The sequence below is a fragment of the Ruditapes philippinarum genome, unplaced genomic scaffold, assembly GCF_026571515.1.
Source record: "Ruditapes philippinarum isolate M1 unplaced genomic scaffold, ASM2657151v2 ctg2776_1_1_1_1, whole genome shotgun sequence".
In the NCBI taxonomy this organism is placed as follows: domain Eukaryota; kingdom Metazoa; phylum Mollusca; class Bivalvia; order Venerida; family Veneridae; genus Ruditapes; species Ruditapes philippinarum.
In genome coordinates this window covers 37,268-106,522 of record NW_026858627.1, presented here as the reverse complement: position 1 = coordinate 106,522, position 69,255 = coordinate 37,268, and the positions used below count along the sequence as shown (strand labels likewise).

General features: G+C 33.2%; 5 protein-coding genes across 5 annotated transcripts; all 5 read right to left on the bottom strand.

Annotated features, from left to right (window-relative positions):
• Positions 1 to 9,951: 9,951 nt before the first annotated feature.
• Positions 9,952 to 20,727, bottom strand: LOC132753769 (acetylcholine receptor subunit beta-like 1). The gene is made up of 6 exons (XM_060744292.1): positions 20,483 to 20,727; positions 19,415 to 19,572; positions 14,832 to 14,954; positions 14,507 to 14,605; positions 11,409 to 11,416; positions 9,952 to 10,848 (listed from the first exon to the last, which is right to left on the bottom strand). The coding sequence occupies exons 1-6, from the start codon at positions 20,643 to 20,645 to the stop codon at positions 10,068 to 10,070; spliced, it is 1,332 nt and encodes a 443-aa protein (XP_060600275.1). The 5' UTR covers positions 20,646 to 20,727; the 3' UTR covers positions 9,952 to 10,067.
• Positions 20,728 to 25,126: 4,399 nt separating this feature from the next.
• Positions 25,127 to 32,253, bottom strand: LOC132753762 (neuronal acetylcholine receptor subunit alpha-7-like). The gene is made up of 5 exons (XM_060744283.1): positions 32,019 to 32,253; positions 30,680 to 30,837; positions 28,623 to 28,745; positions 28,298 to 28,396; positions 25,127 to 26,386 (listed from the first exon to the last, which is right to left on the bottom strand). The coding sequence occupies exons 1-5, from the start codon at positions 32,179 to 32,181 to the stop codon at positions 25,670 to 25,672; spliced, it is 1,260 nt and encodes a 419-aa protein (XP_060600266.1). The 5' UTR covers positions 32,182 to 32,253; the 3' UTR covers positions 25,127 to 25,669.
• Positions 32,254 to 39,097: 6,844 nt separating this feature from the next.
• On the bottom strand, positions 39,098 to 41,467 carry LOC132753776 (neuronal acetylcholine receptor subunit alpha-6-like). Its single transcript, XM_060744300.1, has 2 exons — positions 41,366 to 41,467; positions 39,098 to 40,717 (listed from the first exon to the last, which is right to left on the bottom strand). Exon 2 carries the CDS (start codon positions 40,709 to 40,711, stop codon positions 39,968 to 39,970), a length of 744 nt encoding a protein of 247 aa, XP_060600283.1. The 5' UTR covers positions 40,712 to 40,717; positions 41,366 to 41,467; the 3' UTR covers positions 39,098 to 39,967.
• A 1,000-nt stretch (positions 41,468 to 42,467) lies between these two features.
• LOC132753768 (acetylcholine receptor subunit beta-like) lies at positions 42,468 to 45,923 on the bottom strand. Its single transcript, XM_060744291.1, has 4 exons — positions 45,817 to 45,923; positions 45,137 to 45,309; positions 43,463 to 43,620; positions 42,468 to 42,608 (listed from the first exon to the last, which is right to left on the bottom strand). Coding segments are annotated over exons 1-4 (474 nt in total). The 5' UTR covers positions 45,819 to 45,923.
• Positions 45,924 to 61,338: 15,415 nt separating this feature from the next.
• LOC132753775 (acetylcholine receptor subunit delta-like) lies at positions 61,339 to 62,861 on the bottom strand. Its single transcript, XM_060744299.1, has 2 exons — positions 62,718 to 62,861; positions 61,339 to 62,121 (listed from the first exon to the last, which is right to left on the bottom strand). The coding sequence occupies exon 2, from the start codon at positions 62,113 to 62,115 to the stop codon at positions 61,381 to 61,383; it is 735 nt and encodes a 244-aa protein (XP_060600282.1). The 5' UTR covers positions 62,116 to 62,121; positions 62,718 to 62,861; the 3' UTR covers positions 61,339 to 61,380.
• Positions 62,862 to 69,255: the final 6,394 nt, after the last annotated feature.

The following is a 69,255-nucleotide window of genomic DNA, read 5'->3' as shown; positions in this document are numbered from 1 at the left end:
TTCTTTTGATGTCATTCATTCCGTAATGCTTTTATGTGGCTATTTTCTTTTTTGTGGCTAAAAAGAACAATAGAGAGAATAATAGAGTAGCCTTATTTTTACCATCATTACTGTCCTGTGAGAAAATCCGTCCATCCGTCCGTCCGTACATTCTTACCAGAGCTACATTGGACCAAACGCCATAATGTAGCTCTGGTTTGTCCGGACTAGAGCTACATTATGGGGTTTGGTCTATTGTTCTCATAACAATAAATGTCTCTGATGTCATTCATTCCGTTTCTCTTGTAGGGTTATTTTCTGCATTGTTGGGTTAAAAAGAACAAAAGAAATAACAAAAGAAAACCCCATAGTGTAGCTCTGGTAAGAAAGTCCGGTTGTCCTTCCGTTGTCCATCCGCATTCAGATTGTTCGGCCTTCACAGGTCAAACTACTGGTGGGATTTTCTACCACACTTTACAGGAGTGATCAAGTCCATCCCTAGTTGTGCACAATACCGGCATGTTACGATTCGCTGCACAAAATGGCCGAAATGTAATCTCGAAATTGTGAATTCGATTCCCTGGCCAACTAAAATTAGTATTTAGTCTTTTGGATGCTACTTTAAATCGAGGTCCCGTGTATGAGTGCCTAAATATTTGGCACGTGAAAGAACCATGAGTAGCAGGAATTGGAATACCTTTCTGTATCTGTAACTTGAACTATCCTCCAAAATATAAAACGACTAATACTATTATGGAGGACTGACTCGCCCACATGGACAATCGCTGGCGAGTATCAATAAACTCAAATACACACTTTCACTGGTGTGTATATCTAATCAATCTATTGTAAACGCTTTCACAAAACTGTGACAAATATAATGCTATGAATGATCTGCTGTACGCACGGGTTCAAACCCTGTCAGAGAGGGGCCGTTGTTTTCTTGAGCAAGAAACTTTACACTCATTGCTTAGTACTTGTTGGTTGCAGGAATGGATTCTAGAGGTATGAAGTAGTCTATAAGCATCAATCTTGCTACACAGTTGATCAATCACATGGTCAGTTTCAACGTTTTAAACATTTATGTAAAATTTAAAACTCTTTTGACCGAAAATCGAAATATATCTACCCTCCTAACATTCTTCTTTATTATCCCATTTTTGTTCCGTATTTTTATACAGTTTTTGTTGAGATATTCATCCTGCCGTGGGTTGAAGTGTGTCAAAAACATGCAATACGTATGTAGGAAAATGTCAATAAATAAACATAATGCATGATGTACGTAACTTTGTTTTTGATTGGACGGCTATAGGTTAATATACCTTTCTATTAACCGTCAATCGCAACACGGGGAAATTGGTAGACATATAATAATATTCGGTATTGTTTTAAAGTTACGTCTAAACCGATCTGAGAATGGCATTTCCAAGTTTTCCAAGTTTTTAATAGACTTTATAAAAAGGAGCTTTTTCGTAAACATCATGCATCGATTAAAAAAATTGATGCCTTGCTTCGACGAATTAATTACCATTGCCTTCATCTTAATCATAACGTCCATCATCATCATCATCGTCATCATCATCATCGTCATCGTCATCATCATCATCATCATCATCATCATCATCATCATCGTCATCATCCTCATCATCATCAAAAACCCATTCACATTTAGCATCATCAAAACTATCATCACGCCCATCATCATCAATATTAAAACCATCATCACGTCCGTCATCAACAAAACCATCCCCATCTCCTGCGATATCATTTTTGAAACCATGATCACATCGATCATCATTAAATGCGTCATTCCTTTCATTATCTGGACAGCCATCAACATTAAAGGACATACTAATCATCTCTATCATCATAAATATTTTAAGTATACCCAATTAATGATGTACTGATGATGATGTATTGATAGTGATGTTCTAATGATGATGGTACAATTTTGTTACATTTAGATTCAATTGAAATTTTTAAATGATTTGTTCGAGGTAATAAAATAAATTACGCATGGGTTTGTGAATTACAGTCAAATGTCATCCCTCTTGAAAATACAGTATTTTCCTCAGGGTGATATCTTTACTGAAACCAACAAACCCATGTGTTATTTATATAATAGCAAATACAAATATATCAAATATATAAATTATACAAATAATGACAAAAAGAAAACCATATTAGAAAAAAAGAAGTTTATTTTAATCGGTAATTGGCAGTTAATATTGAACAGAAAGAAGGTGGGTACAGAAAATTGTTATTGTCATTTTTCATAAGGGCAAAAAAGAGGTATATCCTGTATAAAAGCAGCATGCCTCCAGGTTTATGCTAATTTTCATGAAACTTAAGTCTGTAGAAATATGGTGATTAATGCAAAACCAGTCAATGCATATAACATGTAAATTATTTCTTGAAATGTGAATATTATTTTTTTTTTACTTTTCTTAAAATCTGAGAAAATTTTTGTTAAGGTGGATTTTCTTGAAATATTTTGAATCATATGAAGGCATGGAGCTTTAATATGCATGATGAAAATGGCAGTTAAACATGTATATGGTCGAAACTGTAAAACAAGATGTAGATGATACTGGACTTACATATCATTGTGACAAATGTACAAATACAAAATGTAATAATCATACTATTAGAATTAGTAAGACAAGATTTAGGTGCTCTGCACATAAATAACTTATAGAAGAAAAAAGTCATAGACACATTAAAATTTAAAAGGAACCTTAGAAATTGTAGCAAAAATAAAAGGAATGTAAAAATAACAAATATCACTTCCTTTTAGATAAGAAATATTGATAGAAGCTTAAGAATGTACATAATATAATATGAATGCCAAAAACGAATATCACTCCCTCTAAGTGTGTCCGTATTATAGAAAATTACGTAAAACTGTATGCCGCACTATTATTGTAATTGGCCTAATTTATCTTATTAACTGTTTAAAACTAAGCTACCTAATTATATTTACCAATCACTTTAATTAAGAGAATGGTTATGAACTTATCTATGTAATGTGTAACTTTTGCTATAGTAGTACATGCGCCACTTGAGGCCCAAGACTGCACACGTGCGGCAGCACGACTGCACACATGCGGCGGCCATCTTGTTTCCATATATAGTATTATATTTGCATATAAGCGATGCGAATATCGCTACATGTGCGGCGGTTATTTTATTGACTTATTTTCATATCTTCCTCAAATCTCAAACAAATGACTCCAAAATGTACAATCAATTAAAGCGCATACAGAAAGTGACCAATTAGGAGAGACCTTGTTGTTTCTTAAAATAACGTCCAATCAGAAATCAAAAAGCGCGAATATATACGGAATATTATGTTGTAGTAGCTTTCTGGGGCTTTGTATTTTGCTACGAGCAGCGATGGAAAATTGATATCTCGCAAGACCGAAGGTCGAGCGAGATATCAATTTTCCAACGTTGCGAGTAGAAAAATACAGTCTCAGAAAGCTACTACAACATAGTTTTCCTTTTATTATATACCTTTTCGTTTTATTCAGAAAATAAAATGTAGTTGTCAAGAAATAAATTCATGACTGACGGATGGATATGTAATTCTTGAAAACCGGCCACGCCTTAAATAATTTTGGTTCCCGTTTCCAAATGCAACGTTATACAAAGCTAAGATCGGAACCAACGTGAAAAACATTCCGTCACCTCCATATATGGTACCGTATTTGTCACTAACAAAATACGGAAATTTCTATCCGTTGAAGCGTATTTGCGCTTCAATATTTGCGTGTATTTTAGGGAGAAAATGTATAGGTATATAATAAAATTGAATATTTTACGAAGCTTAGGTATACAGAAAATGAACGTTATTGACTGCGCACCCCTTAACGGGAGTATGGAATATTACGAAAATAGACTAAAAACTTTTCACTCCTATCCGAAACAAATGCTACCCGATAAATACGAACAGGCAAGCGCCGGATTGTATTATAGCGGGAAATCAGACGTGTGCGAGTGTTTTAGATGTCATATTAAATTAAGTGACTGAGTAAGATCAGACAACGCTTTGAGACAACATTACAAGTGGTCTCCTAATTGCAAATATATAAAAATAGTAGGCGCTCCTCAACAGAAACCAACCCCAATAGGCGGATTTGGCGCGTTTGTATCAACAACTAGACCAACACCATGCGGCTCTGGAGGATTTAGTTCGTCTACAACTGGTGCAAATTTGTTTGTTAATGATAAGGCTTAACTTTGTTAGACACATTGAATATGTTAACATTTGTATACATGACTTGAACTTGGCTAAGATACAATCAATTTAGACGAGAATATCGTGAAGCCGTAGAACATTTACTGGACATTTTTAAGAACGTTATATAGATGAAACCAAAACACATTCTTTGTACTCGACTGTTTTGTAATATGTTTTGGATTAATTTGTTATAACATAAAAGCCCATTTTGTAAAATGATATATATAACTTTGTCATTATATATGCTACCATATATGAAATAAACATGTATGACTTGAATCAGTATTTGTCTTCTTATTTTTTGATCGTATTAATCAATTACATTTACATGCGATCATTATATATAACAAGGCAATATTTTTCTTTACAAACTTATTATTGGGTACCTTTACATTTCTTATACATGAAACTAAAATAAGATCGAATAAAATATTTGTTTCATTTCCTGCATTGCACATCAAAATGTGTTAAAAGGTCCTTCATGTTTCATGTAATATACACAATATAGTCCGTATATTTCGAATCCTGTATCTGACTGTTATTCATCCAGTAAGGCTTTTTTAACGATTGAACTTTATACTCTTTCCAAAATAACATACGACCTAAAGTTTCCAGATTCACTCCTGTTGGTATTTGAAATGACAAATTCTTTTTGAATTTTATCCGCTGTACACAAGCTTACGAGATATTTATTAAGCATCTCTTCCAAATTATAGTTATTCATTTAAAAACTTAAATTTGTTCCAGTTATAAGGCGCTTTTGTTGCACGATGTTTTTTACGTATTGGAGTATTGGTATCTACCATTTGTTGCTTTGCATTACTTTCCTTTTGTAAACGCTTCAATTCTGACTTGGCCATTTCAACGGCTTGAGCTACAGGTGTCACTAGATGAACATTGGGTGTGTTTTCACGTTTTTCCATTTCGGCCATTTTTCTATGCTTAGCACCACTGCCTACGATGTAACGACCTAGAAAATCACGTTCAGCGTACCCGTCCCTTATATCTTTGAAATGTTGATACCGTTTCTCTGGATCTGAAATATACGGTACCGATTTTTGCTGTTTATGATCGTACACTTCTATAGAACCCACTGTGTGATTGAAAACATATAAATGGCAATCCTTCTTACAACGTTTCTTCCTCGTCTTGATCGTTATCGTTATCATTGTTACCCTGCATTGGATCCTTTTCTTTGATGTTATGATCGGGCCATACTGTATCGAAAAGCTCTTTACGTTACATAATGGCTTGTCGAATAGATTCCTTGAAACTTATATCGTATTCACGTCTGAGTTTCTTAGCCGACTGGAGAATCTGTTGTTGATTAGGATCTTCTTGCAACTCGTAAAAGTCTATTAGAAATTGACCGTACTTTTGTCTAAGCCTCTTTTTAATTGAGGTAATTCGTCATTAGCAGCGCGATGGTAAGCCTCTTCAAAATTATGGCCATTATCTATATACGCCTGTACTTTAGTTTTAAATAGCTCCACATGTGATTGTCTAATTGGTTCTTTAAACCGTTTTTCCCATATGTTAAGACGCATGCGTTCTTCTTTGAGCTCCTCCCTTCCACGTTTGCTTGGGGGTCCACGGTATAGAAGACTTTTCTTAATTTTTTCGTTCTGAGAATCTCTATCATCATCATCATCATCATCACCATTATCATCATCATCTACAACGGTAGCAGTAGCATTTTCATCATTATCGTTAGACGAGTGTCTATCGCCTCTAAGTAGCTATAATCATCATCCGTTAGTTTTCTCTTCTTAATAGTGTTAAAGTCAAAAATGTTATCGCGTAAACGATCTTGCTCCGGAGTACTCGATTTCAGGTCTATAACTAAATAGCCATGTGGTTTTGATGTTGCCTGTTCGAACCGTTTCATAAAGATGAAACTTGAGGTGGGGTAAATTCTTCTCGCTAGCGTTGCCACTTGCTGTCTGTCAATAGGATTATTAAACAATATCAGGTACTGCGTATTTAAAGCGATATCTCTGCAGGCTTTTCCTTGAGGGAATAAGTTTTGAGTGTGATACATGATAGATATGTTTTTGTGATGACTACCCTTGGTAAAAAGATAAGCAATTCTTTGATCGCATTTGGCTTCTGTCATTAAATCGTCAAAAACAATCAAGTTCCTTTTATGGGTATTGATGAACTTTGGACTATTTAAGTAGTCGGGAATACCTCGTACAAATTCTATCCAGGCTATTTTTACGCTGAAGTTCATCGCACAGAGGCTGCCATTGTCAATAACACCATACGATGCGCTCTGGTGGTGGATTTACTAGACTGGTTAAAAGCAGTGTTTTAGTCCATTTAGTTTTCCCACTTCCACTAGGCCCGGAAACGACCATAGAAAATGGGTGATGAAAATTCATCTTTTCTGAAGTGTCCACATGAGTGATTTGTTGCGATGAATAATCACTTTTAACAATGTCATCACTACCATGTATATAACGTTGATGCCTCAGCATGACGTCACGTCTTGAAAAAGACTGCTGGCAAATAGGACACCGATTCATTGTACAACAAAATTTTTGACATATATATTGGAACCGTTATCCTTCTTACGATGCACACCAACACCACCCGCCGCCGCCCCACCGCCGCCGCCGTCCCCGCCGCCGCCGCCGTCCCCACCGCCCCTGCCATCAGCGCGTGATGGACCCGGTATAGGTTCGACTTTCCCCTATTTGTATCACTGAAGACTGGGGATTTTATTCAACCACGACTAATGTTATCCATCTCCATATCTAATAATAATAATAAGGCTTTAATTGCATGTTTTACGTATTTCAAGGTCGTCTCGTTCTCGTTTGTGGTCTGGCCAGTTGCATAACAATACAAATATTTGTGTTGATTATTGTCTATTTTATCAGTTTTAGTTTAAAATGATCTCTTTAGAGATATAGCTTCTTGTCTCCAGTACACCGTGAATACGTCCAATAACTTTAGAAAAATGTTGTCCATTTTCGTGAACGAATTATTTCATATTTTATCAGAAACAGGCATTGAATATAGAAAATGGGGGTGTGTATACTTTACATGAAGCAGCATATGTACAGGTAACAATCCATTCTTTAGCCCTATTGCTTTTGCGCGTGGATACCATACATTAAATAGTTCATTCATTCTTTGCAAACACTTGCGTTGAAAATCGACCTCAATACGGTCATACACACGGAATGGAACACCCATGCTTACTGCCAACATTGACAATAAACTAAGTACCGCGTTCTTTAAAAAGTAACTTTGCAGTTCTAACCGAGTATTAGGTTTCTCCGTAGTTTTTGTAAAAAAAAAATTGGTACGGCCTAATACAAGGGATAATCAAAAATTTCAATCAAAAATCAATACCTGTAAACCTGTAAACGAATGCTATATTAGGAATAGTTTTGTCCATATTTATAAACATGGTAACGCACACCCGGCGCAGTGTTTAATTTTATATGTAATTATTCTTTTATATATATATACAAACACATTCCTCCATTTACGGGGCATCGGTCTATTTGAGACCATACTTGTGGGGTGTATATTTAATGTGGGGCATATATAAGGCCTCGCAACTCTGGCATGTTTAAAACGATGTATGGGGGCGTAGGCTACCCTTCTAACATAGTGCCCGTAGACCGGTTTTAGTAGTAAATGATATATGTCCCACAAATGTATATATTTATTATGGGGTTTTATGTTATTAGTCAATATGTTTTCACCTATGGTAAAATCAAATATATAGTTTATATATATAAATTAGTACCCCTTAGTTCTGTTGTATGGAAATGTTCATTATAGGCCTATATAGTGGCATATATAAAAACTGACTGCATGAAATAATGCCACTCAACTCGGTCTTATATATGGGCCCCGTAAGTGAAGATATGTGTGAATATTCCGTAATGCAGGTAGAAAATCATATACAAAGTCCGGTTAATTTTTGATCATCCCTCGTCCACTAAAGATAACGTAATTTTCAAGTCTATTTCCTGGTGTAAAATTGACAAGCGACATTATAACGTCTGGACTAACGAAGATAAGATTTTTAAATTTAACTTTCTTCTAATAACATTTTTAATACATTTGAATTTAACTGATGCATTTTGTTCTAACATATATTGACGGCTATTAAATGTCAGCTGCGAAATCATCACAAAGCGTAAGCCATTTAAAAGAACTTAATTTGTTTTAGTTCGAAAAATGTATGTCTTGTTGGTGTAAAAAAAATAACGGGTTTCATTAGCATATGCGTAAGTTATTTTGTATCGTTTTAAAGGTATTTTTAATTGCATTTTTTAAAATATATTTGCTACACAGAAAAGTCTGTTGTTTTTACATATACATATTACATGTACTTGAATATTTTCAATACCAAATTGTCCTTTTGTTAAAATGATCAAAATAATAAAGTAACCTGGGTAAGACATTTTTAAAAGATTTCTATGTTCCTTGTATTTATGCAGTTTGGGTGCTTTTCTTTTGTACCTTTTATATAAAATGATTAAGAAAGGCTAACATCGTTTAAACATCATTTAAATTTTTAGTTATAGATATAAGATATGCATATTTGATTTTAACGTACTTATAAAATACGGCTTACTACATCACGGTAGTTGTACAGCCTACGGGTATATAAAATGTGTCATTTATTAATGTTTAAATTTAAAGCTGATTTCAGCTGCGTTCTTTATGAATTAGCTCCGATACATATTTTTGAATTCAATATTACTTTGAATATATATCATTTGGCCAAATACCGACTATGTTAAAAGATTAAATTTGTATATTAAAACTAGAACCTCAAAATGACTGTTGCGTTTGTGCGCTTATTCCGTTATATGTAAATGGCGGTCATTTGTGTGGAATAACGGGTAAAAGTATATTTCATGTCACATTTACCATATAAATAATTTATCTAGGACCTGTGCATCGATGGGAGATTGAAAAAAAAAGTCAATAAAATAACCGCCGCACATGTACCGATACTCGCATCGCTTATATGCAAATATATTACTATATATGGAAACAAGATGGCCGCTGCACGTGTGCAGTCTTGCCGCCGCAAATGTGTGCAGTCGTGCTGCCGCACGTGTGCAGTCTTGGGGCTCTAGTGGCGCATGTACTACTTGCTATAATGCTGAACAATTACAATGTAGCTTAAATGATATGTTCTTAAAATAAACATTTCTTGAACATAGTATATAAATTGGAGCCTATTACTAAATATCCTGTATATACTCAGTAATACTTCGAGATGTATAATATACTAAAATTCAAACATTTTTATTCAAAAGAATTGTTTTCAATATGTACAAAAACAACAACAACAAACAAGCCATGCATAATCAGACCTGACAAAAAAAGAAAAGAAAAAAAGAGATCCTCCATGACTTTGATTTCACATCCCATGTAAAAGTTTGTGTCCTTTCTGACAATAAATATTTTACAGAAAGTAAGGTTTAGTATAATGCATCTATTGACTGAAGCAAAACGTTCGAGACACTAATTCAAACACACCAATTCAAGACTTTCACTAAGAATGGGTGATAGATGACCGTTGTTTGACAGTTCAGAAAATATTCTTTAACTTATAAACTAATCATAGTTGAAATGTTCTTATCTTATTTTACAGAACACGCAGAAACTTTGTATAAATGTATATTGTTAACAGGTGATATATGTTTTCATAGGAAAGGTCATTCCAGAACGCTAATCTTCCTGATCATAACTTTGGTCTTGTTGTCTATGTCGTAGTCTGAATATATAAAATAATCACATATACAAAGTGGTACAGACATATAACAAGTGTTCGATCGATGTTGATCGATCTGTGTTAGAGTCTTTAATTTTTGTGTGTGGCAGCTATGACAAAGAGAATTAAAGTTGACATAACAAGGACAAAAGTAAAGAATAAAAAGAATACAAAATCCAGCTTATCAACGGCTTGTTTCCATGTATTGTACTGAGGTTTATCATCGTCATCTTGCCCTTCACCGTCATTCCCTGTTGGCCCCTCTTTAACCTCAACAACCTTGATGTCTTCAACCTGAGTCTCTTTGCAGGGTTTCTTACAACAGCTTGGCAAGGTTAGGAGCTTTAGCAGCTTTTGTAACATATTTGGAACAGGTGTTCCTAGGCTATCAAACGAAAGAAATCGGGTAAGAGCCAAGGCAATCAAAGTTATTATCGTGCTCTGTAGCGTCTGGATGATAAGATAAACGGAGAATATAGCAACCGTTTCAGAATTTTCGGGAAAAGATGCAGAAACTATTGTCAGAAATACAGCAAACGCCAAGAAGACCGTTATTGCATAGCTGGCCTTTTCGCCACACTCGCAAGGTAACACAAATACAAATAAGTTAAGAATTGCCAACATCATTATTGGTAATATCACTGAGAGAAGGACGTTTTGTGGTTTTCTTCTCAGTTTGATGGTGAATACGACGGTGGAATCTCCAGAAGCGGAAGTAAAATAGTAACCTGTGTTTACGACGTCCCAGGCTGAGTTTGCCTCGTAATCACGCAAAACAATGCCATCCGCATCACTCTTTATTGCAACCTGAAGGATATATAAAAGATATACAATTGCAAGCTTTTTACTTATCAAGTGAATTAGTGAATGACTTAATATCAAAAATCTTTAATAATAATGAATAAATCCCCTTTCACCAGCCATTTAAGGTCCCTTAAAGATCTTTTATGTTGTAATTGGGGTTGTTACCACACTTAACTGAAATCTTATATAATTATGTAAAATTATAATTATGCTTATAAAACAATTTTCAAACATCAAAAATATGTAAAATATGTACTGTAAATATTTGTCAATATTATATGTAATCATTATAATATATGCATTCATTTCTTATTGAATCAAAGGGCTGCATGCTCTGTGGTATATTCTGATCTTTCCTGTGTAAGTTTATTTTTATATACTATAATTCATCTTACGCAGCGACTGCGTTTAGATTTTTTTCTATAACAATTTGAAATTAATACATATGGAATTTTGCATGCCTAGAGTTGCATAAAATATCATATTTCATTTTTTTATGAAAGACACACTTTATCCTTGCATATCGTGGCTACTTCCTTAAAAAAGACACTTAAAAAATGTTGCCTCGACTAGGATTTGAACCTTAGGCCTCTCATGCGCTATCTCTGTACCATACTGAAGTAATACCTATGTAGCTTGAATTAAAACAAATACATTATAATTCTAAATTGTGAATTTCCATTTAGTGTTTGTAATCCTTGTCAATTTCGAGGTATTTTGTTCATATAAACCTATTGTTAAACATTTTTAATTGATAATTTATAAGAAATATATAAATACATGTGTGTGTGTGTGTGTGCGTGCGTGCGTGCGTGCGTGCGTGTGTGTGTGTGTGTGTGTGTGTGTGTGTGTGTGTGTGTGTGTGTGTGTGTGTGTGTGTGTGTGTGTGTGTGTGTGTGTGCGTGCGTGCGGTGTGCGCGTTTTGATTTTTGATTTTTTTCTCACTTCCACTTGTGTAACTATTCTTATGAAACTATCCGGAATATATGTATTATAAAATTTGACTTTGTGGGAAGGGCTGTTGCTAATGTTGTAATAACTTGTAGCCCAACCCATTTGCACTATACTTATATGTACATTTGTTTTTGTTTCTTTGTGTGTTATTCATATCTTACATGTATTATATAGTTGCAATAAAATATTATTAAACTAAACTATTGTTAAACATGAAAATAATTTAGCGAAAATCTTCTCGCCAAAACAGTCCGACGTGTATATATTCCATTGCTCGACAGTCAGATTTATTTGTGTACTACGCTCTGCAGTATTCGGTAATCGACATAGCTAAAAAAATGCATTTTCATTGATTAAGCTTTACGGAAATAGTCGAACATTTTTCATTGGGTAAAAAGATATTAATCCGCGATATTTGTGATTGTAACCTCATATTTCTATTGACTTATCTAAACTTTTTATGCACTGTAATCGTTAAATGCCTACATTAAAAATTATTCTTTCTTTTAAATTGCAAGTTTTTAAGCAGTTTTGAGTGAGAACTACTTTGCTTTGTTAGGTCTGTGAGGAAATTTTGTGTTAGACCATGAATATTAGCTTTGTATTTACTGATCTTGCGATCAGAAAATACAATCAAAGGGCTGCAACCTCTGTGGTATTTTCTGATGTTTGCAATCTAAATCATACTGACTATCTGTATGTATTTTCCTGTATAAATTTATTTTTATATACTATAATTAATCTTACGCAGCGATTGCGTTTATAACAGTTTGAGATTGATACATAATTATGGAATTTTGCATGACGAGTTGCATCAAAAAAATCATTTTTCATTTTTTATGACAGCCACACTTTATCCTTGCATATCGTGGCTACTTCCTTAAAAAAGACATTTCAAAAAAAAAAGTTGCCTTGACTACGATTTGTACCTTCCTTGTACACATCCTAAACGACCGCGCATGTGTAACACATGTGTAGGTTGAATAAAAACAAATACATCGTAATTCTAATTTGAGAATTTCCATTTCGTGTTTGTAATTTTTTTTCTAATTTCGAGATATTTGTTCACGATTAAGCTGTTGTTTAACACTGATGAAAATAATTTAGCGAAAATCTTCTCGAAAAAACAATAGGACGTGTATATATTCAACTACTTGACAGTCAGATTTATTTGTGTACTACGCTCTGGAGTATTTGGTAACCGACATAGCTACAAATAGCATTTTCATTGATTAAGCTTTGCGGAAATAGCCGACCATTTTTCATTGGGTAAAAAAGATATTCATCCGCGAAATTTGTGATTGTAAACTCATATTTCTATTGACTAATTATATTGCTCTGTAATTCGTTAAATGCTTACATTAAAAATTATTCTTTCTTTTAAATTGCTGGTTTTTAAGTAGTTCTGAGTGAGCACTACTTTGCGTTGTTAGGTCTGTTAGGAAATTTTGTGTTAGACCGTGCATGTTAGCTTTGAATTTACTGATCTTGCGATCAGAAAATACAAAAATCTTAGACTTTATAGAAAATAAATTTCTAATTACCTCCCTTTATTTACATGAAATGTAAGATTCCGTAATATCTTTATAAATAATGCTTTTTGGAACTTTCACTATTGATAAATCTTCATTTGAGCATTATATTTATGATATAAAACCATAAAAATTGTGTTATAGAATCTTTTTATTGCGTAAAAGTATTTGTTTAAGATACTTGTGTAAAGAGAGTAGCTAGGGATATAGCCCTAATAACGTAAGACCTATAACGTTACCTATTTCATGTTTCTTCTTCATTAATCTGATATTTTAAAAAAAAAAATTTCCATGTAACGTTAGGTCTTAACAGATCACTGCAAACACGTGTAGCAAACAATTTGATATCAGACATCGATTTAGATCTAATGCATTTAAACATTTTAATTATAATGATATGAAAGAAATTGAATATCCTATGAAAGAGTAATGAAACATAGACACGCTACAGCAAACTGAAATTAAATTGGCTGTGCAATATTGACCAAGGATATCCAAATGTGATACGGCTGCACTTGATTAGTAAAATCAGTTTAAACGGATTATTTACTAGTTTTATTTTGATTTATGATACTCGTATATTTTGTTCTTTGTTCTATCATTGCTGATTAAAAATTAATCTTTTAATCTAAATTCCTAATGCAACTTATAAACATATTTGTTTTTGTTGTAAATGTATAGTTATAACATAGGAGGAAAAACATTTCGTCTACCAATTGTATTCCGTCAACATGTATGGTTTCAATATGGTTGACAATAGATGGAAACATCAGTGATGGAAATTTAAATCAGCGTTCCAACCAATATAAAAATACTTTTAACTGTTAGTTTGGTGATGAAATGAAAGTTTTTTCGTGGATTACACATACTTTCACATGAAATTCTTTACTTATATAAATTTGATTTATGCTACGTCTTTTTGATACAATCCGTTCAGACGTTGAAAAAAGCCTTGATAATATAAAATGTAAAATGTCACAATGATCAATATAAAATGTAAACGACTAATTATTTGCACTACTAAGGATATTATTTTTTGTTGATTTAGACTGAACAAATATTACATGACGCTTTATGTCTTTAAATATTATCTGGTTATATTTGAACAAATCACTGACATAAAGAAGGGAGGCAAAGTCACAATTTGATATTATCAGATTTTCAAAGAAAGCTAGTATAATATAAGCATATGTTTATATTGAGATATGTTGATAGATTAAAGAACTGAAATGTACATACATCGCTGGAACCATAACTCCAAGGTACAAACATGATCATGCATTCCTGGGTATCAAATGGAAAATACGTGATGTCTACAGAACAAGACGTCTCAAAAACCTGGAGATGAACATATAACATGATAAAACTGCTGTTGAATAAGCGATCTACCCATCTGCTTACATTGATACATGTTAAGTTATTAAAGCTCATCCTAGATTATGCATTTAAAAAGTTATCTTTATAGAACATACTGCTAAGTCTATTGTGACAAATTATTCATTTTCCCTTCGTTGTCTTCTTAAATACACATCATTATCAATTTATCTTTACACAAGTTACTAACCTCAAAAGGATACCATTGGACCAAGCCATCCGTATCGACATGCACATTCAGTGACGTTACTCCAAGTTCTTTGAACTGTTTGACTGAGTTTCGCAGTGCCACATCCGGTTTCCATACATCCCCCTAGATAATAATAGATTATGAGCCGCCTAACGACAAAACCAACAGAATGCGTTTGCGACCAGCATGGATCCAGACCAGCCTGCGCATTCGCGCAGTCTGATCAGTATCCATGCTGTTCGCTTACAAACCCTATAGCAAGTAGGGAAACTGATATCGAACAGCATGGATCCTGATCAGACTGCATGGATGCGCAGACTGGTCTAGATCCATGCTGGTCGCAAACGCACTATGTTTGTTTTGTCATGACGCGGCTAAATAATTAAAATTTCAGTAAACAGACATAGCCAATTTAAATACAATAAAGTGTTGTTCCATTGTTTTTGTCTAATTTTTAAATCGAGTAAACTGTAAATCTGTTCAACCTAGGTTGTTGCATTTACATTTGCTGAGTTTTATTTGAAAAAATATTTTTATGCTCAAACTTGATATCAAATACCCCTGACATTTACATTCCGTCCCTTTTGAAATGTAAAATAAACATGTTCTGAATACACACATAGAAAATATGTTATGTTTTAGAGTCTACATATTCCAGGTAATTACAATATAATATGATTACACAGTGTCATTAAAACTGGCGGTTTCTATAACTGATACAATAGACCGAATCAATTTGACAAATAGTAGGGAATGCAGCTTCCCAAACATAGTTCTTACATTCATTTATTCAAATTAGACATATTCAGGAAGAATTAACTACATTTCAATAAATTTCTGAAATAAAATAAGTTTACCCAGACATGAGCATAGTATGGCAGTGCCGGTATTAGGAATATGTTCCTAATACTAAGTACTGACATGACGATATTTTGTGGCCCTAGTCGTATTAAACACTTGGGTTCCAAGGACAACAAAGTTGCTTTGTATAATAAATCTCCATCGTAATTAAATGGAATCGTAAATTGATGTTTATTCGCAACTATTCCTCACCCTCAATATTTACATAGAATGAGGCTGACTCTAACTCATTAAAGAAATAGTTACTCTAATTCTCACACACATCTTACTCAATACTGTAATAAAGTATACCCATAATGACCATTGCGAAAGAGCATTGTAGGAGCACATTTGTCTCGGAGCACATTTGTCCCACGAAGTGTGACCGATGTGTTCGTAGACATTCATATTTGCGACAAATTGAAAGTGAGACAGATGTGTTCGACACACAATAGAAAGGACACTCGAAGCACATTTGTCTCACCTTTGTTCCATAAAGCTCTTAAAAGTTTATAATTATGTTCATCTGTATACCGGCTACCAGCCATTGTTCTGTGTTTTCTGTATCTATAATACCGTTTTTGGTCACTTCCGGTCAGTCAAAAACTTCCTGCCTCTGAATAGGAGTCATATATTAAATTAAAGAATATCCCTGTTCTGTATGTCACGATGAAAATTTCTACAATTGCAGCATCCAGAACCTAAACACATATGTATCAAGTCTTTTCTTATCGTTATCAATTGTGATACGTCTATTTCAATGCTTAAAGTTTTTTGGATGATTTATGGCACTAAAAATATTCTTAGCAAAAACAAGGTAGAATCTACGGTGGCATAAAGGGGACATAAGATTTTCTTATTTATAACGTGTGCACACGATAGCTTTTCCGTGGCCACGCGATACTATTACATGCGCACGCGATAGCTCTATTATACTTGTGCACGCGCATATGTATTGCGCATTTGGACCCTGAGCGGGATCTCCGCATGAATAGTTCGACGCCTCGTGTATGTGTGGAACCTACAACGGTAAGGGGAAAGTGGTTTTTCGATCCATGGGGAAAATAAGAAGACCATTACACACGTTTTTCATTAACATCAGAAAAAAATGTATAAAAAGTCGTCATTTTCCAAGAATTGCGACTTTCAGATTCAGCATTGAAAAGGCACTTACAACATGCATGAGTTCCTAAAATAATCCGGGTTATGCTATAATAATGGAATATCGGGCCACTCAGAATCGGGCGAGACGCGACATTCCGATGAGACACGAAGCGAGGCACGATATTGTAACACGAGATCTCGCAATGTCGAAGTATCCCGTACCAAGAGATTTCAAAAATAAATAAATTTTTACTTCTTTAGATAGGACAAGTATGAATTTATTAATATTCAAATAATGATTTCTGAGGAAGTTTGATGCTTGTAACCCAAAGAAATTCGCGATAAATGTGAAATAATGCGTCATAAATAGCAAAATGTAAACAATGTAGTACTTTGACTTCAATACAAAACTCTTAATTACTTCAACTGTACAAACTGCAAAAAAGCATCAGATGAAAAATGCTTCAGGTAATTTAATTAGCCTATGAGTAACTTTTTGGAGCTAAAAAAGTATACCAAACATAAAAGCTTTTGAGGAATAAAAATAAAAGCTTTTCTCAGGCATAATGGGCCTTTAAGTGTTTTTATGTAGACAATAAAGGGAATACTACTTAGCGTTATTGGCGTCCGCGCCGAAGCGCGGCGCCTTTTTATGGAATGAAATCAGATTTTGTGAAAGGGCGACAGCAACTTCTCGAGCCTTTTATAGTTGTTCATAATAAAAGCCGATCATTCCGATCGGTGTGAGGGTGCTTGATTATTAATTATATGACCTGTAATCAATTTTTGTCTCGCGTCGAAGAACTGGATGCGGAGCGAGACGCGAGATTTCGGCGAGACGAGAAACGAGTCACGATATTGTATAATTCAATATCAACCGATTATGGTGTTCCGTTTGGACATAAGTAATATTTTTGTTTCCCTGAAAAGCTATGCACAATGGTACAAAGGTGAAATTGAGATGGTACGATGATTAAAACACGATGGCACGATGTTGAAATCACGATGATGCGATGGCACGATAGAGAAAATAAAATTGCGTTTTTATCATCATGCCATCACTGTTTCATCATATCGTACCATCGTATTTTCACCATCGTAACATCGTCTTTCAACATAGTACCATCACGTTTTCATCATCGAGCCTTCGTTGTTTCGCCACCGTATAATCGTTGTTTCACGTTCGTACCATCGCACCATCGCGTTTTCATCAACGTACCATCGCGCTGTCACCATTTTACCATCGTGAATGGGATTAAGTATGCTTCAGTGTACGCCTTCAGGTTAGAGGTATCATAATAAATAGTTCACTGTAGGTTTTCATAAAGAAAGCATAAGCAAACCTTTGAGGTAAAACGGCGAACCTCGATTCAAAAAAAGAATGTCTGCCGAGGAGGAGTATGTGACAAATACTTGATAAACAATGACATGAGACAAATGTGCTTTTTTGTCCCTGAAAAACACATAAGACAAATGTGCTTTTTGTCCCTTAAAAAACTTGATCGGAGCACATTTGTTAAACAAATTAGTATTTTGGGATAGACATTTGAGGTCCCATTTGTCTTATGTGGGACAAATGCGACCGCATCGGTCTTACGTAAGACAAATGTGCTCCGAGACAAATGTGCTCCTACAGAGCATTGTTGAGTTATACACTGTAAAAGACGCACTTATGCAAAATTTGACCAAAATTTACCGCACAGTTTTGGATTTATGAAAACTTTTCAGAACTTAAGTTTATTATACGTTTCATTAATAAAGAAACATTGACTTGTATATTGGATCATCTTTATTATTCTTTCTACACAAAATATTCCTAATATATTGAAAATGTAACCCTGCTTAGACAATGTTGTTTTATACACTTGTTTGACCATGGTCAAGTTTGAGTGCTCAATATCTACTTAAATGAGGGTCTATTTTCAAAGTTAGTTCACCAAAGTAGGAAAAATATTAGCCTAACTTGGATTTAAACCCACGACCCTCAGTTTCAACGCAGATGCGAATAAGACTGGCCTTTTCAAAAACTCGTCAATGTGGAGCTATTGCATTCGGTGTATTGTTCCTTGTTTGTTGCGTCTTTTCACGTAATGGATTGAGTTGTTATGCTATATATTGCATGTCATTATCAGATACTTTAGCCTAAATATGCTTATAGAATAGAGTTTCGGTTTGTGAAATTTCACATGGGTAAATGTAACATTTTCCTCGAAATTAACATGCGGACCAACATGATATAATTTCGATTGAAAGAACCGTAGATATCTTGTTCTAAAATTATCTGATAAAATGACTCATTGTAAAATTAAATTTATGCCCAAGTGAAATTCGGTAAGAATATCTGATGTCATATACTAATAAGAAAGACATTTAATTATTTGTAAACCTTCTCCGCTGTTTAAATTGTTTTGTACATTTATGCTATATACTGTCTTGCCATATAAAATGCATAGTATATCCTCATGGGCTATGTGGCCTTATGGAATATTAAAAATTAACTTATCAACTTATCATCGAATTAAAATGAACAAAGTCATTTCATAGCGAAAGTTATTTCTCTATGATTTCGATCAACTCTCTTTGCATGCTAATATGTGATACATGTATATTTGATATATTATTAATGATGATGTATATACCTGTGGGATATATAATTGTTCGATACCGCCGTAAGCGGTAGAATTCCATACCAAAAATTCATCATACCACGTGATCCACAGATACGCTGATATCTTCAACGTCTCGGTTGCCTCATTTAACTCATGGATTGACACTAAGTACAGGTGGACCCAAACATCTAAATATCATTATAGAAAACAATAAAAGATTTCCATTGAAAATGTTAAAAGCAGTTGGTTGAAAATAAAATGCATATCAAATATTTATATAACTACAAAGTTATGTCCATTCAATGCATTTGTAAATATTAAAAACCATGCGTTCGTGTGACTTTCTATCCAGAAATTGCTCGTTTTACGCAACACCAGAGAATATCTTTATACAATATGTTTGCATTCATTTTAATATTGGAATAAATAAGCCAAAAAAGAACAGAAGATGATAATAATGACGGCAATGATAATGATAATGACGACCAAATTGATAGCGGAATATTGGTACATATTAGATAAATTAGCCGCGCCGCACTTAAGAGGTTTGATTTAATTAATACTGACTATCAAAAATCAAATAAATAAAAGAATAAATGGGGTAACCTGCAAAAGGGCCTAAAATATAACTAATACTAAATCTAAATTCCATTTATCTTCCATAAAATATACATTGTATCCGTTCGGTTTATTAAATACTGCAAACATAATATTTTACGAGGGAAATATACGTATAGATACATGTATATAATAAAATAATAATGATGATAATTATGAGTATAAAGACGTTGAAGATGAATAATATCCGTCATGCGTTGCAGATCGGATAGAAATATCCATCCGGTAAACACATGTTAGATATTTTTGTCACATATTTAATTATATCTTTAAAAGTTTAACACTATAAATTGATTTATCATCGAATTTAAAGTCATTTAATCTGTGACTATAGTTAATTGACTCCCATATTAGCACTTTAAACATGAAATAACGTGAAATAACGTAATATCTCCTTTTTATCGAGAGGTGTATATATACATTAAAAAATCAACATAAAATAAAATAGAACACACTAGAACTTTGCCGAACTTTTCCTACCTATTGCACTGGTTTGGTTGTAGACAGGTCTGAGTTTCGAATCATATCCATCTGTTACGAAAAGTTGTTCTTTGAGATTCTTGAGATCATATATATCTTGACATTGACCATGCTGTATCCCAATACCAAATACTAGTATAAGAATGTACCACTGCATCTTCATATAATCTTTATATAATGAACTAACTAAAAATAAAAGAATCAAAATTGAGCCGTGTCATGACAAAACCAACATAATGGGTTTGCGACCAGCATGGATCCAGACCAGCCTACGCAGTCTGATCAGGATCCATGCTGTTCGCTTACAAACCCTATAACAAGTAGAGAAACTGATAGCGTCGTCATTTCCCCCTTTAATAAAGAGTATATGCCACTGAACATCTTCCGTCTATCGGCCTTCGTTATATTCCTGCGCATGATCTCGAACCGCGCATTATTCTACAACAATGCACTCCAAATTAATATATATTTCCTTGTAGACAGTACACGGGAAAATTGGACAACACCTTATTATAGAGCCATTAGGCAAAATGAACTTATTGATTGATACTAGGACATGGTTTATATTTTCAACGGTTATGGACGAAACATGCACAGTTTATTTTGCGTTCGATTTTATTATCCTGTTTCTCAAATTCCTCGCGTTATTTCCAGTGTAATTGATAACAATCTTAAATATATTAAATAAACAGTAAATACAAGCGTAAAGTAGTTGAATATCCAAAAAGAAGGATACTTATACACTGTATTTGAAATAAATGATAAGTAATCAACGACTCGAATATACGAACACTTGATAAACAACGAAAGGTAAGCAATGTACGGAGACTGACTGATGTAATATTCTGCACTTTAATCAATAAATATTAAGTGGTACAATCCTTATACCACTGTATATGTATTAATAAACATTTGAGCAGTAGTCTGATCAGGATCCATGCTATTCGCATACCAACCCTTTTATGGATCCTGATCAGACTTATTTTTGTGTTTCTGCTTGTAAATGTTTGAGTTCAGCTTAAAAGTTGACAACTTCACACATCTCCATGTAATCCGCCGTTTTATAAGTCATAACTAGAAAACGATACTGCTAAATAATCTAAAATAACATATCTTCAAAAACGGTGTCGAAATGTCAGGATTAAGTCGTTTTGCTTTTGTTTATAATCTAAACATTAATTCGCACTCGTTATTAAATGAATTCAGAGTAAGTATGTGAAAAAGCAACGTGTTCCAAGTCACCAAAAAGTTCTGACTACGGATACCGTTTATTCTTGAGAAGCTTCAATTGTCCTTTCATTTCGTGAAAATAAGTATTTTTCTTGCGTATTTTAAGTTTATGTCAACATTCATTACGCTACAAAGCAACGAATTGAGTTTCTAAGTGCTCTGTCAATCAATGTATAAATAAATGCCCGTAAATATTTTGAAATGATATGAAAGATATCTGTTAAAAATGCCGTAAAAATCTACAGCTTGCAATAGAACTTTATTTGTATCTTTAATGTGTTTTCATTAGTTCTATTATTACAAACCTGTTGTCTTCAGTATAAATGCTATTCCAACTTTGTTATAAATCGTGATATTTATTGTTTTACCTTAGTTCATCACAACACACTTTGAAACAGAATACTTTTGTAGCTGAACATGATACAATAATATATGAAAAACATTGCAGATTAACGCTACAGGTTATTTGCCAAATTTTATATTAAATAGAAGGCTCTCTAATAATATAATCTTTCTAATAATTGGAACAGGTAAGTGGAGTACGCAGAGGTTAAAGTAATACATAACCTTACTGCACTTATTTGATTTATGTCATACATAATATATGAGCCGCGTCATGACAAAACCAGCATAGTGCGTTTGCGACCAGCATGGATCCAGATCAGCCTGCGCATCCTGATCAGGATCCATGCTGTTCGCTATCAGTTTCTCAACTTGTAATAGGGTTGGTAAGCGAACAGCATGGATCCTGATTAGACTGCAACGGATGCGCAGGTTGGTCTGGATCCATGCAGGTCTCAAACGCATTATGTTGGTTTTGTCGTGACGCGGCTCATATAAAGCGTTCCAACGCCCTTCACTCAAATCGGGCAATAACGGCACAAAAATACGATTTTTAATTCATATCTGAATATATTATTTGCAAACATGAAGGATAGTTTTATGTCCACAATCATTTAAGATTTCTCTTTATATAATAATAATAATAATAATAATAATAATAATAATAATAATAATAATAATAATACATGTAATAATAATAACAATAATAATAATAATAATAATAAAGACTTTATTTTACGAAAGAACTCATTTGAACACATTTGAACAACAAATCAGTCTTCCATGAGGCCTTCATCAAGGAACAATATATATTTAACATATTTAAGCAATTAATATACATAAATGTTGCATACATGAGGCTATCAATTTGTATACACCAATGTCTAATCTGATCTCAAATATAAGGTTTTAAAATAAAATTCATAAATAGGTCATTTTATAAACTTAAAAGAGGCCTTTACAATCCTTGAACAATTTTGATGTCCGACCAATGTTTTAACTTCGATATCTTTGATTCAAACCTGAAGCACATGCAAGCGTGACTTTTGTTGCCATATTAACTTTTGTCAATATGTGAAAGTTATCACACATATCAAGTGTAAAAAGGTGACATCAACCTTTATCATGTTAATAAGTTCACGTACAAAATACATTTAATATGCGGATAATCCCTTTCTTATTAAAGATTATGACCTTGATCCTTTGGTTCAAAACAAGCTTATCATTTAAAAGGATAAATGGTTCCATAATCTTTACATAAAGACCATATCTAAAGTTGTGTTTCACATATATTTATATCGTACATTTTCTGGTACTTTACTTTGTGAGAATGACGAGTGTAAACTTCATTAGCAAACGCCTTGACATTTTACATGAAATGTTGACGAACTTACCCTTGATATATTGTGTTCTAGCACTTAACACTGGTACATACCATATTATTTTTACTACCGACATTAACTTTTTAACGCAACTAATCTTTAAATGACCGGACATTAATCTCTGATTATCTGCAATTTAATCTAGAGCAACTTATTGCTCATCGTACCAACTTTCTTATCATCGCATCATTCGTTCGAAAGGTTATAAAATCAAAGGTATGTTAACCACTCTTAAATTAGAATGAATGGCGCCGTTCTGATCCATACTTATACTTTTTGAAATTATTCTAACTTTGTTTTAAAGTCGTTCAAGTGTCTTGTATGGATGTATCACAAAGGTGACGATACATAACTTAGCTGTGATCTGTTGAAAGATTACGGTATGAACACTTACGCTTCATCAATTATAATTTACAAAGCAATGCATCGCAACACGACATACAATTGTAAAATAAATCATTAATCTGCATTATTTCACATTGAGCAAAAACTAGAAATGTGTCCATAGGACACGGGTGCCCCCACCGCACCACTGTTCTATCAATCATTTTACTAAGTCAAGGGAAATTACTTTACAAATACTGGATAAATCCACAAGCGGAACCCTAGGTGCAAATCTAAATATGCTGAGCAACCTGCCCATAAGGTTAAATGACTATGTCAAATCCTTTTTGAGTAACTTGCGACACAAGTTGAAAATTGCAAAAATTTTCTAAGTGAGGGTTATTAACTCTAAAAATACTAAATAAATCCAGACGAAAATACCTGGTGCACAACTGCACATGCTGAATCAATATTCCTGTAAAGTTACATGACTCTAGGTCAAATACTTTTTGAGTTACGTGCGACACAAAAGTGAACGGACGGTCGGACGGAAGGACGGACAGACGGAAGGACGGACAAGGGTAAATCTAAATGCCCGCCACTAACTTGGGGGCACACTAACTCCAAACATTGTCCACTGGCTACATTAGAAATGAAACAATATCTCACTTTTTTTCATTGTCAAACTATGTCTGTGCTTTGTGCCTTAAAAATGTTGCTACATGAATTAAATGACAAGCTTTGTTGTCTTTCAAAACTGATTGCTGTTGTTACGGTATGAAACTGTTCACTAATTGAAGAGAAAGACAAATTGGAAAACTGATTGCTGTTGTTTCGGTATGAAACTGTTCACTAATTAAAGAGAAAGACAAATTGGAAAACGAAATTACAATGTAGCTTAAATGACATGTTCTTAAATAAACATTTCTTGAACATTGTATGTAAATTGGAGCCTATAACTAAATTTGCCTTACAGAACTTAACCACGTCGGTTTCAATGAATGTTTTAAATATGCTTTTTAAAGCATTTTCCCTCTTTAAAGACAGTACATTTACCAGTTCATTTTTCCATGTACTGTTACAGTATGAATAATTGGTATTATCATGTCTTTTTCATGTTCAAATTATGTCGTGTTTTTGTTTAGTGCCACCATAATATATTATATGTAATGGCGATAGACATTGTATATTATGTTAAAGGTAAATAAAAATTGAATTAAAATGAACTTAATTTTAGAAAATTAAAAAGAAACATTTTAGTTGTTAAACTATCCAGTATATACTCAGTAAATACTCCAAGGTGTATGATATACGACAATTCAAACATTTTTATTCAAAAGAATTGTTTTCAATATGTACAAAAAACATCAACAACAACAAGACATGCATAATCAGACCTGACAAAAAGAAAAAGAAAAAAAGAGATCCTCGATGACTTTGATTTCACATCCAATGTAAAAGTTTGTTAAACATTTTACAGAAAGTAAAGTTCAGTATAATACATCAAATGACTCAAGCAAAACGTTCAAGACACCAATTAAAACACAAGACTTTCACTGAGAATGGGTGATAGATGACCGTTGTTTGACATTTCAGAAAAGATCATTATAAACTTATAAACTATTGACCCAGTCAGAGTTGGTCATGTATTCAATCCAAACCATACACATATAATTGAATTTTTCTTCTTATCTTATTTTACAGAACACGCAGAGACTTTTTATAAATGTATATTGTTAACAGGTGATATATGTTTTCATAGGAAAGGTCATTCCAGGACGCTTCCTGATCATAACTTTGGTCTTGTTGTCTATGTCGTGGTCTGAGATATAAAATAATCACATATAAAAAGTGGTACAGACATATAACAAGTGTTCGATCGATGTTGATCGATCTGTGTTTAGAGACTTTAATTTTTGTTTGTGACAGCTATGACAAAGAGAGTTAAAGTTGACATAACAAGGACCAAAGTAAAGAATAAAAAGAATACAAAATCCAGCTTATCAACGGCTTGTTTCCATGTATTGTACTGAGGTTTATCATCGTCATCTTGCCCCTCATCGTCATTACCTGTTGACCCTTCTCTAACCTCAACAACCTTGATGTTTTCAACCTTAGTCTCTTTGCAGGGTTTCTTACAACAGTTTCGTAAGGTTAGGAGCTTAAGCAGCTTTTGTAACATATTTGGAACCGGTTTTCCAAGGCTATCAAACGAAAGAAATCGAGTAAGAGCCAAAGCAATCAAAGTTATTATCGTGCTCTGTAGCGTCTGGATGATAAGATAAACGGAGAATATAGCAACCGTTTCAGAATTTTCGGGAAAAGATGCAGAAACTATTGTCAGAAATACAGCAAACGCCAAGAAGACCGTTATTGCATAGCTGGCCTTTTCGCCACACTCGCAAGGTAACACAAATACAAATAAGTTTAGAATTGCCAACATCATTATTGGTAATATCACTGAGAGAAGGACGTTTAGTGGTTTTCTTCTCAGTTTGATGGTGAATACGACGGTGGAATCTCCAGAAGAAGTAGTAAAATAGTAGCCTGTGTTTACGACGTCCCAGGCTGAGTTTGCCTCGTAATCACGCAAAACAATGCCACCCGCTTCACTTTTCATTGCAACCTGAAGAATATATAGAAGATATACAATTGCAAGCTTTTTACTTATCTAGTGAATTAGTTAATGACGTAATTTCAAACAATTTTACTAACAATGAATAAATCCCCTTTCACCATCCATTTAAGGTCCTTTAAAGATCTTTTACGTTGTAATTGGGGTTATTACCCCCATTTAACTGAAATCTTATATAATTATGTATAATTACAATTATGCTTATAAAACAATTTTCAAACATCGAAGAATTTGTAAAAAAACGTTCTACAAATATTTGTGCACATTATATATATATATATATATATATATATATATATATATATATATATATATATATATATATATATATATATATATATATATATATATATTTATATATATATTATATATATATATATATATTTTAGTTTATTAATGTCTCTTCATACGTACAACATGATATAAAACTGTAGTTTAAAACATAATAAAATACGAATGCCTTTCAATACAAAAATATAAGAGACAAATCAATCTATACATTACTTAAAACGTTAGATAGCAACTATTTTAAAAGACCAAGATATGTAATCATTAAAATATATGCATTTCTTATTGAAAAATTTTACTTAAACTTAAAATAAGTTTCTAATTACCTCCCTTTATTTACATGAAATGTAAGATTCCGTAATATCTTTATAAATCATGCTTTTTGGAACTTACACTATTGATACATCTTCATTCGAGCATTATATTTATAATATAAAACCATAAAAAATTGTGTTACAGAATCTTTAAGTTGCGTAAAAGTATTTGTTTAAGATAGTTGTGTAAAGAGATAGCAGCTAAAATATAGCCTTAATAACGTAAGACCTATAACGTTACCTATTTCATGTTTCTCCTTCATTAATATGATATTTTAAATTTTTCATTTTCCATGTAACGTTAGGTCTTAACAGATCACTGCAAACACGTGTAGCAAACAATTTGACATCAGACATCGATTTAGATCTAATGCATTTAAACATTTTAATTAGTAATGATATGAAAGAAATTTAATATCCTATGAAAGAGAAATGAAACATGAACATGCTAAAGTAAACTGAAATTAAATTGGCTGTGCAATATTGGCCAAGGATATCCAAATGTGATACAGTTGCACTTTATTAGTAAAATCAGTTTACACGGATTATTTATTAGTTTTATTTTGATTTATGATACTCGTATATTTTGTTCATTGTTCTATCATTGCTGAATAAAAAATATTCTTTTAATTTAAAATCCTAATGCAACTTATTAACATATTTCAGAGACATAGACATAGAGATAATAGTTATCTATGTCTCTGCATATTTGTATTTGGCGTAAATGTATAGTTATAACACAGGAGGAAAAACATTTCGTGTACCAATTGTATTCAGTCAACATGTATGGTTTCAATATGGTTGACAATAAATGGAAACATCAGTGATTGAAATTTAAATCAGCGTCCCCAAACCAATATAGAAATGATTTTGAAACTGATAGTTTGGTGATGACATGAAAGTTGTTTTGTTTCGTTGGATTACACATACTTTGACATGAAATTCTTTACTTATATAAATTTGATTTATGCTACGTCTTTTTAATACAATCCGTTTAGACGTTGAAAAAAGCCTTGATAATATAAAATGTAAAATGTCACAATGATAAATATAAAATGTAAACGGCTAATTATTTGGACTACTCAGGATATTATTTTCGTGTTGATTTATACTGAACAAGCATTACATGACGCTTTATGCCTTTAAATATTATCTGGTTTTATTCGAATAAATGACTGACATAAAAAAGGGAGGCAAAGTCACGATTTAATATTATCAGTTTTTAAAGAAAGCTAGTATCATATAAGCATATGTTTATATTTAGATAGGTTGATAGACTAAAGAACTGAAATGTACATACATCGGTGGAACCATAACTCCAAGGCACAAACATGATCTTGCATTCCTGGGTATCAAATGGAAAATACGTGATGTCTACAGAACAAGATGTCTCAAAAACCTGGAGTTAAACACATAATATAATAAAACTGCTGTTGAATAAGCGATCTTCCTATCTGCTAACATTGATACAGTTTAGTTATTAAAGTTCATCCTAGATTATGCATTTAAAAAGTTATGTTTATAAAACATACTGCTAAATCTCTTGTGTCAATTTTTTTCATTATCCCTTCGTTGTCTTCTTAAATATACATCATTATGAATTCATCTTTACACAAGTTACTAACCTCAAAAGGATACCATTCGACCCAGCCATCCATATCGACCTTCACATTCAGTGTCGTTACTCCAAGTTCTTTGAACTGTTTGACTGAGTTTCTCAGTGCCACATCCGGTTTCCATACATCCCCCTTGATAATATGAGCAGTGTCACGACAAAACCAACATAATGGGTTTGCGACCAGCATGGATCCAGACCAGCCTGCGCATCCGCGCAGTCTGATCAGGTTCCATGCTGTTCGCTTACAAACCCTATAACAAGTAGAGATACTGATAGCGAACAGCATGGATCCTGATCAGACTGCGCAGATGCGCAGACTGGTCTAATTCCATGCTGGTCGCAAACGCACCATGTTGGTTTTGTCGTCACGCGGCTCAATAATTAAAATTTCAGTAAATAGACATAGCCAATTTAAATACAATAAACTGTTGTCCATTGTTTTTGTCTAATTTTTAATCGAGTATATTGTAAATCTGTTCAACCTAGGTCGTTGCAATTGCATTTGCTGAGTTTTATTTGAAAAAAAATGCTCTAACTTGATATTCAAAAACCCCTGATAATTAACATTCCGTCTCTTTTGACATGTAAAATAAACATGTTCTGAATACACACATAGAAAATATGTTACGTATTAAATTCTACGCATTCCAGGTAATCACAATATAATATGATCACACAGTGCCATTAAAAACTGGCGGTTTCTATAACTGATACAATAGACCTAATCAATTTGACAAATGATAGGGAATGCAGCTTCCCAAACATAGTTCATACGTTCATTCATTCAAATTAGACATATTCAGGAAGATTTTACTAGATTTCAATAAATTTCTGAAATAAATAATTTTACCAAAAGATGAGCATAGTATATCTTTAACTATCTGCAGTGGCGATATTAGGAAATGCTTCTAATACAAAGTACTGACATAACGATATTTTTTGGCCATAGTCGTATTAAACACTTGGGTTCCGAGGACAACAAAGTTGTTATGTATAATAATCTCCCTTGTAATTAAATGGAATCGAAAAATGATGTTTATTCGCATACACATAATGGACATTGCGAGATGGCGTTACTGAGTTGTATACGGTAAAAGACGCACTTATGCAAAATTTTACCAAAATTTACGGTACGGTTTTGGACTTATGAAAACTTTTCAGAACTTAAGTTTATCATACGTTTTATAAATAAAGAGCAACTAACTTGTCTATTGGATCATCTTTATTATTCTTTCTACACAAAATGTTCGAAATAAATTGAAAATGAAACCCTACCTAGACACTGCTTTAAACACTTAATTGACCATGGTCAAGTTAGAGAGCTTAAAATCTACTTAAATAATGGTCTATTTCAAAGTTAGTTCAACAAAGAAGGAAAAATATTGACCTTACTTGGATTTAAACCCACGACCCTCAGTTTCAATGAAGATGCCAATAAGTCTTGACTATTCAAAAACTCGTCAATGTGGAGCTAATGCATTCGGTGTATATAACCTTGTTTATTGTATCTTTTCACGTAATTGGTTGAGTTGTTATGCAATATATTGCTGCATTTATAATTTAGCCTAAATGTTCTTATAGAATAGTGTTTCGGTTTTCATTTTGTTCGATGTGAAATTTCACATGGGTATATGTTACATTTTCCTCGAAATTAACATGCGGAACAACATGATATATTTCGGTGGAAAGAACCGTAGATATCTTGTTCTAAAAATATCTGATAAAATTTCTCATTGTAAAATTAAATTTATACCAAAGTGAAATCCGATCAGAATATCTGATGTCATACTAATTAGGAAGACATTTAATTATTTGTAAACCTCCGGTGTTTAAATTGTTTTGTACATTTATGCTATGATACTGTCTTGCCATATATAATGCATTGTATATCCTCATGGGCTATGTGGCCTTATGGAATATTGAAATTAACTTATCAACTTATCATCAAATTAAAATTAACAAAGTCATTTCATAGCGAAAGTGATTTCTCTATGATTTCGATCAACTCTCGTTATGTGCTCATATGTGATATATTTGATATATTATAAATGATGACGTGTATACCTGTGGGATATATAATTGTTCGATACCGCCGTAAGCGGTAGCATTCCATACCAGAAATTCATCATTCCATATGATCCACAGATACGCTGATATCTTCAACGTCTCTGTTGCCTCATTTAACTCATGGATTGACACTAAGTACAGGTTGACCCAAACATCTAAATATTATAATAGAAAACAATCAATAATTTCCATTGAAAATGTTAAAAGCAGTTGGTTGAAAATAAAATGCATATCAAATATTTATATAACTACAAAGTTATGTCCATTCAATGCATTTGTAAACATTAGAAACCATGCATGTGACTTTGTTTTCGTGTGACTTTCTATCCAGAAATTGCTCGTTTTACGCAACACCAGAGATTTTTTATATAAAATATGTTTGCATATTTTTTAATATTGTAATTATTCAGCAAAAAAAAGAACAGAAGATGATAATAATGACGGCAATGATAATAATAATGAACGACCAATTTGATAGCGGAGTATTGGTACATAATTGACAGTGGTATTAGAGAAATTAGCCGCGCCGCACTTAAGAGGTTTGATTTAATTAATACTGACTATCAAAAATAAAAAAAATGAAAGAATAAATGGGGTAACCTGCAAAAGGGCCTAAAATATTAACTTATACTAAATCTAAATTCCATTTATCTTCCATAAAATATACATTGTATCCGTTCGGTTTATTAAATACTGCAAACATAATATTTTAAGAGGGAAATATACGTATAGATACATGTATATAATAAAATAATAATGATGATAATTATGAGTATAAAGACGTTGAAGATGAACAATATCCGTCATGCGTTGCAGTTCGGATAGTATTATCCATCCGGTAAACACATGTTAGATATTTTTTGTCACATATTTAATTATATTTTTAAAAGTTTAACACTATAACTTAATTTATCATCGAATTTTAAGTCATTTTATCCGTTACTATGGTGAACCGACTCCCATATTAACACTTTAAACATGAAATAACATAATATGAGCCGTGTCACGACAAAACCAACATAATGGGTTTGCGACCAGCATGGATCCAGACCAGCCTGTGCATCCGCGCAGTCTGATCAGGATCCATGCTGTTCGCTTACAAACTCTATAACAAGTAGAGAAACTGATAGCGAACAGCATGGATCCTGATCAGACTGCGCGGATGCGCAGGCTGGTCTTGATCCATGCTGGTCGCAAACCCATTATGTTGGTTTTGTCGTGACGCGGCTCAATTATCTCCTTTTTACCGAGATGTGTATATACATTAAAACACATGCACAAAAAATCAACATAAAATAAAATAGAACATGCTAGAACTCTGCTGAACTTTTCCTACCTATTGCACTGGTTTGGTTGTAGACAGGTCTGAGTTTCGAATCATATTCATCTGTCACAAATAGTTGTTCTTTGAGATTCTTGAGATCATATATATCTTGACATTGACCATGCTGTATCCCAATACCAAATACTAGTATAAGAATGTACCACTGCATCTTCATATAATCTTTATATAATGAACTAACTAAAAATTAAAGAAAAAAATATTGACACAATAGATGATAATTGTACAATGAAGCATCTGTCGTACCACATATACCCAAGAGCAAAAAACTATGCATGTTTACTCAAATTTAAAAGAAACTGTGCATAAGTTTTAGATTATTTTGACAGATTGTTAACAATTGTAACCATATTTTAGCATTTTCAATAATTTGCTTTTAAGTTACGTTTCTGTCCAGACGTGTTCGTCGTATAAACATGGTAATGATTAAATGGAAAATAACGGATTTAACTTGTGATAGACTTAGGAATTTTGACGTAATTTTCCCCCATTAATAAAGAGTATATGCCACTGAACATCTTTAGTCTAACACCATTTTTCGCTGTATCGGCCTTCGTTATATTCCTGCGCATGATCTCGAACAGCGCATTATTCTACAACAATGCACTCTAAATTAATATTTATTTCCTTCTAGACAGTACACGGGAAAATTGGACAAAACGTAACTATAGAGCCATTAGACAAAAATGACCATATTATTTGATACTAGCACATGGTTAATATTTTAAGCGGTTACGGACGAAACATGCACAGTTTATTTTGCGTTCGATTTTATTATCTTGTTTCTCAAATTCCTCACGTTATTTCCAGTGTAATTGATAACAATCTTAAATTTATTAAAATAAACAGTAAATACTGGCCTAAAATAATTGAATATCCAACAAGAATGTATTTGAAATAAATGATATGTATATAATCAACGACTCGATTATATGAACACTTGATAAACAACGAAAAGTAAGCACTATACAGAGACTGACTGATCTAATATTCTGCACTTTAATCAATAAATTCTGAATTGATACAATCCTTATGCCACTCTATTAATAAACATTTGTTTCAATGTTGTATTAACAAATCCGATTTCTTGAACTTATTTTTCTGTTTCTGCTTGTAAATGTTTGATTCAACGCAAAATGTAGTCCGCCGTTTTATAAGCCATGACTAGAAAACGCTGCTGCAAAATAATCGTTAAACATATCTTCAAATTTTCCGGAAACGGTGTCGAAATGTCAGGCTTAAGTCGTTGCTTTTGTATATAATTTATACTTGAATTCGCACTAGCATGTTAAATGAATTCAGAATAAGTATGTGAAATAGCAACGTGTTTCAAGTCACAAACAAGTTCTTACTACGGATACCATTTATTCTTGTTAAGCTTCAATTGTCCATTCATTTCGTGAAAATAAGTATTTTTCTTGCGTATTTTATGTTTATGTCAACATTCATTACGATACAAAGCAACAAATTGAGTTTCTAAGTGCTCTGTCAATCAATGTATGAATAAATTTCCCGAAAATATTTTGATATTTTGTAAAAGATATGAAAGAGATCTGTTAAAAATGTCGTAAAAACTTACAGCGTGCAATAGAACTTTATTTGTATCTTTAATGTGTTTTCATTACTTCTATTATTACAACCTGTTAATTGTCTTCAGAATAAATACAATTCCATTTGTGTTATCGTATAAATGTTATGAATCGTTATATTTATTGTTTTACCTCAGTTCATCACGACACTCTTTGAAACAGAATACGTTTGTAGCTGAACATGATACAATAATATATGAAGAACATTGAAGATTAACGCTACAGGTTATTTTATATTAAAAAGAAGGCTTTCTAATAATATAATCTTTCTAATAATTGGAACAGGTTAGGGGAGTACGCAGAGGTAAAATTAATACACAACCTTAATGCACTTATTTGATATATATCATACAAACTATAATATATAAGATATATGAGCCACGTCATGACAAAACCAACATAGTGCGTTTGCGACCAGCATGGATCCAGACCAGCCTGTGGATCAGCGCAGTCTGATCAGGATCCATGCTGTTCGCTTTCAGTTTCTCTACTTGTAATAGTGTTGGTAAGCGAACAGCATGGATCCTGATCAGACGGCGCGGATGCGCAGGCTGGTCTGGATCCATGCTGGTCGCAAACGCATTACGTTGGTTTTGTCGTGACGCGGCTCATATAAAGCATTCCAACGCCTCTCACTCAAATCGGGCAAAAATGGCACAAAAATACGATTTTTAATTCATATCTGAATATATTTCTGAACTATTTTTTGCATATTTATCAGTTTCAAGTGCGTCAGCTGATCTATGTACGACATTTATTTTGTAGTTTTTGTACATCTGCGGAGTTTTTTTAATATCAGAGTTTGATTTCCATATGGTCCAACCTATCCGACAAGACACGTTCAGAAAGATCACATACAGTGATAGCCCTGATATGTTAGTGCTGATTTTGCAAACATGAAGGAGATTTTTACATCTACAAACATTTTAACATTTCTCTTTATGTAATAATAATAATAATAATAATAATAATAATAATAATAATAATAATAATAATAATAATAAAAAATAATAATAATAAAGACTTTATTTTACGAGAGAACTCATTTGAGCAACACATCAGTTCAAGCAATAAATATACATAAATGTTACATACAAGAGGCTACCAAATTTGTATACACCAATGTCTGATCTGATCTCAAATATAAGGTTTTAAGATAAAATTCATAAATAGGGCATTTTATTCACTTAAAAGAGGCCTTTACAATCCTTTAAAAAGTTAAGGACTTTTATTTTGATGTCCGACCAGTGTTTTAACTTCGCTATTTTTGATAATTCAAACCTGAAGCACATGCAAGCGTGACTTTTGTTGCCATATTAACTTTTGTCAATATGTGAAAGTTATCACAAATATCAAGTGTAAAAAGGTGACATCAACCTTTGTTATATTAATAAGTTCAAGTACAAAATACATTTGATATGCGGATAATCCCTTTCTTATTAAAGATTATGACCTTGATCCTTTGGTTCAAAACAAGCTTATCATTTAAAAGGATAAATGGTTCCGTAATCTTTACATAAAGACCATATCTAAAGTTGTGTTTCACATATATTTATATCGTACATTTTCTGGTACTTTACTTTGTGAGAATGACGAGTGTAAACTACATAAGCAAACGCAATGACATTTTACATGAAAAATTAATGTTGACGTACTTATCCTTAAAATATAGTGTTCAATAGTGATGAAATACATGAGTGCTAGATTAAGAAAGTACATGGAATAATGGTAAAATAGATAAATACAGAATCCCTAAAGAAAGCCCAACACGGCAAAATTGAAAATGTTGCAGGCTCGGTTTGATTGAGCCTGTTCATGGACGGTACTGTAAAGTGCAAACTACCGTCCACGCCCCATAGCACCGGCTTAAGCAGAATTCAACATTTAAACATGAAATTGTAAAATTTAGAATTTAGAAACATCCGCAGATGTGTTCATACGGCGGTTATCATGGAACCTTCAACGTGACACTTCCGTGCCATTCCATGAAAAGCGGCGTATGGTCCCCAAGTAATAAAAAGCGTGTGCCCTAAACGAGAAAACAATAGGCGGAACTAAATAAAATGGAATTTTGAAAGGGGATCAGAGGTTATGAAGCCTGCGTATCACAGATAAGACGTCAAAAGACAAATTTAAAAAGCAGGCAACATATCCTAAGGGTGATTCAACATTATTCAAGTAGGAATAAACACCTGCAAAAGACATTGACATACCTCTTTACATTTGTTTTATAAAATGGCAGGCAACAAATACACAAACTTCTAGCACTTAATACTGGTACATACCATGTCATTTTTACTAATGACTTTAAGTTTTTAACGCAACTAATCCTTAAATGACCGGACATTAATCTCTGAATGTCTGCAATTTAATCTTGAGCAACATATTGCTGATCGTACCAACTTTCTTATTATCGCATCATTCGTTCGAAAGGTAATAAAATCAAAGGTATGTTAACCCCTCTTAAATTAGAATGAATGGCGCCATTGTCTGATCTATATACCTTTTTGAAATTCTCTAAACTTTGTTTGTATCATAGTTTGGGGACCTTTCTGTTGCAAAAGTGTCAGAGTTAAATCATATACATATACATGCACAGTGCGGTAACTGGAGTGCAGGTATCAGTTACCCGCACTCCAGATCATGCCCGTTGATTGGCTCATTTTTGCTGGGGTTTATATATTGTGACTGCAGAGAAAGGGAAAGCGGCAGAAATATCATATTCAGATGCTCGATCATTGGTAACTTTTTCCCGGGGTTTAAAATTGTGACAACAGGGAACGTGTTTTTATGTTTGACTATGATACAAAAGAGAAAGAACACCAAACCACTCGGCAATCTGATTTATACTCGGGGGCTACGCCCCCTCGTACAAATCAGATAGCCGAGGGTTTCGGTGCTCTTTCTATTACTTTAAGTCGTTCAAGCGTCTTGTATGGATGTATGACAAAGGTGACGATACAGCCTTAGCTGTTGAAAGATTACGGTATGAACACTTACACTTCATCAATTATAATTTGCAAAGCAATGCATCGCAACACGAAATACAATTGTAAAATAAATCAACCGATAAACCGATAAATCCTGCATTACTTCACATAGAGCAAAAATAACTCCAAACATTGTCCACTGGCTACATTAGAAATGAAACAGTATCTCTCTTTTTTTTTCATTGTCAAACCATGTCTGTGCTTTGTGCCTTAAAAATGTTGCTACATGGATTAAATGACAAGCTTTGTTGTCTTTTAGAACTGATTACTGTTGTTACGGTATGAAACTGTTCACTAATTAAAGAGAAAGACAAATTGGAAAACTGATTGCTGTTGTTACGGTATGAAACTGTTCACTAATTGAAGAGAAAGTGTGTTATTAACCGGCCAGGTAGTTCAGCCTATGGGTCCTTGAAATGGTATTGCGAACATCCCGCGTTCAAGTAAAGTATCAATTAGTCTAAACATCATTCTCACCCCATGACACAAATCAAGTCATGTAAATGGTTTTATTGTTTAGATAATCCATGAAAATTCCAGAAAAATTAGCAATTACACTGCTTACACTGCTTATCAACAAAACATCGATAATGATGTTTTACCTTGTGATTGTTATACAAAACAATCACACTCGTGAATTTATTCTTGAGATATTTGAATGGGTCAGCTTAAAATAATTGAAGTTGTTTTTGAATTTTCAAGTGGTGTTTCACGGTCGACATTCACGCTCAATTTGTGGAAATATTGCTTACAAATAGATTGTTGATTAAAGCAGCGCAGCGTCTGCAATTTGGTGTACTGCTACACATCTATTTTTCATTTCTAAGCATTAATTACCTTAATGTGCAGGTCCAGGAATCATCACCGAAACTGACTACTTTGTTCGCAGTACATATTGCCTTCAATTAAAGTTAACGTTTTCGGTCTTGTTATCTACCGTTTTTGGATAATCATGATCAACTTTAAACATGTAATATGTGCGTCCATGTGTACGTATGATATGTTCATAAAATTTATATATTGCACAATACATAACATCCTAATAAATATCGAATTGCAAGATGTATTCTGGTTACGCTATATTCAGTCAGGCAAACTCTAACAAACGCAAAAAGAAGTGTATTGAATATGTCATCACGTGTAGTACGCTTTATCTATATGAGCCGCGACACGACAAAACCAACATAGTGCGTTTGCGCCCAGCATGGATCCAGACCACCCTGCGAATCCGCTCAGTCTGATCAGGATCCATGCTGTTCGCTTACTAACTCTATTACAAGTAGAGAAACTGATAGCGAACAGCATGTATCCTAATCAGACTGCGCAGATGCACAGGCTGGTCTGGATCCATGCTGGTCGCAAACGCACTATGTTGGTTTTGTCGTGACGCGGCTCATTTGTGTTTGATGCAGTAATCATGACCTAACATTCCATGGAATTTGCAGCAAATCAATTTATCATCATCTTCATCAATACTAATAAGATTTGGTTTATGCCCTATTGACTTATTATCCTCTATGTATCTTACAAACACTGCATCTGAACACCCCGCCACTTTAACATTTACAGATTCACAGATAGTATCTCTATTGTTGTTTTCAAAATTCCGACCATAAAGACAAATATGTTATGCAGGGGTTAAAAACAAGTTAATTTATCGAAGTATAGAAGAAATCTGCACTTTAAGAACAAGGTTGTTTAAACAGTTTTTTTTTCAAGATTTTAACCTTTAAATACTTTGTCTTTCAGAGGTAGGGAAGTCATATCTGCTTTGAAAAAAAAATCATTTTTTATGGCGGTAAATGCATCCAAATTTGATAGAAATCGTTAGAATATCGGACAGGTAATGGCCAATGTTTAAGGTTTGTTTTCGAGACGGATGACAAGACGTTTACTAGATTTATTCGGAAATTATTTTCAAGGGTGAAATAAAAAAGATTTGAATGGCTTGATCCTTGAAAATCTATTCCCAAACATATTTTTCTGATAATAAACATTGAATATTTAATCAGACTTATGCTTGACAAAAGATATCATATCGAAATTGTTAAACAATGGAGAAAGGGCACACATGTGAGTGAAAGATCATACTTGTGTATTGTGACGATAAAGGTATTGGCTTGAAATATAGTGCACAGTAAAATGTAATGTTTGAGCTATACCAGACACTAAAAACTAGTCAATAATTGCGATGCATCGGCCCACAAATACATTGAGGAGTTCATCTCTTCAAAGAGTTCCCTCCACCTATGTCAGCAAATAAAATTTGCAAAACAAAATTTTGAATTTAACTTCTCCTGCTTTAAACACTGATAGGATACACATAATAACCACTAATTGGAACAAAGACAAAAATCAGTTGTACAAGAAACTTGTTTTTTATTTAGACTGATTTAAAATGTAGACAGGATATAACAGATAATCTTAGAGGACATGGATAAAAATATGTGCATTGCACGACGTTAAAAAATTAATTCTTATCTATACTTTTTGTAATCCATACCACATAATATCTTTATTTGATCACAAGAAGAAATCATACAAGTGAGAGATAAGTAATCGTCATTGCCAAAAACTGAAAAACAATTCACAAGATATATACATGTGTAAAGAAATAATGCAATAGGGTTTAATGGCAAAGAGAACTCTTCATTTTGCTTTTCTGTCTTTTGCTGTCAACCGGCATACTACTAAACCATGCGTTAATCATAATTGATGCGGAAGATAATAACATCCGCCAAAAGTATATTAAAAAATGATCGTCTTGACAAAGGCTAAGCTCTTTTCATTTTCATTAAAACTGGTATTCAGTATAAATGTTACCATTCTAATTTTGACAACATCAAAGACGCACTTGTTCAAATGTAAATCTATTTAAGTCCATGAAGTTGGCACAGAGATCGACATTAAACATTCAGCTCGACATTCGACTTATCACTGTTGAGCTGCTATGGGAAACTGGCTAGACATTCAGCACAACATTCAACTCGACATTCGTTTTTTTTGTCTATTTTTGAATGTTGAGCTGGGATGTGAAGCTGGCTAGACATTCAGCACAACATTCAACTCAACATTCGAATTTAGTCTATTTTTGAATATCGAGCTGGGATGTGAAGCTGGCTAGACATTCAGCAAAACATTCAGCTCGATATTCGTTTTTTGTCTGTGTTTGAATGTCGAGCTAATTAAGTCATTAGTTTAAAAACTTTTAATCATTTTGTCAAAGATATGAAACAGTTAAAAATATGTATTAAAACCTTAACTCATTTTGTTGCAGATATGAAAAAGTAGAAAATATGTTTAAATACTTGAATCCTTAGGTTTAAGATATGGCCAAGAAGACAGTGTATTCAAAAATCTTAACTTATTTTGTGACAGATATAATAAAGAAGAGAAGAGTGGAGACAATGAGAACACAAGTGAAGAAAACAAAGAATATTACGTCAAGCTTGTTAACAACTTCTTTCCAGGTATTAAATCTAGATGGATGATCACTATTCTGCATTTGATCCTCATTTTCCTTGAGAATAAAGCTTTTGTTGTCTAACTTCCCATTTGACTTTTTTGTAGCTTTTTCAGCATTAATTTCAATATCAGTAACCTGATGTTTACGAATGTATTTCGCGCAGCAGGTTTTGCAGGTGATGACATTAAGAAAAGCTTTTAGTTGATGGGGTACAGGTGTTCCTAGACCATCGAATGAAGCATATCGAGTAAGAGCTAGGGCAATGAGAGTAATTACTGTGCTCTGTAGCGTCTGGATGATAAGATAGATAGAAAATAAAGCGACCACTTCGGAATTTTCGGGAAAGGTTGCAGAAATTATAGACAGAAATACAGCAAAAGCTAAGAAGACTGTTATGGAATAACTAGCCTTTTCGCCACTATCACAAGGTAGGACAAATACAAAAATGTTCAAAACTGCCAACATAATTATTGGCATGATCACTGAGAGAAGGACATAAAGTGGTTTTCTTTTGATTTTGATGCTGAATACAACAGAAGACTCCGCGGATTCCCAGTTCACCGAGTAACTTGTGTCAATGACGTCCCATTCTGAGTTTGATTCATACTCTTCCAACTCTATCCCTTTGTCTCCACTGTCCATATAAACCTAGAATATATATACAAATTATATATGTCTCCACTGTCCATATAAACCTAGAATACAACCATACAAATTATATATCACTTTAGGAAAGTCAGTTATGCAAAACCTGACAGGTGCGCGCTTAACACATTAAAATTAAAAAAAAAACATTCTATAGGCTAGTTTTACCAATTTCAGATTCTACCCACATATTCAATATTTTATCTAAAGACAACATGATTCAACGTTTTATTAGAACTTGAGTGTCGTTAAGAGAAGGATGACCTTATTAAGCATTCATGACAATCCTTAACCCTAGCTTTCAGTGACTCGGTAGTTCTTGTATCTTTTACCTTTCCGTTGAAGGTCACGGTAATATTTCCAGGAAACATTAACGTTATACCTGCTGAATTTGCTGCATAAATATTTCCATTTTACATAGTTTTTGTAACCATTTATTTATATCGTATATTTTCAGGCCTGGTCAGACTGTACGGGTGTGCAGGCCGGCTAGGCGGCTCTATACTTGTCGCAATGGTTAATCACGTTTGGTCCAATCAGCTTAAAGGTTAAAACCATAGCTAATGCAGAGTGTTCAGAAGATCATTAAAAACACACATGTAGTTGAAACAGTCAGATGTGCAAAAAAGTTGGTCAAAAATATTGTTTTACCTCATACGTTGAATAACTCCAAGCCACAAACTTTAATTTGCATTCTTGAGTATCAAATGGAAAATATGTGATGTCTACGGAGCACGTAGATTGGAAAACCTGAAAAGGTTTATGGAGAGAAAGATAAAAAGAAGGTATACAATATCATGAATTCGAACTTACACGTGAAACCACAGGAAAGAAAATTGAAAACACGATGCACATGTAAAAGGAAGCATCTTATTTGGAAAAAAAAACAAACAAAAAAACATTTCAGCTAATGGAAACTCTCGTGTATATATATATATAAAATAACGAATTCACCGTTCTTTAATACCTTTTAATATACACGTATTTGTTTCTGTATAATGATATCCTTAATGGTCATGCATAAAAGATTCAATATAACGTTTTCTGCTAATATGTTCCATATATCATTATATATCATGTTTATAAATAACTAAAAACCGCTTTATTTGAAATTAATTAAATGCCCAAATACTCATCGCAAGAATGGATATGGACAATAGAACAGGATATCAAATTAACCAAAATTGGTTCTTTTATAAAACGTTTACTAAACTTTATAATACAGATATGATTGTAAGAGTCTTCAAGTTTCTTTATAATTGAATGGTCCTAATCAATAATGTCTTTATTGTATGAAAATTAAATCCATGCATTCGATTGTACTCTATACCCTCTCAAAATTATTGTGGCAGGACGAATAACCTTATCGCCGTGGTTTGAAAAATTGGAAAATTAACATTGTTTTTTTTATCAAAACATGTGTATATTCTAGGCTTAATGAGGGTCAATCCGCCCTTTCAGGCACTGAGAGTACGGACCCCGAGAAATCAAAACATAATTATCCAATACGTTTATATATGCTGCGTCACGACAAAACCAACATAGAGCGTTTGCGACCAGCATGGATCCAGACCAGCCTGCGCATCCGCGCAGTCTGATCAGGATCCATGTTGTTCGCATACAAACCCTATTACAAGTAGAGAAACTGATAGCGAACAGCATGGATCCTGATCAGACTGCGCAGATGCGCAGGCTGGTCTGGATCCATGCTGGTCGCAACCGTATTATGTTGGTTTTGTCGTGACGCGGCTCATTAATAGGAGTGTCTTGCCTGAAACGGATACCATTCAACGTAACCATCAGAAGAGACGAGAACGTTCAGGGACGAAACTCCTAGTTCCTTATACTCCAAAAACGAGTTCTTCAGTGCTACATCCGGTTTCCATACATCTCCCTTGTAAATAAAAAAGGCAAATATTAAAAGTATTCGAACTGTTTTGAATATACATATATGTTAATTGCTTATTCAGAATCTGACTTTATATCTTTATAAAACATGAATATTACAGCATATAATAGATGATGATAAGTGTAAGTTTAATACTGAATTCACTAAACGAGTTGAAAATAAAATTTTATGATACGAGTCTGTGGCGAGCATAATGTTATTTTATTCAAAGAGGTCAATAAATTTAGGAATCTAATATTCTGTTTATCACATACCAAAAATAAAGACCATTTGAAGTGAAAAAGAATAAGAGGTTAATACACGGCAGGAGAGGGCCGGAAGGTGATAATCGGCCCTGAATGAATAATGGCCCTCGGGCTAAAGCCCTCGGGTCCATTATTCATTTTGCGGGCCGATTATAATGAATAATGGCGTCATTTGCGTTATATGAAAATAATGTTAAATGTTAGCGTTATTCTATAAGCGCGTCAATGAAAAATGATTAATACACTTGATACTATATATAGTAACAAAATTGCCTATGATTTCAACTGATTATGAGTGTCACGTGACCTATTATGAATTTGCGGCCCGGGGCCGAGAACTAGTTATCAGCCCGCAGAACATGTGCAAGTGCACAAACTGAAACAATGACGTCATATTTTACGTCATCAAACAGTTAACTGTAAAAGTGAAAGTAGGTTGTCAGCACGAATCGCTTTATTTTTATTATGAGAGCTTAAGCGTATTTAGTACAAACAGATGTATATGTATAATTTATATTGGATTCCCAATTATTATTGGAAGTTCAATTATATAATGTTCTGATAATTGAACAGGCTAGCTAGAGACAACTTTACCTGTGGCCAATGGTAATAGTCGATTCCCCCGTAGTCTGATGGATCCCACTGTAGAAATTCATCATACCATGTGATCCAAAGATAAGCTGTTGTCTTCAATGTCTCTGTTGTCTCACTTAATTCATTGATTGACAGCAAATACAAACTCACGTATACCTCTAGACAGTATTAAACGAAATGATACAGTTTAAACTTAATGGCATTTCCCTTGACAGCGAATAAATTACTATCAGTTTCGAGCATTTGATTAGCATATGATTAGATTGATAAAATGAACCTATTCAAACAGGAGTATTCAGACAACTGTTTGACAATGTATCGCATAACGTCCCATCTCTTCGATCTTCGATAATTATTTGTTTGTACTTCTTATAATAATTGCCTCAGTGAAATCAGGTTCAAACTGATTAAATACAGTTTTTCTGACATGAAATCCATCAAATGTATTGATGAGATTTTTAAACACTACTAGGAAATTATTTCATAACTACTTGTAATTCTTTTCACTGCGTCTATCTTTGACTATTTATCACCAAAAAATGATACAGTTCCAAGGCCTACACTAGTGTAAATTTCGAATAAAACATAAGAGTGAAAAAAGAGTTGAAAACATCTAGTGGCACGTATACTGAAATTTCAAGATGTAAGATGACAGGACATTAGGAAAGTGCACTGAATTGAAGCAAAGGTTGGCATATAGATTTCCGGATTTAACAAAGATATATATAAAAGCAAAATAAAGCACTGCACATACACACACACGCGCGCACACAAACACACTTTAATGTTTTGAAATCACTGATCTCCAAGAAACAAACGTGCAGGTAAAATATGATAAACAAGATCAACAAGGTAAGGCGGCGTTCAATAAACGCAACCCCTAAACGACCAAGCAACATGAACCAGCGACAAGGAGCCCCGGAGGACCCCAACCAAAAAAAGGACAGGGTGCATGGCAGAGCACGGCCAGGACAAAAATAAATGACACCTAAAGAGAAACAATAGTACCGAAAACGAAATCAAAGAAAACAAAAAAAATAATTGACCAAAGGCCCACAAAGTAAAAAAGGGCACAGGGGTAGGGGACTCGGGGGAGGCAGGTACAAAATAAAAAAAAACTAGAGGCAAAAGGGATGCTACTTATCGCAAACGAAAAAAAAACAACAAAGGGCACAAACAATAATGTCATTAAAACAGTATGAAACAACAAAGACATCCATCTTTGGAACACAGAGGGGCGCGGCCTTGGAACGGTCAGCAGCATAAGCACTGCTAGGTATTTAAATCGGTTAATTGTGCACCAAACCTCACTCTTAGCCCCACCGTGTTTCTCTAAACGAGACATTGTATATAAAATGAATAAAGTGAAATTCTAACAGCTGTTATGGTTACAAAAGGTAAAATAAGTAGAACACAGAAATGATCATGTAGATACATATAAAAGTAAACCTAATGAGTATAACAAAGGTACTCAGTGTTTTAAGATTTGCTAAATGTGTTGGTAAATTAAAACTCAAAACTCAGGTCATTAAAGAAAAGTGGGTTACTCCAATGTCCATTACTGTTAATGTCAATTAATAAACAGGAAAAAGTATACAATGTATAAACAATGATTTAAGAAACAAATCTTAGTGCGCTATCGTGCAAAAATTAGAAACAGAAAATTGTTCATACCTATTGGATCAGATTGGTTGTTGGAAGGCCTGACCTTTTTGTCGTAACCGTCAGTTACAAATAGCTGTTTTCTAAGATTCTTTGCATCATTTCCGTCCGCACATGATCCTTTGTGTATCCCAAAGCCACAAACTGCGAGCAGGACAAACAATCTTTGGACTCCAATAAACATCCTTTAATGATATCACCATGTTATAAGATTACTCTATTGATAAGCGGCATTAAATCACAAGACTATCTACATAATATCTCCAGTATATATGATTTATCACTACAGATACATGTTTTACGTTTCTTACATCTTCAGTTTTTTATTTATCTTTACATTAAGTTTCATTTAATTATAATTTAAAGTTTATTCAATTTATACTTGATTTTATAAACTGCACTTAAAAAAAAATTTATATAGTTTTTTCAGGTTTATGTTCAATCGCATCCAAGTGCTAATAATAAAACATTTCTTATTATTATTATTATTACTATTATTATTATTATTATTATTATTATTATTATTATTATTATTATTAGTTTACCTATTATTCCATTTATTTATTTGAATAAACACGAAAAATACATGTGAAACAGTAGTTGGAATAAAAATATCGATATTACAATAAAAAAGGTAAAAATATTGAATAATTCTTAAAATAGTGTCTTTATATATTTTTCAACATGCTTACATTTTTGTGCTTAAGTCCGTAGATATTTTCTGTTTAATAACAACAGGTTTATTATCTCTGTGTGTACGTTTTATGCATATCAATTTCTTTCAATACGTATATCTAAAAACACACCTTTTATTTTCTTTTAATCTTTTGTTTTATATAGAATTAAGCAATGAAAAAGAAGAGCAACAAGATCACAGGTGCGTGACTAAAATGACTTATATTTTGAACTTAAATTATTTGGCAATTATTTGTTAAGACACCTTGAACAGCTTGATATACTTTTGCAAAATCACTATGTATTATTTCAGGTCCTTAGCAACATTTCTTACGGCTAATTTATTTTATTTTCATCATTATTTTACAAAAGCAATACAATTTATTTGACTCACATTTTAAACTTTTAAGGTCGAAAACTACACAACAAAATATAACAGATGATATCCTGCATGGAAATATATATTGTACACAAGTTAACGTATCTATATTTATTTTAACATATCGTCATTTTATCTCCAAGTCCAAAATGATTGTAACTATGAAGCAAAATGAGATTATATATGAAATTAATCTTGCTTACTAGATTAGGAATTAGTGATGTTCTAATCGAAACCCTTGTCTGGTTCTTTATTGAATGTGCTCCTTGACAAATATTGGTTTAACACAACAAATATTTCCTTTAATTAGTTATGATTCTATATCTAAATAGGTTTGGATTGAATTTTAAATTCCAGACATTTTGCGTGAGGAAATATTAGAGAATCATGCAAGAGTAGATTTTAATGACAGGTTAATTAATATTTACGTTAGAGAAAATATTAGCGATTTTCGTAACTTCTCGAAATTCTCCAATGTTCCCGCGTCGCTAACTTAACTGTCATATACCTAGAATAGAGAAAAATAAAGAATTCCTAAGCGATCAAAACTAAAAATGTTGCAAGTTCGGTTTGATTGAGTCTGTTTATCTGATTGCTTCCTGGTACTGGACACGAAAGCTACAATCCACGCCACTGGCACTGACTCAAACAAAATGCAACATAAAATGGTAAACTAACATAGATAGCCGGATAAATATACTTAATCATGTCGCAGATACATTAAAGTAAATAAATGATCTAATCAAAATTACACCTAAAAAAGTAAAGATTTGAATTTTTTTAAATAATGCATTGATATACTAAATTGCATATCAAGTGTCTATTGTCTGGTCGAAAAAGATAAAATTGTTTGTTTCGCTGTACATAAGAACCCTATTTTCTGCAATAATCATTCAATTGGTAAGTAAAGTTTCAGAGTAAAAATACAACAGTCTCTTCAGCCAATGCCAACAGATATATAAAACTTAAAGTTTGCAAAGGATTTGTTTCTAATTAGGTATTTTGTTTATCTGATTACAATTCAAAATCAGATTGTTGTCATAGATAAATCCATATACGAAATTCTGGAAACAAAGTGATCCCTCGGAAGCATTAATCACAACAAAATAACATAAGAATTGCAGACTCGGTTTGATTGAGTCTGTACATGAGTGATAATGAATAAGTGCAACATCACTCACGCCCCCTAGCACCGGCTTGAGCGGTACTCAATTCTCAACACTTTATAGTGTTGGCATCAATGATCCCGAAGGACCAGAAAATATAACAACACTGAAGTGAAGTACGGGGCAACTTTTTACGGCTGCCACACGGCACTTGACACCTGCTGTTGTGAAATACAAAATTCTGGGAAACAAAGTGATCCCTCGGAAGCATTAATCACAACAAAATAACATAAGAATTGCAGACTCGGTTTGATTGAGTCTGTACATGAGTGATAATGAATAAGTGCAACATCACTCACGCCCCCTAGCACCGGCTTGAGCGGTACTCAATTCTCAACACTTTATAGTGTTGGCATCAATGATCCCGAAGGACCAGAAAATATAACAACACTGAAGTGAAGTACGGGGCAACTTTTTACGGCTGCCACACGGCACTTGACACCTGCTGTTGTGAAATACAAAATTCTGGAAACAAAGTGATCCCTCGGAAGCATTAATCACAACAAAATAACATAAGAATTGCAGACTCGGTTTGATTGAGTCTGTACATGAGTGATAATGAATAAGTGCAACATCACTCACGCCCCCTAGCACCGGCTTGAGCGGTACTCAATTCTCAACACTTTATAGTGTTGGCATCAATGATCCCGAAGGACCAGAAAATATAACAACACTGAAGTGAAGTACGGGGCAACTTTTTACGGCTGCCACACGGCACTTGACACCTGCTGTTGTGAAATACAAAATTCTGGAAACAAAGTGATCCCTCGGAAGCATTAATCACAACAAAATAACCTGAAAATTGCAGACTCGGTTTGTTTGAGTCTATACATGAAGGATAATGAATAAGTGCAACATCACTCACGCCCCCTAGCAGAGAGGTACTCAATTCTCAACACTTTATAGTGTTGGCATCAATGATCCCGAAGGACCAGAAAATATAACAACACTGAAGTGAAGTACGGGGCAACTTTTTACGGCTGCCACACGGCACTTGACACCTGCTGTTGTGAAATACAAAATTCTGGAAACAAAGTGATCCCTCGGAAGCATTAATCACAACAAAATAACATAAGAATTGCAGACTCGGTTTGATTGAGTCTGTACATGAGTGATAATGAATAAGTGCAACATCACTCACGCCCCCTAGCACCGGCTTGAGCGGTACTCAATTCTCAACACTTTATAGTGTTGGCATCAATGATCCCGAAGGACCAAATCTTACAAATCTGTGAGATTTCGACACGTATTCTATATACAGGAAGCCCGAGAAAGAAACTTAACATGGCCTGAAACTTGCATGTGCATTTTTAAATTTAGCAAATTTCCATTTAATCTTTTGTCAATCTTTAACTGAATTACATGTCAAAATGGCAGATCTACGGATACGAAATTATCTAAGCAAGGCTGAGATGAACAGGGGGGGGGGGGGGGGGTGCATTGAAAAGCTTCAAGCTGGGTTTTCACATTGGCATGTTAATCGGGATACAATTAATGTAATTAACCATAACGAGCTTGTCACCACTGTCTTATAGACCTTTTTACAATACGATTTTTCATAGCAACGAATGTTGCATTTCGCGCATGCGCATTCTGCGTAGGGCAAAACGCAATAACGATGTCTACAGTTTATCATACTTTAAGGCTTTAATAGATGCGATTTCATGTTGTGTCACCCAAAAATATTAATTTTGGGATGACTTAAGGCGGTAAGTACTGACAACGTGAATTTATTTTTTAACCGATCTACGAAAATGTGCGGGAGAAATAATTCAATGGTCAAAACGGGCACACACATGGGTTTGTTTAAGGTATCATTAGACGACTTTTCCATCAGTAATTTAAATTAAAACAGCAGGGTGTTAAAGATAAAATTTTATTACCCCTGTATTACATAATATTACACAATTTGTATTGTACACTTCCTTTAAATAACTGGATTGGTCAGGCGGCAAGTGTCAAACAGATTGGCACGCGAACGTTTGTTCATTCAACCGGGACGTTTAAATATCATGATATAGCTTATTAAAATGGTAATTTATGTAACTTTTAAATATACCGATGTAATAGTTACCGTACGAGGAATAGGTCTGCATAGTATTTACAGACCCGGGTGGCAATTTGAAGACCGAGAGAGCGTAGCGATCGAGGTTTTTAAAAGGCCACCGGGTCTGTAAATACTATGCAGACCTATTCCGAGTGCGGTAACTATCTTACCTACATGCTTTTTTGTGTTTCTATCCAAACATCAGTTTATAACTCAATATCTATCAATATAAATCACAAGAATCCTTTCATTTATGTACTTTATCATGTATAAGAATGCATTCCGAAGCCATTCAAATATACCAACCGCTACACTCTTGTAATTCATAAGTGCACCAATCGGGTGTTATTTGAATATTCTCGTTTTTTCGTGGGGTTTCATTATGTAATAAGGCCAGTTAAAAGTACCTGTGAGAGTTTCAAGTCATTGATATAAAGAGGGTAAAGGTAAGATTATTATTTTGTAATATGTATATATAATACGTATACATATAAATAATATACAAAATGTATTGACGTAGAATACTTTATCTTGATATATAATGAATTTCATGGTAAATATATGATCCGCCTAATTTAGATATAAAATGTACGATTATGTTCAAAGGAAAGTAAGTGACAGGCTTTTGTGAATATAAATAAATACTAATAATACATGTAGTTAAACTGTCTTGTAAGTTTGTTTGTTTAGGTATTTTTTGTTGTTATTATTTTTTTCATGTATTTTTCTTTTGGTGTATTCTCTATAAGAATCATTCCCCCTTTTTCATATGTTTGATAAGATCGTTTATATCCCATAATGCAAAATTGTTAAAATAACACAGGATTGTGCAACAAAACCTGACAGAATTGTGGAAATAAATGCCGAAAACTAGTATTATATAAAGCTCAATAGTTCGGTAAAATGTGTTTATACCGAAAAGAAAACTATAAAGAAGGTCTTTATGTGCGTTATATCGGCAAAACACAAACTTTTCCTCAAGAACGATAGTCAGGTCGGTTTTCTTAAAGCAAAAACTATCATATGAGAGGTAGAATATGATGTCCTACCAGCCGTATGCGCTGATTCATTTCTTTTAATTTGATGAACATGTACTTTAATTTTTATATATTGGTCCTATTCCCCCACCCATATTTGCACAATTCAGAGTTATTTTTTGAATAATTCCTGCATTATTTCAACATTTCAGAGTCATTGGATATACGTATACGGGGATTATTATGTAATGCTTAATCTTAAATGCACGAGTTTCACATATTTTCTTGTATAGAGAACAATAGAACAATAACAGGTCGGTATCTATTTGTAGGCCTGTTAAGCGGTCGTTAGTGATTTACTAGACCGCTTTTAATAAAGGAGCCGGTAGGTAACAATGTTTATGGATTTCGAGAAGAGAAAAAATGTGTGACGTGCATTGTTAATGTATTACGAAACAAGGGGATAAATAATAAATAACACATGTGGTGTCAGATTCCCTGCACAATTATTGAATATGCAACTACGGCGTCTAATGTTGTAAATATGAAATATTTGTATTGCGATAATAGAGCAGCAAAACTGTTTTGCCATAATGAAAAGAAGTATAAAGGACTGAAGTTTCAAAGACTCTTGCCATTATTCTAAAGATAAAAGAATGCTTTTACTATGAAGACGGACTTTGTCTGTAGCGTAAATGACCCCCCATACACACACAAACACATACACACACAAACACACTTACCCCAGGATTTGTATCTCAATTTGTTTTGAATAACAGGAAGCTATGGTTGTTGTTTCAAAATATGCAGTTTTTCTTTACGATTATATTAACTTGATCTTGCCACTGGCATAAGTCCTAATCTAGTGTAAAATGCTAGTTTAAGAACGGATTTGAAATGAGCTGGCTTACTTTATTTATTTATGTCTAGCTCGCGCGACCTTAACCTATCAATTAAATATTTTTCAGCTCAAATTCATTTTAGTGTATATTAATATTGATCTGCGAATTAGTAAACAGATTTTATTACTAACATTCTCCGACACTGACATCATCCGATGATGATTGTCATAAGAAATCAGAATTAATAATCAGTTACTGGTGAATAGTAATAATAATAATAATGATAATAATAATAATTATTATTATTATTATTATTATTATTATTATTATTATTATTATTATTATTATTATTATTATTATTATTATTATTATTATTATCATTATTATAAGTAGTAGTAGTAGTACGTAGTAGTAGTAGTATACTGATTCCAAAACATACAAATTTTAACTATAGTTAATATGCATTTATGTGCCTCCGCGTATTTCAGTCACTGTCATAATGATGGTTTTTCTAGCTAAAGAAAGACTTAAGGTGTCCCTTCGTTTCAGGTGAAGGCGGGATACCTGAGTAGAACCAACGGCATTCCGAATGTCCTCTGGATAACTGCCAGACGTGAAAGAATCAACTGGCAGAGTGATGAGGAGAAAGTGTATAAAAGCAGGTACGTATATAAAAATATACGTACCTGATAAAAGTGAACGACCTAAACCGGTCGACCACTGGCACTATAAAATAATTAATCATTCCTGATTTAATGCATGTAAAGAAATAATCCCGAAATTTATATTTTTTTTTCTATAAATACTTTTTTAACAGTCTAAATAAGTATCAAAGTTTCCTACACTTTTGTGATTTTTGGTGTCTATGTGCCTCGTTTGTACAATAAACAATAATTTTATTCCGCGTTCAACATCTTTAGACATGTAGTAATGGACATATCTTCATGATGATAAACTAAAATTTGATATTCTTTGATTCTGCTTATTAGTTCATCTTCTCTTCTCTTCTCTTCGGCTATCTATTCATGTATTTCTTTATATTTGTATCATAGTTCAAACAACATTTTACAAATGGTCTCAGTGTATAAATATTTTACAAACTAAGGTAAACTTTAAAGGTTTAGAAATTGATACATTATTTTTTAGAAATATTTTTGTATTACAGGTACTTAATATTTCTTAGATATCGACAAACTATACATAAGGAAGTACAGTTCGATGTTATCCAATATTCCAAAACACAATCTTGAATTAAAAAAAAAACAACAACAACAAAACAAAACACGACCCTTATTACCCTTATTATTGAAAACAATGTCGAATTTGTTTAAAACAAATTGATTAAGTTTTCTGCTAAGGCATTTGTGACCAGGAAATATCACGACGACACTTTGTAAACTCGAAACTGACTTTCGTCTAAGAAAGATACAAGGTCACGTACCATAAGCAATTTGTTAATTATCAAGCTTGTTATATGAAAGTGAAGGGATGGAATGTTTCATATATCAGTCATGAACTTCATGGGACAAAGGAGGTTAAATACTTTGAAAATCGTCACTTGGAACAACTTTAGTGTCCACATCCTTTAATACCCAGTACTTGTGTCACATGAAAGAAAGAAACATTGTTGTGACTTCAGTAGCTCTGATCCTCATGGTCCCTGTGTTGAGAGGCAGACATTTTTTTTGTTGCCACAATTCCAATGTCCCTCTTATAATACTAAATTGAATGAATATTAATTTCCCTGAGTCATAACAAAATATCAATTTTTTATTTATCAATTTCAGTGATAGGTGTTTCGAAACGAAGTCGGTGACCCCCAATTATTTCTTTGCTTCAGAATAAAAGCAAATGTCTTAAACTCCAAAAATAAATGTTTTTAAATCTTTATCATAAAAATAATTAAAAAATAAGAAGAAAAGTAATTATGAAATATTAAACAGATGACATGTCTGAACCCCATCATGGTGATATAGAGGATATTTGTTTGTTTGTGTGTAAGATGAAATTTTATTTCATCGAGTGGGCTTTAAAAACAGTATTCTCACGAGTGGCGTAGCAACGAGTGAGAATACTGTTTTTAAAGTTCACGAGATGAAATAAAATTACATCTTACACAACAAACAGACAAAATTTCTTTTTATTTTATGCTTTAAAACAAGTTAAAACGAAATTTCCATAATTTTAACGTTAATATTAAAATCTGTTTTCCCCATTGAGAACCCCATTTAGAGGGAATTTCTCATTAAAAACAAGAAGTCTTGAGCTGAGAAATAAGTCCGCCAATCAAGGTTAAATGACCGTGATATTTATTCATTTTATTAAAAGAATATGAATGATCGCCTGTTTAATAATAAAAACAAACAATTCTTGTAGGAGAAAAAGTCCAACCATCCATCCATATTTCTGTTACTTACTGCGAATTTATATTAGACCTGGCTTTGTAAAATGTAAGCGGCAGCCATTTTTTAAAGTTGTGTATTTCATGGAAGGAAAATAATTGTGTAAGATTCAGAAGGATATAATTTGGATGTGTTAGTCATACACCTTTTTAAAAGAAAGAAAAATTGTTTGAGGATTGTAACAGACAAAAAATAAGTGTTGACAGAAGTGAAAACATTCAGAAAAGGAGCTAGGAAAATGGAAAACTTGGAAGCTTGCTAAGGCATTGTTATGATTGTAAGGAACGCTGGGTTATTTTACTTATTTTACGAGTGATGGCTGTCAATGCTTTTCAATTTTTCATAAAGCATACGGCAGTTATTGCTCGTAGGATACTTTAATATGCCCAAATGTCATCAAGAGCAGTTTAGCATGGGGAAGGAATGTATTTTTCAGACTGTAAAAACGAAACAAAAAAATTTAGAGACGAAATTATGTGATTGGAATTTGAAGGAATAGAAGTAAGTTTTATCTCTTTATAAAGTTTATTACTTTTGACATTTAAGTTATTTATCTATTTCAGCTTTGCTATTTTTTTTAACAGCCTGATATTGTCAGTAAAAATAAAATTGAGGTACCTCATGGGGAAAATCTTAAAAAAGTAGTTTTGTCATTGAAAAAAGTGAAATTATATTTTGATAATTTTCACTGTGAAATTATCAAATATAATTTTCACGGATAAATCAGTAATCCATTGAAAAGCATAAAATAAAGAATATATTGTGTCATTTAATGTTGTAGACAGAGAGTAAGTATGGACTAATCAGTGTACCTCTAAATAATTATACTGACATGTAACACGGGAAAAACAACGCGAAAACAGGAAGTGACGAAGACGGAAACGCGAAGACACGATGACGAAAACGTAGTAAGTATCGACTTCAATTTGTCGAGTACTCGTTGTTCGTTATCGTACTTTCTCGTTTTCGTCCGTTCGTGTTTTCTCGTTTTCGTCCTCGTCTGTTTTCACTTTTCGCGATACTAACGGAACACCGTAATATTCCGTTTTTTTTCGGTTTTTTAATTTCTTGAAAATGACAGGTCCGATAATAGTTTCATGTTTCAAAAATAACAATTTAATAAGTTAAGCTATTACGCTTTCGGATCATTGCAGCAAAATGAAACATATCGTGTACACCAAAATAACTAATAATGGGAAATAACCCATACGACATTATTGCATTATCAAAAACACTATTACCGGTACTTGACATGAATTTACAATTTAGTGTAAACTATAGGTATAATATAGGTATAATATAGGTATAATATGAGCCGCGTCATGACAAAACCAACATAGTGGGGTTTGCAACCAGCATGGATCCAGACCAGCCTGCGCATCCGCGCAGTCTGATCAGGATCCATGCTGTTCGCTATCAGTTCCCTACTTGTAATAGGGTTTGTAAGCGAACAGCATGGATCCTGATCAGACCACGGATGCGCATTACGTTGGTTTTGTCATTCGCATCTCAAACTAACTTGGAAGAGTGTAATAACTATCATCATTTACCAAAAAAAGGCATTTTTAATCTATTTTCCTATCTACCTTTCTTTCATTCTTTCTTTCTTTTCTGACAAACTCTATCAGGACGTACACTGATACCGCATCAAGCCAAACTATTAGGTAATAGAACATTTTAAGCAATTTTATATTGATTAAGGGGATCACTAGCGAGCTAAATTTTCTTACTGACTCAGAATACAACCTTCATTTATTTTCACTGCGGTGATAACTTCAATCCCACCTATATTTTTAATGCGACATTAAAATACCTATCAGTAAAGGATTTGTCAAGAGTAAAAACGATCAGTCATATAAATGTTACGGTGATATATGCTAAGCATTATTAACAGTCATATGCAATCCGAAGAGTGTCGGCAATGAGACAATATCGTCGGTCTATCTGAGATGGGGTTTCAATTGGGTAGCTAAGAAACGTAAATTTACTATCTAACGTACTAAATTTATATTGATTTTCAAACTAATTATGAGTGTTTTTCTTCATTATCTGTTCAGTGTTAAGTTTCCAGGTTTTATCTATATATTTCAAATTTTATGTTTTAGGCATTTAGACCTCAGTGGAGTCTCTTTAATAAAAAATGAAATCAAATTCATGAGCAAAGTTTTAGAATAAAAAAAAAGTTAAATCCGTTCATTGACTTCCCTAACTACTGGCTTGGGGTTGGATGAAACTCATTTTGCGGTGACTATTAGTAAAGATAGGGAGTGGTGTTCGAGACATAGTTAGATATTTGATTTGAAAAATATGGGGACATCCTTTTTATTACACTAAATACAAACTTAATATTGTTTGTTAATAGGAAAATGTCAAGATACTAGTATCTACTGAAACGTAATAAATGAAACACATAAACACATATACAAAACAAATGTCCAATTACATGTTTACTACATGTAACATGCCTACCATTTTCTGAAAAATGAATTATATTATGTTCATCACTACAACTACCTTCGTTTGCAATTTGCATTTTCAGAAAATTGCTCTTATCTGTGTTATCGGAAAGGGAACTTAAATTTATAGCGTTTATAAATCTTAAGTCAGGTATAATTGCATCCTACCGCGTCTAGTATAGTAAAGATGTCTCTAATGTTGCGACCGTCGGATATATACTATTCTTAGAGTAGTATAAACAATCATTTTTCTTCTCCCTATATACAAATAGGCGAGACTTCGGATGATTTATGAGAAGGGAGGTAGGTAATCTTAACGATTAAAATGTTTTATGGTATGTTTAATTATGTTTACAAAATGTCAAAACGGTAAAATTATGTTGTATTCATAACTTCATGATTGATTTTCGAAAGAGTTATTTAAAACAGTAATGTACGTAAACAGAGCAAATAAAATGTTCCTGAACATAAAATGATGTTGATATTTTAAGTAGGAGTCTAACCTTTAAGCAATTAGTTTGTACATCATTCGATCATAAGAAAACCATATCAACATACTTCTTTCATAGATGTATTTTGGAATTATTCTTTTCAAAATTAGAACCAAATTTTGTAAAATGCAGGCGGCAGATATATAGCTTGATACAATTATAACATTTATACCAGTGTATATTTGTTAAATAATTTATAATAGTCAAAACGTCGTTGTAAAGATCACTAAGCAACTCTGCATAATATCAGACACAGGCGGACATCTGAATTACTGGCCCAAGTTTCACACACAAACAAAAACTTCGTGAAACACAACTCATCTTATTACTAAATCTATGTAGTAAAATGAGTATATAATTGAGTTTAGGTCGTTATAACAAAAACGTTTTTGTGTGACACCGTTGCCTTCTAGATAGCTTCATGTCATTTGATACGCAGTTAGCAACTCGTCTACGTATAGCAATATACAGCTATATAGCGAGGGAAAAATTTAACAGTATGAAGGAAAATTATTACACACAAACAAATTGGCAGTTAACGTAACATAGAAAAAACAATAACTTCAATTTCGTTTTTTAACAGGCTTTCAATATATGATATCGACTCTATCACGGTCACAAAATACAACGGACGCTGGATCACGTGGGATAACAGAAGACTTTGGGTATTTCGCCATTTGGAAAGACTTGATAAATGTCGTAAAATTCCGGTCGTGCAGACAACAAGTGTTCCTTATTTTCGTCTAACGTCAAAATGTGACGGTAACGACATTAAAGTTAGAGGTGAGCCGGGCGGTAGATGGTATAATAGGTCGTCATTTGCAGTAGTAAAGACGATACTTACTGGACTGGGCATAGGGGCACTGCTATTGGCTGCAGTTATTAAATTTTTAGATATGTGATAAAAGCTTTGTTATGTGTATTATAAGAGACTAAAGTTAAAACTCATTATACATGTGCTGATTGTTTAAACTTTGTCAGACTTCGTTACACTCGACTAGAAATAGACAGTTACAGTTGAACTTTGTGAATTTGTTGGAATAAAAGTTATCAAATGCTGAAAATACCTTTTTTCAAATGTGCAAGTGAGGTAAATACAATGGGCTACCGTTTCAAACAAAAAATAACTTGATTCTATAAAATCTTCAACAATGTCCCTTTTAATCCTTACTGCACATTAATTACTTAATGATATTAGCACACTCTTGTTCTCATATTTTCTTTATTTTATGTGTGCATTTTGTCAGTCTCACATTCACATACCTTATTTGTTTATCACCAATTCCTGTCCATTGTTCTTGCGCAAAATTTTTACTAGCAAATACCTCATTAGACTAATATAAAACGTAAAGCTTGTGAAACTTTCATGCAGTCCGAGTATATAGGTCACTTCAATTAACAAACTTTACGATTCATGTATTGATGCCGTCTGTAGAATACTCGTACTTAACTTACAATACTTCATTAACCTTCATATACTTCTCTACACGGTGACCCATCTCATACATACCCGGAAAATGATAATATGTTAAACACATATGCAACGTTTTAATATAATTGTTCCCTTCTCTGGTTTATTCTAAATATCAGTTTATTCAAGACAAACCTATGGTATGAACGCGATGCTCATTAGCGTCACGTATCAATAAATACATGTTGTATTTCGCTTCACAGCCCGCCATTTTACAATTTAATCTGCTCCCCGCTGATTAGCGTGTTTTTTTTATCTAACATAACATAACATAACCTAACTTTTATTCGACATTAAAATTATAACAACAAAATTATAGTCGTTTGATATCAAATAGTGTTAAAGTAAGACACGTGATTTCCTAATATATGTCAATCATATTAGAATAAAACATGTATTTGGTAATTATATGTAAATAACATTATCATTGTGCACAATAATCAGGAATGTGTTGTCGGGGCGAAAACTCTGCAAGTGTTAATAGTGCGTGTTGTTTCCCTTCCCTTGCAAAAATTTTATCCCGCTTTGATATATACTCTGCGGATGATCACGTGACCAAAATCGTACAATGGGCTCATAAAAAGGCGGCTTAAACGCTCGGTAAAAGCAGTGAAATTGAGGTAAGCATACAGTTAATATTATATATATATATGTAAAACTAGGTCGCACGGAACCCCTGTATAATCAAAGGGCTGCAGCTCTATGGTATTTTCTGATCTTTGCAATCTAAATCATACTGACTATCTGTATGTACTTTCCTGTATAAGTTTATTTTTATATACTATAATTCATCTTACGCAGCGACAGCGTTTTGATTTTCTTCTATAACAGTTTGAGATTGATACATATGGAATTTTGCATGAAAAAAAAATAGAATTGCCTCGACTAGGATTTGAGCCATAGGCCTCTCACACCCTCAACGAGACCGCTTACCTCTGCACCACGGCGAAGTAATACATATGTACCTTGAATAAAAACGAATACATTATGTAATTCTAAATTGAGAATTTCCATTTCGTGTTTGCAATCCTTATTAATTTCGAGGTATTTTGTTCACGATAAACCTGTTGTTTAACACTAATTTAGCGAAAATCTTCTCGCCAAAACAGTCCGACATGTATATATTCCACTACTCGATTGTGTACTACGCTCTGGAGTATTCGGTAATCGACATAGCTAAAATAGCATTTTCATTGATTAAAATGATATTCATGATAATCCGAAGCTTTACGGAAATAGCCGAACATTTTTCATTGGGTAAAAAAGATATTCATACGCGAAATTTGTGATTGTAACCTCATATTTCTATTGACTACTCTAAACTTTTAATGCACTGTAATTCGTTAAATGCATACATTAAAAATTATTCTTTATTTTAAATTGCTGGTTTTTAAGCAGTTCTGAGTGAGAACTACTTTGCGTTGTTAGGTCTGTTAGGAAAATTTGTGTTAGACCGTGGATGTTAGCTATGTATTTACTGATCTTGCGATCAGAAAATACAAAAACCACGTTGGTTACTTTGTAGCTCTATCTGTTAAGGCCTGAAAGTCGAAAAACTTGTTTAGGTGATGAGTACAGTGGGCTCACATGTACTAAAATGCGTTGTTTTCAGTAAAAGAAAAGCATTTTGAGCAAAATTAGCATTGACATCTTTTACACAATTGCAAGTTTGTCCGTCATGAACAATATCATCCTTTGTAAAGTTTCATAACGAAGTTGTGCATCTTTTTACAAAAACGAGTACAATGGTCGAACGAAATTTAATGTTTACAATGGCCGAACGATTTTATTGCCTGTCCTATTTCGTAAATTTTTTCATTTAATTATGCTTGTTTCTCGCTTCCTGTCTTTGAAATTATACAAATATGATATTTGAAAATGAAAAGTAGGAAGAAGTTTTAAACTGAATGAATTCAGTTTGCTTGCTATAAATTCTCATCTTAATAGTATTCTGCTTTGATAACACACGTGTACATCGGCTTAAAAGTATTCACAATACCAAAATAAAATACAAACATGTACAATATATAGAATTTATTTCACCAGCAAAATATCAGTTTCAATTACATACATAAAATGTCATACCGTTTTGACAATTATTTTGGAAATAGAGTCAGTTGTTTTTTTGGGGGTTTTTTTGTTTTATTTTTGTTGTTGTTGTTTTTTTATTTGTTGTTGTTGTTTGTTTTTGTTTGTGTATTTTTGTTTTTGTTTTTTTTTTTTGTATTTTAGACGCAGAAAATGGTGTTCCTTTAAACGAAAAAGCATGTTAACGTATATCTATGGAATATATACATGTATTGTATATTTTAAATTTTAATATTGCGCATATGTTATCGTAAAATACTTCATTACACCATATTAAGTAATTCAATATCTATACAGGAATCGGATATTCTGATGTGTTTATTTGCCGGCATTATGGCAAATCGTAAGGAAGACGGTCCGCTTCATGTCGTCACGAGCAGGTACACAAGTGGAAGGTACCCCATAAATGCTATTGGACATGGTTCCTAACTTTCGGCAAATTGCAAAAGACATGGTGTCAAGATTGATTTTTTTCATGTTTTTATCGTTTTATTTTATGTTTTTTTTTAGCAGCACGAATCTGATTAAATTCATTGTTTTATCAGTTTTTAGATATTTGGCTGAACTTAAATTTGCACTTTTTTCATGTTGATACGTGTATTTAAACTCAAGTTATAAGTATTCAAGTGGGTCAAAAGAAACACGCGTTTGGTATATTTTACTGCGACGTCGATCATATTGTGACGGCACGCCAATTGTTTTCTTTTTTGCTATATACATACAAAAACCTGATGTTCATTAGTAGAAGATCGGGGAAAAAACTAATATAGTTCCCGAATAAGGACCTTTCAAATGTAAAATATGATAAACAAGATCAACAAGGAAAGGCGGCGTTCAATGAACTCAACCCCCACACGACGCAGCAACAAGAACTAGCGGCAAGAGCCCAGGCGGACCCCAAACAAAAATAGGACAGGGCACGGACAGGTTAATCACTAAAATGATAAACGATAATCTATTTTTAAACTTTATATTCAATTTATATTTGCTCTTTTGTTCTTTTATTTAAAGGCTACGATATATTTCAACATACGCTTTCAACAATTCAGGAGTTCGTCAGTAACTTCAAATACGAATCTTGATTATCATTTTTGATTCTGGACAAAGAATGTTGTCATGAGTTTAAAAACATTAAACAATTTTGACTTTATGAAACAGTAACAAATGTATTAAAACGTTAACTCATTTTGTTTCAGATATAAAAAAGTAGAAAATATGTTAAAATACTTGAATCATTAGATAGTATATTAAAAAATCTTCAATTATTTTGTGGCAGATATGACAAAGAAGAGAAGAGTGGGGATAATGAGAACACAAGTGAAGAAAACAAAGAATATAACGTCAAGCTTGTTAACAACTTCTTTCCAGGTATTAAATCTAGATTGGTGATCACTATTCTGCTCATTTTTCTTCAGAATAAAGTGTTTGTTGTCTAACTTCCCATTTGACTTTTTTGTAGCCTTTTCAGCATTAATTTCAATATCAGTAACCTGATTTTTACGAATGTATTTCGCGCAGCAGGTTTTGCAGGTGATGACATTAAGAAAAACTTTTAGTTGATGAGGTACAGGTGTTCCTAGACCATCGAACGAAGCATATCGAGTAAGAGCTAGAGCAATGAGTGTAATTACTGTACTCTGTAGCGTCTGGATAATAAGATAGACAGAAAATAAAGCGACCACTTCGGAGTTTTCCGGAAAGGTTGCAGAAATTATAGACAGAAATACCGCAAAAGCTAAGAAGACTGTTATAGAATAACTAGCTTTTTCGCCACTATCACAAGGTAGGACAAATACAAAAATGTTCAAAACTGCCAACATAATTATTGGCATGATCACTGAGAGAAGGACATAAAGTGGTTTTCTTTTGATTTTGATGCTGAATACAACAGAAGACTCCGCGGATTCCCAGTTCACCGAGTAACTTGTGTTAATGACGTCCCATTCTGAGTTTGATTCATACTCTTCCAACTCTATCCCTTTGTCTCCACTGTCCATATTAACCTAGAATACAACCATACAAATTATATATCACTTTAGTAAAGTCAGTTATGCAAAACCTGACAGGCGCGCTTAACACATCAAACTTGAAAACCATTCTTTAGGCTAGTTTTACCAATTTCAGATTCTACCCACATTTTCAATATTTTATCTAAAGACAACATGATTCAACGTTTTGATTAGAACTTGAGTGTCGTTAAGAGAAGGATGACCTTATTAAGCATTCATGACAATCATTAACCCTAGCTTTCAGTGACTCGGTAGTGCTTGTATCTTTTACCTTTCCGTTGAAGGTCACAGTAATATTTCCAGGAAACATTAACGTTTTACCTGCTGAATTTGCTGCATAAATATTTCCATTTTACATAGTTTTTGTAACCATTAATTTATATTATATATTTTCAGGCCTGGTCAGACTGTACGGGTGTGCAGGCCGGCTAGGCGGCTCTATACTTGTCGCAATGGTTAATCACGTTTGGCCCAATCAGCTTAAAGGTTAAAACCATAGCTACTGCAGAGAGTTCTGATGTTCATTAAAAATACACAGGTAGTTGAAACAGTCAGATGTGCAAAAAAGTTGGTCTAAAATATTGTTTTACCTCATACGTTGAATAACTCCAAGCCACAAACTTTAATTTGCATTCTTGAGTATCAAATGGAAAATATGTGATGTCTACGGAGCACGTAGATTGGAAAACCTGAAAAGGTTTATTGAGAGAAAAGATTTAATGATAAAAAGAAGGTATAAAATATCATGAATTCGAACTTACAAGTGAAACCACAGGAAAAAAAATTGAAAACACGATGCACATGTAAAAGGAAGCATCTTATTTGAAAACAAAAACAAAAACAAAAAAAAAAACATTTCAGCTAATGAAAACTCTCGTGTATCTATAAAATAACGAATGCACCGTTCTTTAATACCTTTTAATATACATGTATTTGTTTCTGTAGAATGATATCCTTTATGGTCATGCCTAAAAGGTTCAATATAACGTTTTCTGCTATCATGTTTCAAATATCATTATATATCATGTTGATAAATAACTAAAAACCACTTTATTTGAAATTAATTAAATGCCCAAATACTCATCGCAAGAATGGAAATGGACAATAGAACAGGATATCAAATTAAACAAAATTGGTTCTTTTATAAATCGTTTACTAAACTTAATAATACAGATAGGATTGTAAGAGTCTATTTATTCATGCTTCAAGTTTCTTTATAATTGTATGGTCCTAATCAATACTGTCTTTATTGTATGAAAATTAAATCCATGCATTCGATTGTACTCTATACCCTCTCAAAATTATTGTGGCAGGACGAATAATCTTATCGCCATGGTTTGAAAATTTAGAAAATTATCATTGTTTTTTTTAAATCAAAACATGTATGTATTCTAGGCTTAATGAGGGTCAATCCGCCCTTTCAGGTAATGATTGTACGGACCCCGAGAAATCAAAACATAAATTTCCAATACGTTTATAAATCCGCGTCACGACAAAACCAACATAGTGCGTTTGCGACCAGCTGTTCGCTTACAAACCCTATTACAAGTAGCGAACAGCATGGATCCTGATCAGACTGCGCGGATGCGCAGGCTGGTCTGGATCCATGCTGATCGCAAACGCACCATGTTGGTTTTGTCGTGACGCGGCTCATTAATAGGAGTTTCTTGCCTGAAACGGATACCATTCAACGTATCCATCAGATGAGACGAGAACGTTCAGGGACGAAACTCCTAGTTCCTTATACTCCAAGAATGAGTTCTTCAGTGCAACATCCGGTTTCCATACATCTCCCTAGTAAATAAAAAAGGCGATAATTAAAAGTATTAGAACTGTTTTGAATATATGTTTTTAGCGTATTAAGTTTTGTCACGCAAAACGCATTTTATTAAAATATTTAAAGGAAAAAAATATACGGGTTAGAAAACGAATCTGAAATTCTATCTTTATAAAAAAAGGAATATTTCAGCATATCAAGGATAATAAATGAGTGTAAGTTTAATACTGAATTTATTGAACGAGTTGAAAATAAAATTTTATTATGCGAGCCTCTGGCGAGCATAATATTATTCTATTCAACGAGTTCAATATATTTAGTAATGAACTTACACGAATGTAATATTCTGTTTATCACATACCAAAAATAAAGACCATTTGAAGTGTTTATATAACGCAAATGACGTCACGTCAAAATATCGACACGGTCGTGCAATACCATTTGTACGGAGTCGCAAAATCGACACGGGTGTGTGATAAACAGCAGTACTGACGGAAAAAACATGAAGAGACTGCGTCGGAATAGTAAAATACGTATTTGCCGGGTCACTTGTACCGATAAATTGTCTCATAATTATCAATTTTCGCGTGCGTTCACTACTTACATCTATTTCTAGATCAATATTTTCAGAAATATTTTAAATATTAAGTATTTTTAAAATTGTCAAAAGCGTTGTTGGGTATGCCTAAATTTTATTGGAACCAAAAATCCAATTTTTATTACGTTTCTATTATTAAATTTTATAAATTTAACAGGCTTGCTAGAGACAACTTTCCCGTGGCCCAAAGGTTTAAAAAACGATTTTCCCCCCTAATCTGTTTAAACCCATGTAGAAAAATCATCATACCCTGTGATTCCCAAAAATAAACCCTTTTCTTTCCCAATTGGGGCTCTGTTTTTTTCACTTAATTCATTGGGTTGACAGAAATACAAAATCCGTAAAACCCCTAGACAGGGATTAAACAAAAATATAAATTTTAAAACCCTTAAAGGCTTTCCCCTTTACAGCGAATAAATCTCTATCAGTTTCGAGCATTTGATTAGCATATGATCAGATTGATAAAATGAACCTATTCAAACAGGAGTATTCAGACAACTGTTTGACAATGTATCGCATAACGTCCCATCTCTTCGATCAAATAATTATTAGTTTGCACTTCTTATAATAAATGTCCAGGGAAATTGGGTTTAAACTGATTAAATACAGTTTTCTGAAATAAAATCTATTAAATATATTGATAAGATTTTTAAACACTGCTAGAAAATTATTTCATAACTACTTGTAATTATTTTCAATGCGTCTATCTTTGACTATTTATCACCAAAAAATGAAACAGTTCCAAGGCCTACACTAGTGTAAATTTCGAATAAAACATAAGAGTGAAAAAAAAGTTGAAAATACCTAGTGGCATGTATACTGAAATTTCAAGATGTATGATGATAGAACATTAGGAAAATGCACTGAATTGAAGCAAAGGTTGGCTTCAAAGGGGTTTTAAAGATATAAAGATAGATTTCCGGATTTAGCAAAGATATAAATAAAAGCAAAATAAAGCACTGCACATACACACACGCGCGTGCACACACACACTTTAATGTATTGAAATTACTGATCTCCAAGAAACAAACGTGCAGTTAGGTAAAATGTGATATACAAGATCAACAAGGAAAGGCGGCGTTCAATAAACGCAACCCCAAAACGACCAAGCAACATGAACCAGCGACAAGGAGCCCCGGAGGACGCCAAACAAAAAGGACAGGGCGCATGACAGAGCACGGCCAGGAAAATAATAAAATACACCAAAAAAGAAACAACAGTGACCGAAAAGGAAATCAAAGGAAACAAATCATTGATTGACCAACAGGCCAAATAAAGGGAAAAGGGAAGGGACCTCGAGACTCAGGGAAGGGAGGGGGAAAATAGAAAACATAGGGACAAAAGGGAAGATACTTAACGCAAACGAGAAAACAGCAAAGGACACAAACAAAAGTATCATTACAACAGTATGAAACAACAAAGACATGCATCTAAGGAACACAGAGGGGCGCCGCCTTGGAACGGTCAGCAGCATAAGCACTGCTAGGGAGTTAAAACTGGTTAATGGTGCATCAAACCTCACTCTTAGCCCCACCGTGTAACTTTAAACGAGACATTGTACACAAAATGAATCCCCGCCAAGTGAAATTCTTTTACAGTTGTTATGGTAACCATAGATGCACAGAAGTGATCATGTAGATACATATAAAAGTAAACCCAATGACCAAAACAAAGGTACTCAATGTCTTATGGTGTGCTAAATATGTTGGTAAATTAAAACTCAGAACTCAGGTCATTAAAGAAAAGTGAGTTACTCCAATTTCCATTACTGTTAATGTCAATTAATAAACAGGCAAAGGTATATACAATGTATAAATTATGATTCAAGAAACAAACAACCCAAGTGCACTATTGTACAGAAATTAGAAATAGAAAATTGTTCATACCTATTGGATCAGATTGGTTGTTGGAAGGTCTGACCTTTTTGTCGTAACCATCAGTTACAAATAGCTGTTTTCTAAGATTCTTTGCATCATTTCCGTCCGCACATGAGCCTTTGTGTGTCCCAAAGCCACAAACTGCGAGCAGGACAAACAATCTTTGGACCCCAATTAACATCCTTTAATGATATCACCATGTTATAAGATTACTCTATTGTTCTTCGGCATTAAATCACAAGACTATCTACTTAATATCTCCAGCATATAATGATTTTTCACTACAGATACATGTTTTACGTTTCTTACATCTTCAGTTTTTTATTTATCTTTACATTATGTTTCATTTAATTATAATTTAAAGTTTATTCAATTTATACTTGATTTTATAAACTGCACTTTTAAAAAAATTTATATAGTTTTTTCAGGTTTATGTTCAATCGCATCCAAGTGCTAATAATAAAACATTTATTATTATTATTAATATTATTATTATTATTATTATTATTATTATTATTATTAGTTTACCTTTTATTCCATTTATTTATTTGAATAAACACGAAAATTACATGTGAAACAGTAGTTGGAATAAAAATATCGATATTACAATAAAAAAAGGTAAAGATATTGAATAATTCTTAAAATAGTGTCTTTATATATTTTTCAACACGCTTACATTTTTGTGCTTTAGTCCGTAGATATTTTCTGTTTAATAACAACAGGTTTATTATCTCTTTGTGTACGTTTTATGCATATCAATTTCTTTCAATACGTATATCTAAAAACACACCTTTCATTTTCTATTAATCTTTTGTTTAATATAGAATTAAGCAATGAAAAAGAAGAGCAACAAGATCACAGGTGCGTGACTAAAATAACTTAAATTTTGAACTTAAATTATTTGGCAATTATTTGTTAAGACACCCTGAACAGCTTGATATACTTTTGCAAAATCACTATGTATTATTTCAGGTCCTTAGCAACATTTCTTACGGCTAATTTATTTTATTTTCATCATTATTTTACAAAAGCAATACAATTTATTTGACTCACATTTTAAACTTTTAAGGTCGAAAACTACACAACAAAATATAACAGATGATATCCTGCATGGAAATATATATTGTACACAAGTAAACGTATCTATATTTATTTTAACACATCGCCATTTTATCTTCAAGTCCAAAATGATTGTAACTATGAAGCAAAATGAGATTTTATATGAAATTAATCTTGCTTACTAGATTAGGAATTAGTGATGTTCTAATCGAAACCCTTGTCTGGTTCTTTATTGAATGTGCTCCTTGACAAATATTGGTTTAACACAACAAATATTTCCTTTAATTAGTTATGATTCTATATCTAAATAGGTTTGGATTGAATTTTAAATTCCAGACATTTTGCGTGAGGAAATATTAGAGAATCATGCAAGAGTAGATTTTAATGACAGGTTAATTTATATTTACGCTAGAGAAAATATTATCGATTTTCGTAACTTCTCGAAATTCTCCAATGTTCCCGCGTCGCTAACTTAACTGTCATATACCTAGAATGGAGAAAAATAAAGAATTCCTAAGCTAATAATCAGATTGTTATCATAGATAAATCCATATACGAGCCTTACGAATATGTGAGATTTCGACACGTATTCTACATACAGGAAGCCCGAGAAAGAAACTGAACATGGCCTGAAACTTGCATTTGCATTTTTAAATTTAGCAAATTTGTCAATCTTTTACTGAATACAACGTGAATTTATTATTTAACCGATCTACGAAAATGTGCGGGAGTAATAATTCAATGGTCAAAACGGGCACACACATGGGTTTGTTTAAGGTATCATTAGACGACTTTTCCATCAGTAATTTAAATTAAAACAGCAGGGTGTTAAAGATAAAATTTTAATACCCCTGTATTACATAATATTACACAATTTGTATTGTACACTTCCTTTGAATAACTGGATTGGTCAGGCGGCAAGTGTCAAACAGATTGGCACGCGAACGTTTGTTCATTCAACCGGGACGTTTAAATATTATGATATAGCTTATTAAAATGGTAATTTATGTAACTCTTAAATATACCGATCAATGTTTATGGATTTTGAGAAGAAAAAAATTGTGTGACGTGCATTGTTAATGTATTACGAAACAAGGGGATAAATAATAAATAACACATGTGGTGTCAGATTCCCTGCACAATTATTGAATATGCAACTACGGCGTCTAATGTTGTAAATATGAAATATTTGTATTGCGATAATAGAGCAGCAAAACTGTTTTGCCATAATGAAAACAAGTATAAAGGACTGAAGTTTCAAAGACTCTTGCCATTATTCTAAAGATAAAGGAACGCCTTTACTATGAAGACGGACTTTGTCTGTAGCGTAAATGACCCCCACCACACACACACACACGCGCGCGCGCACACACACGCACACACACACACACACACACACACACACACACACACACACACACACACACGCACACACACACCAACACACACACGCACACACACACACACACACACACAAACCGACTAACCCAAGGATATTTATCTCAAATTGTTTTGAATAACTGGAAGCTATGGTTGTTGTTTCAAAATATGCAGTTTTTCTTTAAGATTATATTACCTTGATCTTGCCACTGGCATAAGTCCTAACCTAGTGTGAAATGCTAGTTTAAGAACGGATTTGAAATAAGCTGGCTTACTTTATTTATTTATGTCTAGCTCGCCCGACCTTGACCTATTAATACTTTTTCAGCTCAAATTCATTTATTATTATCATCATTATTATTATTATTAATATTATTATTATTAATATTATTATTATAGACACCGTATACTGATTCCAAAACATACAAATTTTAACT

Coding starts and splice junctions, on each gene's coding strand:
- LOC132753775 (XM_060744299.1), bottom strand. CDS start 62,115: ATGGACAGTGGAGACAAAGGGATAGAGTTGGAAGAGTATGAATCAAAC.
- LOC132753762 (XM_060744283.1), bottom strand. CDS start 32,181: ATGAAGATGCAGTGGTACATTCTTATACTAGTATTTGGTATTGGGATA. Junction 30,838..32,018: donor CAACCAAACCAGTGCAATAG/GTAGGAAAAGTT, acceptor TATAATATTTAG/ATGTTTGGGTCAACCTGTAC. Junction 28,397..28,622: donor TCGAATGGTATCCTTTTGAG/GTTAGTAACTTG, acceptor GTTTAACTCCAG/GTTTTTGAGACATCTTGTTC.
- LOC132753768 (XM_060744291.1), bottom strand. Junction 43,621..45,136: donor CAACCAATCTGATCCAATAG/GTATGAACAATT, acceptor AATACTGTCTAG/AGGTATACGTGAGTTTGTAT. Junction 42,609..43,462: donor ACTATTACCATTGGCCACAG/GTAAAGTTGTCT, acceptor TTTATTTACAAG/GGAGATGTATGGAAACCGGA.
- LOC132753776 (XM_060744300.1), bottom strand. CDS start 40,711: ATGGACAGTGGAGACAAAGGGATAGAGTTGGAAGAGTATGAATCAAAC.
- LOC132753769 (XM_060744292.1), bottom strand. CDS start 20,645: ATGAAGATGCAGTGGTACATTCTTATACTAGTATTTGGTATTGGGATA. Junction 19,573..20,482: donor CAACCAAACCAGTGCAATAG/GTAGGAAAAGTT, acceptor AATGATATTTAG/ATGTTTGGGTCCACCTGTAC. Junction 14,606..14,831: donor TCCAATGGTATCCTTTTGAG/GTTAGTAACTTG, acceptor GTTCATCTCCAG/GTTTTTGAGACGTCTTGTTC.